Source organism: Balaenoptera ricei, chromosome 4, assembly GCF_028023285.1.
Source record: "Balaenoptera ricei isolate mBalRic1 chromosome 4, mBalRic1.hap2, whole genome shotgun sequence".
Classification (NCBI taxonomy): domain Eukaryota; kingdom Metazoa; phylum Chordata; class Mammalia; order Artiodactyla; family Balaenopteridae; genus Balaenoptera; species Balaenoptera ricei.
The window spans coordinates 11,543,278-11,615,366 of NC_082642.1; the positions used below are offsets into that span (position 1 = coordinate 11,543,278).

At 36.5% G+C, this 72,089-nt stretch overlaps 1 protein-coding gene across 1 annotated transcript; it reads left to right on the top strand.

Annotated features, from left to right (window-relative positions):
• The first annotated feature begins 19,049 nt into the window (after positions 1-19,049).
• On the top strand, positions 19,050-60,350 carry LOC132365115 (phospholipid scramblase 2-like). The gene is made up of 7 exons (XM_059921812.1): positions 19,050-19,092; positions 20,844-21,109; positions 22,012-22,054; positions 50,667-50,887; positions 53,612-53,773; positions 57,677-57,838; positions 60,291-60,350. The coding sequence occupies exons 1-7, from the start codon at positions 19,050-19,052 to the stop codon at positions 60,348-60,350; spliced, it is 957 nt and encodes a 318-aa protein (XP_059777795.1).
• The last annotated feature ends 11,739 nt before the right edge of the window (positions 60,351-72,089 follow it).

A 72,089-nucleotide genomic window follows, 5' to 3' on the forward strand; every position in this document is an offset into this window, starting at 1 on the left:
ATACAAAGTACACCGCAATAGCACCAAAAAAAAAAAAAAAGAATGTGCAAATGAACTGAATAGACACCTTTCTAAAAAAGACATACAAATGGCCAAAAGACACATGAAAAGATGCTCAACATCACTATTATCAGGGAGATGCAAGTCAAAACCGCAATGAGCTATCATCTCACACAAGTTAGGATGGTTATAATCAAAAAAAGCAAAAGATAACAAGTGTTGGTAAGGATGTGGAGAAAAGGGAACATCTGTACACTGTTCATGGAATGTAAGCTGGTGCAGCCACTATAAACAACAGTATGGAGGTTCCTCAAAATACTAAAAATAGAACTACCATATGATCCAGCAATTCCACTCCTGGCTGTATATCCACAGAAAACAAAATCAGAATCTTGAAAAGTATATGCACTCACATGTTTACTGTAACACTATTCACAATAGTCAAGACATGTAAGCACCTAAATGTCCATCAATTGACATATTGATAAAGAAAAACTTACTGAATTGTTACTTTTAAGTGGTATAAGTTGGAATATGAGTAGTCAGATGACAGACTATGTTCATTTAAACTACAGATATATAGATATTAATTATAATAAGTGAGATAACACGAGGAATCCAAATGTAAAATCAAACTCACACAAACAAGAGATTTTATCCAGTATCAAGCTTTACTAGAATTTTTCAAGATATAAATAGTCTATCTGCCACACAGAGGTGAAACTTCAGGAGGAGGCCCAGGAACACTGACAGAACTCCTTGGGTCCTATCTTTCCATTTCAGGACACACTCTGGCCAAAATTAATGTAACAGATTGCTAAATAATTTATGCACCTACATTACTTAACAGAAGGGAGTTATTTTGGTCTGAAACATTTCCATTTTATACCCAGACGGTTAAACAGCTCATTTGACATTTTCCAGGGAGAAGTCCTCCCTAAATCCACAGTCTCTAGGATTGCTCACAGTATAAATCCTAGACAAGACAGCTCCATCCTATTGTAAGCATAAACGGATAAAATCTTTCCTGCTAGCAAATACTTTTAGTTCCTTAGCCAGGAGATCGGTCATTAGTATTTTTACATGAAGATTTGACCAGGTCACATTTTTTCTTGAGGGCCAAGATGGTAAAGTGAAAGACTAAATCACAGAATTGCTACTTACATTTTTCCATCCCAGACTTATTATGAAGGAGTCAAAGATATTAGCACCTTTGATCTTGCTGAATTATAAAAAACTTTTAGACATACTCCCAAAATAGTGGTTTGGGGATTTTTTAAATTATTGACTTTTATTAAAACATTTTATTTTTTATTACTTTGTCATTAAGTTTATAAAGAACAAAGAGTGATCTATATTTTAATCAAACAATCCTCAAATAATTATTCAAGCACCCCAGCATTTATTTTGTAGAGACTGAAAAAGCTTTTTATATGTTGGAGACCAATTGAAGAGGCTTTGCTCTTACTCACTGAAGTCTGATCTAACTAGTACGTGAACCAAAGCACCTCACAAATTATCCATTTTTCAGTTTCTAATTTTTCAAAAAGGTTCATTTTAATTTCATTAGAGTTCTTCTCTAGATTAAGAATCCAAAATTTTTTTGTCACAATACTGTGAGAAAAATGGTAACATTTCTAATTTCATTGTATACAGTTAAGATAGGCCCTCTGAACTTCTACCGAACTGAGTTGTTAGTAGGAGAAGTAGTCATAATAATAATAGTAGTCAAAAGGACACATATACCCCAATGTTCACTGCAGCACTATCTACAATAGCCAGGACATGGAAACAACCTAAATGTCTAATGACAGATGAATGGATAAAGAAGATGTGGTACATACATACAATGGAATATTACTCAGCCATAAAAAGGAACGAAACTGGGATATTTGTAGAGATGTGGATGGACTCAGAGTCTGTCATACGGAGTGAAGTAAGCCAGAAGGAGAAAAACAAATATCGTGTATTAACGCATATATGTGGAATCTAGAAAAATGGTACAGGCAAACCTACACCTACAGAAATAGAGACATAGACGTAGAGAACAGACATGTGGACACAGTGGGGGAATGGGAGTGTGGAACGAATTGGGAGATTAGGATTAACATATATACACTACCATGAGTAAAATAGCTAGCTAGTGGGAACATGCTATAAAACACAGGAAGTTCAGCTCGGTGCCTAGATGAGTGGGATGGCCAGTGGGGTGGAAGGGAGGTCCAAGAGGGAGGGGATATAGGTATATATATGGCTGATTCACTTCATTGCACAGCAGAAACTAATACAACATTGTAAAACAATTACACTCCAATAAAAAAAATAATAGTAGTCATGGAAACTGTAGCCATAACAGAAGAAGTAACTTAATTGTTGCCATTTCCAAATCTACAAATGTGGATTGTTATCTCTCTTACTCTCCAGTTAGCTGTGTCAAACATTGGGGTCTGAGGTGAGCCTTTGAAAGTGGGTGAGAAGGAATAACTGAAGCATGTCTCCTAAAGCTGTGTGTTCTGTGTTTCAGTTCATGAGAACACTTTTTTAAATGAAATGGTCCATCTCTTCTGTGAAGACTTGTAGACAATTTGTGAGAAAGCACTCAAAATATTGTTTTGCAAAGAATGGATCAATTCATTATTATATTAGGACACAATGCTCTTATTTTGAGAGATTGCTCCATATCCCAATTCACTAAGCCAAATTCTACGGTTATCCAAGTTCTCAATTCTTCTCCAAAGAATGGATTCTAAATTTTCACAAACTCTAATTCAAAATAGGACTATCCATAACACACCACACAGAGAACTTCTGGTATCATTTGGAGTTACAGCAGATTTGTATCTATTTATTATCTATGATGCCAAAGTTAAGCCCTGAAAAAAGCAGCAGCACTTTTTCAAATCTGAAAGCTTAAAGTAAATATTTCTTATAGGCACAACAAATGGTAAAGTTTAACTTGAATGACCCTGAGAGGCTGGCCTCCCAGACAGGGAGTGAGCCTTGCAGAACTTCCAGTAGAGGACTGAGAGAGAATCAGGACTGGCCCACATGATAAAACAGGTGTAAATGCAAGGATGTACCCCACCCAGTCATGCCAGGGGAATAACTGGTGCTACCTCAACCAGGAGTAGTGAATAGAGAATCAAGGATATGACACATTTTACTGCTTACCAGCATCAGATTACATTCAAGAATGACAATCAAAAGCACAACTGGTATGTCATGGGGCCAAAGTGATCAGAATAAATGCTGAGGTAGTTAGAATTCTAAAGAGTGAAATCCTACTTTCTTCACACTGATACCATCTCCCTGCCATGCTTCAGATTGTAGATAAGACTGTAAGATAATGTCTTCTGACTGGTGATCTCCCTTCCCTTCTGGAACTGGGGAAGAGAAGGGCACAATGAATTAGACATTGTTTTTAACCAGAAGGTATGTGTGAGCACTGTTTCCTTGTCATTAGGTACAAACAAAAGGACATGACCCCGTGACCTGAGTAGCAGGACTAGGCCACCACAGCCACAACTTCTTTTACTTCCTGTATCTTGTGCCTCGCTTGATCACCTCTCATTCAAAGTCTCTCCCACCTGAGTTTCAGAACCATCACACTTCTGTTTTACAAATTTCTTCTTGCCCTCCCTTTCAATCTTCTTTAGGCAATAGATGAAGAACCAGTGCTCTTTACCTACCAGTTGTCTCTACTTTGATGACCCATAGGCATCTTAAATTCATTAATTTAACTGGACTTCACCCCAAATCTCATCCTGTGATCCCTCTCTATATGTGTGCACTGCCACCCATTCAACTGCTCAGCTGGAAATCTTCTTAAAATAATCGTCTTCCCTTCCCCTCTCCCAAATCTGTTTACTCACCAAACACCATGTTTCTTCTACTCCAATTTCTTTCCCTCCTCCTCCTCCTCCTTCATCTCTGAACGCCCCCCCCCCCCTTCTAATTTTACTAAACAATACCTATCTTTTTAGGATTACATTATTTTGTGTCTGGAATTGTCACTAAATGATTTCCCAGCTGCTATTTTACAAATCATCCTGCACCCTGTCACTAATTTAGCTTTTCTAAAGCAAGAGTCTAATAGTGTCTTTCTCACACCAGAAAGAATATCATTCTTCAATCCATCCTCCAAAATAAAATTCAATCTCTCCAGCGTAGTGTATGGCCTTTTATAAATGTTGCCTGTCCAACTTTTCCAAGAGTGATTACTTCGGATAGTGGTAGCTACGATTAGAAAATTTCAATGGTTTCTCCCAGTAGCATTTTATTTCTCAACTAAAAACTATCAAAGTGGGTTTCTGATCTGTAGGCAGCTTTTATTCGCATGGTTTCAGGACCACAATAACCTTCTGTTTTGTAGTTCTTTGTTTCTTCACATCTCATCTGCATCAAGCCAACTGCAGCTGGGGGGTGGGGGGAACAGCATGATGAAGGCTCATCTACTTCTAAGAACCTTGGCCTGGAGGTAACATACTTGATTCATCTCATGTCTGTTGCCAGAAATTCAGTCACATGGTCTCATCTAGATGCAAGGAATTGCAGTTCTAAGCTAGACATCCAATTCTCAACAACAATTCTATACCACGGAAGAAGGAACACAGCTGATGTTAGTTACCATACAATTTAGATTTGACCAACAGAATATGAAAAGCAGTGATGTGTGTGTTAATTCCAGGCCGGGCCCATAAAAACCTTCCATACGCAACTCTCTTCTCCCTTCTCCTTTCTGCAGACTCAAAGTCCAGAAAACTTTGGAAATCACATATTAAAGAAGCCAGTGCTTCCACTAACCTGGGTCCTGGAATAATTCTGGAAAGCAGAGCCCCAGTGCACCAAAGGGTAACATTTCCATTTGGCTGTTATGTCATGAAAGAACAACAACACTAAAAAGCCTATGCTATGCTATAGAAGCTTTATGTTTGCTTATGCTACCAGTAATACCCCTAGAATTACAGCCCAACCTTGATGATTAAAGAATTAGTGTTAGTGACCTAATTGAAAGTTAAAATGCCCTACTAAGTCAATTTTATCAAAATAGAAAACTTTGCCCTACATCAGGTGAACCTGAGACACCCAGATGTCAGGACCTACCTTCTCCTGCTGATTCCCATGAAACCCTATTATGCCAGTTCCACCTTGGGGTTAAGGGACTCTTGGGGCTACTGACTACAGCAGTTGGCCAAGACCAAAAAAAAAAAAAAAAGACGTAAGAGCAATAAAGAGAATTTTAGAAGGAATATATTTAAGATCCTCAGTGATACAATGCTTTTGACTAAAAATAACCTAAATCACAAAGAGCCAAAATCAGGAGAGCTACAACCATAGTACAAAAGTAAAAAGACTTAAACCCTACCATTCAGACAGGAGAACAAAGAAATCTGCTTTGAGTATGAAATCACGTGAAGAACAAAAATAAATATCCCCTGAGTGTTCATAACCATAAGCCAGCCTTCACTTAACGAGTCATGGGGAACCGTATGTCAGGGTTAGTGCTGCAGCTCATCTGTGTCATCAAGTTCTTGGGCTCTTTCCACAATTCAATCCTACAATCCTCAAGACTTTTCATAATGTCTCAAGATGCTGTCACAACTCTACATATCACTGCATATACAAAGGAGGAGACATATACAAGCATCTATGTGTGCGTGTGTGTGTGTGCGCGCGCATACATACACACATATACGTATGTAAAAGTAGGCAGGAAATGCTTTCCTAAAAGTCCTCAAGAAGATTTTTCCTTAGCCAAATCCGGATAATATGCCCACATGTACACCAATTCCAGGAAAAGGAGGCCGTTGTCACTATGGTTGTCTACTAATGAAAATTCATTCTTAGCATTAGGGCCCTCCTTCCATGAACACATTGCTCCCCAATACCTGACCAAAACAAGATTCCTTTACCAAGTGGTTCTCAAAGTGAGGTCCATAGTACACCCTCTTGACATATTTCCGGATAAGGGAATATTTCTATATCTATATCTATATGTGTGTGTATATATATGTAAATATATATATGAATATATTTATGAATTAATTAAACATTAATTTCACACAAAATATGTATAAAGGAAAAGCATATTAAACAGAAAGAGAACCACTACATAATGATAAATGTTCAGCTCCTCAGGAATATACAACTTTCAGTTTTTTCCTAATCATATAACCTCAAAATGAATGAAAAAAAATCAAAGCAAGAAGAAACAAATAAATCCATAATTATAGTTGAGATTTTAAAAATCCCTCTGAATAAATGACAGAACAAGCAAACAAAATAAACTGATCATACAATTAACAAATTGAGTCAATTTAAAATCTGGAACACTGTACCCACAATTGAAGACCACCACTATTTTTCAAGTAATTATAAAATAAGTACAAAACTTGGCTGTGTACCAAAGGACCATAATGCAAGTCTCAAAACATTTCAAATGACTGAAACCATTCATAGCATGTTCTTGGACTACAATTACAAATAATAAAAAATAAAACTAGAAATTTCCACCCCTTGGAAATTAGGAAATAAACAGGTGTCAAGGAGAAAGCCATAATAAATAGCCTAGGGCACAACAGGCTTTTTAAAATCAGGCACAGAAGTCAAAATAAAAAAATTAGCAATTATTAAAAACAAAAACTTATGAATCATGAAAGCAAGTTTAAATAAGTTAAAAACCAGAGATCCACTGAGCAAAAGAACTGTATCTTATTTAACAGATGAGGGATTCAACTTCACAATATAAAAAAAGAGCACCAATAAATCAGCAAGGGGAAAAAATGCTAATTCCGCAGAAAAATGGATATTAATATCAGATATATCAGATAATAAAATGGTAAATGACCAGTAATCATATTCAAAAGTACTCAGCCCTATTACCAATTAGATATTACAAACAAAAGCAAGAAAAAGATAAAAACTGCCAGTCAGAGAAGCAAACATAATTGAAATTACAGCACTGGAGTAATGTGAAAAAACTAGCATTCTCAGACTGGATTGGCAGAATAGAATATTTTTCTGTAGTTTGTATAGAAAGATATGTACAAAGATGATGATGACAAGAAAATTTCTAATTGTGAAAAACTGAAAATAAAGTACACATACATTATTAGATCAATGATGCAGTTCTGTATTAAAGACCTGGAGATTTTCAAGATGCATTTCCAAGATGCATCAGGGAACAATTTGTATAAAAATAATTCTATTTATGTAAAAAAATTAATAAAAAGCACTGTGTAGATGCGTATACATATGTATACATATATTTGTATGTGTAGCATGTACTGAGTGCATACTCTGTGGCAGGCACCATTCTAAACCCTTTACATATTTATCTTCCTTAATCTTCATAAAAACCCTATGGATAGATAGTATTACTACCTTCATTTTACACATTAAAAATGAGGCACAGAGATGGTCAGGTAACTTTCACAACGTCACAGAGACAGAAAGTGAATGAGAAGGGATTCAAACTAAAGTGCCTTGCTCTCCTCCCTTCTCTTCCCATCTTATTTTGTCAATTTCTCTCTCTCTATTCCCCTCCCTTCCAATCCCCTTCTCTCCTCCCACCTGCTGCTCTTAATTAAATCTTCAAATGTCTGCTAACCATGGTTAACAGTGGAATAGGAAGAAAAACAGGGAGTGGAGAGGGTAAGGTTTCACTTTTTTCTCCATATTCAGCCTTACTGTTTAGAAGATCATATATTACTTTGGTAAATAAAAATTGTTAAAGGAAAAAAAAAATCAATGAACACATTTCAGTCCAGTTTAACCAGTATGTATTTATGCATGGTTGTGTGCCAATATAGGGCCAGAAAATTAAACATTCTATATACCTGGTTGCTTTGATTCTTCAACTATTTTAAAACCTCATCTGGTAGACAGAAAGAGGCAGAGAGCATGAGCTAGAGAGAAAAGAGACCGTAAAGAAAATGAGCTTGGCCCGTCCTCATTTTTACCCTTTACCACCCCCCCGCTTCCTGGCTGAAAAGCAACAGGAACCTAAGAGATGGAGGTCAAGGCCAGAATCAAGGAAGTTCCCTTGAGCCAGCGCTGAGAGCCCACCCCAGAGGCGGTTACTCCCCTTTAACTACTTCCAAGTTCCAACTGGTGGCCACGTCCTAGTTCCTCGCGACCTGATCCTCAGAACCAACGTTTTTGGAGTCTCTCCAGGGGCAAGAAAGGGAGCGGGCGGCCTCTTCGCTCCTTGAGCCTCACCCAGGTGATGGTCTCACCTCCAAGTCTCAGGCCCTCCAGTAGCGACACGGGGCCGCAGGGGAGAACCACAGCAAGCGCCCAGGACCCCTGACCTCAGTTCGCTGTATCCCGACTGCCCAGAACCAACGCAGAAGCAAGGCGCACGCGCAGGACTGGGGGGGCTGGGAGGAAGGGCGGGGAGGGCAGGGGGCAGAGCGTAGTGTTGGCTTCACAGAGTGGGGGCTGGCATCCCAGCAGCCCTGGGAATCGACCCCAGAAGCACGGCGGGGGACTTATAGAGCCGTGCAGCTGGCCCAGTCCTATCCCGGCCAGCCTCAGACCTTTCCAATGCCAAGTGGGTTCCTGCCTGAAGCCGCCTGGTAGGCTGGGCTTAGCTTAGTCCATCTCTTCACAGCGCGGAGCAGCGCTGGATCATGGCCAGAACCTGGGCTCAGGGGTATCTGACAGCATTTGGGAGTCTTAGAAGGGACGATTAATAGAGCCTGCTCGCTGTTGTTGAACAGTAAGTATTAATGAGGATTGTGGCTGCAGCCAAAACTATGCTAGACACACTGAACACCAGAAGAATTGGGAAGACAGGTGGTTTTATCACATAGAGGCTAAAGCCATTAGCTCAGGAGTCCACCTGCCCGACTTGAACCTGCCTCTACTACTTAATATCTGTGGATTCCGAGCCGCTTTCTTCCTACATGTTCCTTCCTTAAGCATCTCTGAAGTTGGGTAATGATCAAAAGTTAACAAGAGTTAGAGTATGACATGTATTAGTGTAACTCTGTTCAACAGTGTCTGGCACTGCAGAATGTACTCAGTAAATGTTAGATTTATTATTTTTAATATTTGACCAAGTCCCTGCTCCTCCAAGCTCACTGTCTGGTTCCCATGTGGTGATGCAAGTCCTGGCATGGCCACCTCCCAGCTCCAGGAACAGGCAGTCAATGTTTCTCTTAGTTTAGCAATTTGAGATACATGGTTAGTCCACGTGTGATTTGCTTACTGTCAAGTGTCAGGCAATTCAGGGTCCCCTTGTTCTTCCTGGAACTTTCTTAACAACCGAACTTTCTCTTAATACCACCCGGGCAAGTATGACAATTGTAGGCCCTTGAACACTGAACAAATACAAGGAAATAAAAAGGGAAATGAGTGGGTTTCTGCAGTTAGATAGAAGTGGCACAAAAAACGTCTGAGTCACAGATTAGCCAGCCTTCACATCTATAAGGGAGCTGCTTTTTCTGACTGAAGAGAGTGAAATAATACTGTACACACTACTGAATCAACAAGCACCAATTAAGTGTCTTGTCTTGGACAAGACAGACATGCTCTGGCCTTTGAGAGCTTGGGGAGCAGGTAGAGAGACAGTAAGCCTGTAAGAACTTTCCCTTTCCACCTCTCCATTTTGCTCTGTAACCCACAGATCTTTATTCCCTTGAATGAGCCAAGCTCCCTCCCTGCTCAGCCTGAGGACTGCTACCTATACAGTTTCCCCTGCCTCTAATGCCTCACCCCGTCCCACCCCATTCCCCCCACCCCCGGAACACCTCCATGGCCTGGTTGATTTTAGACTTCCTTTGGCTCTCAGATCTGACTTTCTTGACAACCCTAGCCACCATCTAAAATGGTGCCTCCATCTCTCTTTCTTATAGGACCATCATTTTTAATTACAGCATTTAAAGTACTTATAATATGGTACTTAATTTCATTTAATTACCCATTTCTCCATTTTTGTTCTACTGCCTAGTATATGGCATTGCATGCTTATGATTTTTAAGTGAAGAGGAGGGTCTTCTTGGGAACCCTTAAATTTTAGTTAAGGGTATTAGGGATTCGCTGACATTTTTTAATTGAAATATACTTGACAAGTAATATTATGTTACTTTCTAGTGTACAGCATAGTGATTTGACAGTCAAAAACATTACAAAATGGTCACCATAATAAGTCTAGTAACCAATATAACCATACAAAATTATTACAGTGTTATTGACTAAATTCCTTATGCTGTATATTTCATCCACTTCCTTATGTCTGGAAGTTTATACTTCTTAATCCCCTTCACCCATTTTGCTGAACCCCATATTCCTGTCCCCTCTGGCAACCAGCAGTTTGTTCTCTGTATAAGTCTTTTTCTATTTTGTTTTATTTGTTCATTTGTTTTTTAAAGATTCCACATATAAGTTAGATGACAGGGTATTTGTCTTTTTCTGACTTGTTTCACTTAGCATAAAAACCTTTAGGTCCATCCATGTTTTCTTGTCACAAATGGCAAGATTTCATTCTTTTTATGGCCAAGTAATATTCCTGTGTGTGTGTGGGGGGGGGTGTATAAGTGTGTAAATACATCTTCTTTATCCATTCATCTATTGATGAACATTTAGGTTGCTTCCATATCTTGGTTATTGTAAATAATGCTGCAGTGAACATAGTAGTGCATATATCTTTTTGAATTAGTGTTTTTGTTAACTTTAGGTAAGTATGCTGAAGTAGAATTGCTGGATCCTATGGTAGTTCAATTTTTTAATTTTTTGAGGAACCTCCATACTGTTTTCCATAGTGACTGCACTAATTTATATTCCCACCAACAGGGTATAAGGGTTCCCTTTTCTTCACGTCCTCACTACCACTTGTTATCTCTTGTCTTCTTGATAACAGCCATTCTAACAAAGGTGAGGAGATATTGTGTGGGTTTGATTTGTATTTCCTTGATGAATAATGATATTGAGCACCTTTTCATGTGTGTACTGGCCATTTGTATGTCTTCTTTGGAGAAATGTTTTCCAGGTCCTCTGCTCATTATTTAATCAGATTTGTTTTTCTTTGATATTGAGTTGTATGATTTCTTTATATAATTTGGATATCAGACACTTACTGGAGGAATTATTTGTTTTTTATTTACCATTTACGATGACACAGTAGGAAGCTCTAGTAAAGGGTAGGAAAGACTGGAGAGAGTGTGGGAAGGGAGGACTGATTCACATTCATGTATAGTTCAAGATAAACCAATCAGATAACAGAGTTTTTGTCACATATGTTAATTGTAATTAACAAGCATATAGGGAGTTGGGATTTAAAGTGGAGAGATAGCAAAAATAGTGACTGAATAGTAATGGAGAAAACTAGAATGGGATCAAGGCACTAGAAAAGGGAGGTTCTGAGTACAAAGGGTTTGTTTGTTTTCTGTAGAAATGACCAACACAAAGTTTCAGTTGGATTATCATGGTGTTACAGTTCCTATAAGCCTTGGGCGTACATTTTTGGTAAAAGCATATATTGATATATAAAATGGGGTCAAGGTCTTCTCAAATTTGCTGTTGAAGCTGGGCAGAACATGTCTTCAGGACCTGGAATTTCCAAAGATATTTGCAATAGTGTGACCTGACAGTTAACCTTTCTCCTTCTCATGCCTGGAGCCCAGCCCTGAGGCTGGATGCTGGATTGCATGCTCCCCACAGGCTGTGTACATTGTGAAGGCTCTGATTTTTAACTTGGTTACTATGTGGGGTCTTAGGCTCACAGCTTTTCTTCATGGCTTTCTGCCTCATTGGATCTTCAGGGTTTTAGAAATTGTCCACCATCCTGGGCTGACCAACCATTTCTAAAGTCCTACTCAAAAACATAGCAGTGGGGAAGGGGTCAAGCCCAAAGGGTTTAAATGGCCAGATATGGCTAGACTTGATGAATAAAGAGGAATATTCCATGAGTATGACTATATAGCTTCAGAGTGTCTTGCTTCAGCAGTCATATTTGACTTATAAATTTGTAGACAATGTATTAATATGAGGTCTTTTTCAGAACTCTTTAAATCATGGACAACCAAAGTAAGTAATTTGTTTTGTTTACTTTCCACCCTATAATGTTAATTCTGTTGTTAACAGGTTATTTGTCATAATGTTTTATTCAGTTTCAGAAAGGACACATTTGTTTTGTGTTATTTATGTTTCAGAATTCAGTGTGTAGTTCAGTATTTGTACTACAGAGAAGATGTAGACAGATATCCAATACTGCCTGTTTTCCCCTTAAAAAATAAAAAGATATTTTAGAGAAACCTAAGAAATTCTAGGCTTATTGAGAAATATATAATTTATACTATATTCCATCCAGATCAGTTTGCCCTTTTCTGTGTATGTTATATATATATGTGTTATTCAAATCATACTAATTAATAAATAATAAATTTAATATGTCAGTTCATAGTGTAAAATCCTCAGCTATATACCTTGACATATATATTTCATAACATACACAAGCCCATAGGTTTAAATAAATACCAATATTATGTTTGGGCTCTTTTTCTCTCAAGAAAAATCTAAAAAAGATGGATATTTATCAAGCATGTAATAAAAGACCTTCTCTTTTTAAAATTTTAAGGTTCTAAAGAGAAAAACAATATATATTAGGGGAAAATATCAAGAACAAAATCCTGAGAAGAACAGAGTTAGAGGACTGATGCTACCCAAAACCGAAATGACTTACTACAGCTACAGTATCAAGACAGTGTGGCAGCTGCAAAAGAATAGACGAATATAGGTCACCGGAACAGGACAGAGAACCCATAGTTAGATACCCATAAATATAATCAACTGATCTTTGACAAAGGAACAAGGCGATACAATGGAACAAAGGTAGTCTCTTCAACAGATGAATTATAATGCTATATTTAAAGAGGCATTAGTGTGAGGTTTAGTCTTCTAAGTCTTACTTTTGTTTTAATTGAAGTATTGTTGACTTACAATATTATATTAGTTTCAGATGTACAGCATAGTGATTCAGTATTTTTGCAGATTATACTCCATTATAGGAGTATAATTCCTTGTGCTATACAGTATATCCTTTAGCTATGTTATATATGGTAGTTTATATTTGTTAATCCCATGACCCTAATTTGTCCCTTCCCCCTTCCCTCTCCCCTTTGTTAACCACAAGTTTGTTTTCTGTATCTGTGAGTTTATGTTTTGCATATACATTAATTTGTATTATTTTTTAGATTCCACATATGAATGATATCATAGAGTATTTGTCTTTCTCTCTCTGACTTATTTCACTAAGCATAATATTCTCTAGGTCCATCCACATTGCTGCAATTGGCATTATTTCATTCTTTTGTATGGCTGAAATATTCGATATTCAACTGCATATATATCATATACATATATGTATATATATATATATATATGCACACACCTACCAATTCTCTTAAACCATTTATCTGTTGATAGGCACTTGGGTTGCTTCCATGTCTTGGCTGTTGTAAACAGTGCAGATGTGAACATTGGGATGTATGTACCTTTTTGAATTCGTTTTCCTTTTTTTCCAGATATATACCTGGGAGTGGAATTGCTGGATCATATGGTAGTTCTATTTTTAGTATTTTGAGAACCTTCATACTGTTTTCCATAGTGGATGCCTGAATTTACATTCCCATCAACACTGTACAAGGGTTCCCTTCTCTCCACATCCTCTCCAACATTTGCTTTCTGTAGACTTTTTGATGATAGCCATTCTGACAGGTGTGAGGTGATATCTCAGTTTTCTTTTGATTTACACTTTTCTAATAATTAGCAACGTTGAGCACTTTTTCACGGGCCTACTAGCCATCTGTATGTCTTCTTTAGAAAAACAGCAATTCAGATCTTCTGACCACTTTTTGATTGAGTTTTTGATATTCAGTTGTATGAGCTATTTGATATTTTGCATATTAACCCCTTGTCAATCACATGATTTGCAAATATTTTCACCCTTTCTGTAGGCTGTCTTTTCACTTCCTTGATGGTTTCCTTTGCTGTGCAAAAGCATTTAAGTTTAATTAGGTCCCATTTGTTTATTTTTGCTTTTATTTCTTTTGTCTTAGGAGACTGATCCAAAAAATGTATTTTTACAGTTTATTTCAAAGAGTGTTCTGCCAATGTTCTCTTCTAAGAGTTTTATGGATTCCATTCTTACATTTAGGTCTTTAAGCCATTTTGAATTTATTGTCATATTTTGTGTGAGGGAATGTTCTAATCTCATGTTTTTACATGTAGCTGTCTAGTTTTCCCAGGACCTCTTATTGAAGACACTGTCTTTTCTCCATTGTATATTCTTGACTCCTTTGTTGTAGATTGACCATAGATATGTGGGTATATTTTGGGCTCTCAATTCTGTTCCATCAATCTATGTGACTGTTTTTATGCTATACCATGCTGTTTTGATGACTCTAGCTTTGTAGTACAGTATGAAGTCTGAAATGGTTATATCACAAGCTTTGTTCTTCTTTCTCAAGATTGCCTTGGGAATTTAGGGTCTTTTGTGATTCTATATAAATTTTATAATTATTTGTTCTACTGTGAAAAATGTCATGAGTATTTTGATAGGGATTGCATTAAATCTGTTGATTGCCTTGGGTAGTATGGCCTCTTTAACAATATTAATTCTTCAATCCAAGAGCACAGGATAGCTTTCCATTTCTTTGTGTCATCTTCAGTTTCTATCATCAGCATTTTATAGTTTTCAGAGTATAGGTCTTTTAGCCCCCTTAAGTTTGTTCCTAGGTATTTTATTCTTTTTGATGTGATTTTAAACAGGATTTTTTTAACTTTCTCTTTCTAAAATTTCATTATTAGTGTGTAGAAATGCAACAGATTTGTATATATGAATCCTGTATCCTGCAACCTTGCTGAATTTATTTATTAGTTTCAACAGTTTTTAGGTGAAGATGTCAGAATTTTCTATATAAAGTACTGCATCATCTGCAAATAGTGACAGTTTTACCTCTTCCCTTCCAATTTGGATACATTTTATTTCTTTTTCTTGTTTGATTGCTATGGCTAGGACTTCCAATACTATGTTAAATAGAAGCAGGGAGTGTGCACAACCTTGTCTTGTTCATGAACTTAGAAAGAAGGCTTTCAGCTTTTCACCCTTTTGTATAATGTTGTCTGTAGTTTTGTTATAAATGGCTGTTATTATACTGAGATATGTTCCTGCTATACCCACTTTGATGAGAGTTTTTATCATGAATGGATGTTGAATTTTCTCAAATGCCTTTTCTGTGTCCATTGAGATGATCATGTGATTTTTATTCTTCCTTTTTGTTCATGTGGTATATCACATTGATTGATTTGCAAATGTTGAACTATCCTTGTGACCCTGGAATAAATCCAACTTGATCATGGGGTATGATCCTTTTCATATATTGTTGGGTTTGGTTTGCTAATATTTTGTTGAGGATTTTTGCATCTGTATTCATAAAAGATATTGGCCTGTAATTTTCTTTTTTTATAGTGTCTCTAGTGTCTTTCATATCAGGGTAATGGTGGACTCACAGAATGAATTAGGGAGTGTTCCCTCCTCTTCAACTTTTTGGAATAGTTTGAGAAGGACAGGTATTAGTTCTTTATATGTTTGGTAGAATTCCCTCCATGAAGCTGTCCAGTCCTGGACATTCATTTGCTGGGAGTTTTTTTTTAACTACAAATTCAATGTAGTAGTTTTTGTAGTTTATTTTTTTTTTTTAACTACAAATTCAATGACTTCTTGTCATTGGGCTGTTCAAATTGTCTTTTTATTCTTTATTTAGTGTTGGAAGGCTGTATGTTTCAAGAAAGTTGTCAATTTTTTCTAGGTTCCAATCTGTTGTTCATAGTACTCTCTTTTGATTTTTTGTTTCTATGTGGTATTGGTTGTTATTTCTCCTCTTGCATTTCTTAATTAGTTATTTGGGTCCTCTTTTCTTCTTGGTGAGCCTGGGTAAAGGTTTATCAATTTTATTTACCTTTTCAAAAAAACAGCTCTTGGTGTCATTGATCTTTTCTATTTTTTAATCTCTATTTTATTTATTTCCTCTCTGGTCTTTCTTACTTCCTTCCTTCTGCTGACTTTGAGCTTTGTCTGTTATTCTTTTTCTAATTCTTTTAAGTGGTGGGTTAGGTTGTTTATTTGAGATTTTGTTTGTTTCTTGAGGAAGGCTTGTATCGCTATAAACTTCACTCTTAACCACTTTTGCTGCATCTCAGAGATTTTGTAAAGTTGTGTTTTCATTTTCATTTGTCTCAAAGTATTTTCTGATTTCCTCTTTCATTTCATCATTGATCCATTGTCTTTTTAGTAGCATGTTGTTTAGTCTCCATGTGTTTGTTCTTTTCATGTTTTTCCTTCTGTAGTTGATTTAAGGTATCATACTGTTCTGGTCAGAAAAAATGCTTGATATAATTTCTATCCTCTTAAATTTGTTGAGGCATGTCTTGTGGCCTACTATGTGATCTATATTGGAGAACATTCCATGTGCACTTGAAAAGAATGTGTTTTCTGCTGCTTTTAATGCAATGTCCTGTAGATATCTATTAAATCCAACTGGCTGTTTTGTCATTTAAGACCCCTGTTGCCTTATTGATTTTCTGTCTGGATGATCTGTCCACTGATGTCAGTGGGGTGTTAAACTCCCCTACTGTTGTTGTATTATTGTCCATTTCTCTCTTTATGTCTGTTAGTATTTGCTTTATATATTTAGGTGTTCCTGTACTGGATATGTATGTGTTAACGAGTGTAATATCCTCTTTTTGTATTGACCCCTTTATCATTATATAATGCCCTTCTTTGCCTTTTGTTATAGGCTTTGTTTTAAAGTCTATTTTATCTGATATGAGTATTGCTACCCCCACTTTCTTATCATTTCTGATGGCAAGAAATAACTTTTTCCATCCCCTTACTTTCAGTCTCTGTGTGTATTTAACCCTAAAGTGAGTCTCTTGTAGGCAGCATATTGAAGGGTCTTGTTTTTAATCCAATCAGACACCCTGTGTCTTTTGATAGGAGTATTTAGTCCACTGACATTTAAAGTAATTATTGATAGGCATGTACTTATTGTCATTTTATCACTTGTTTTCCAATTGTTTTTGTAGTTCTCTGTCCATTTCTTCTTTTTCTTCTGTTTCTCAAGCTGTGGTTTGATGATTTTCTTCAGTAGTATGCTTGGGCTACTTTCGTTTTGGTTTTTGCAAATCTATAGCTGGTTTTTGATTTCTGGTTACCATTGGGTTCATATATATTGACATATGATTATATCTACTTGATTTAAACTGGTAGTCATTATAATTCAAACACATTTTAAAAAATCTAAATTTTTTTACTCCCCTCCATCACATTTTGTGTTTTTGATGTCATATTTTACATTTTCAAGCATATCCCTTAACTGTTTATTGTAGTTCTAGTTTCTTTTACAATGTTTTGTCTTTTAAATCTACCTACTGGCTTATTTGAGTTATCCTCAATCCTTACTGTAACACTGCTTTTCTTAGTGGAATTTACCCTTTTCTATAGATTCCTACTTATTTTCCATTCAGAGTAGACCCTTTGAAATTTCTTTTAGGGTAGATTTATTATTGCTGAATTCTTCCAGTTTTTGCTTGTCTGAGAAGTTATCTCTTTCTCTATTCTAAATGATAATCTTGCTGGGTAGAGTATCCCAGGTTGCAGCATTTTCCCTTTCAGCACTCTGAATATCATGCCACTCTCTTCTGGCCTGCAAAGTTTCTGCAGAGAAATCAGCTGATAGACTTATGGGCATTTCCTTGTATATGACTCTTTTGTTTTTTTCTTGCTGCCTTTAGAATTCCCTCCTTATATTTAACTTTTGACATTTTAATTTGATATGTCTTTGTGTGTGGGTCATCTTGTTGGGGACCCTCTTTGCTTCCTATACCTGGATACCTGTTTCCTTCTTTAGGTTTGGGAAGTTTCAGCTATAAATTCTTCATATACATTTGTGATACCCTTCTTTCTCTCTTCTCCTTCTGCAACCCCTATAATGCAAATGTTGGTGCATTTAATGTTATCCCAGACATCTTATATGTTGCTTTCATTTTTTTTCATTCCTCTTTCTGTCTGTTGTGCTGACTGATTTCCATTATTCTATCTTCCAGATCACTTATGCATTCTTCGGTTTCATTTAGTTTGCTACTCATTGCTTCTAGAGGGTTTTTTTCATTTCATATATTGTATTATTTAGTTTTGATTGGGGCTTTTTACATTTTCTAATTCATAGTTAAGATGATCTGTGTTTAGATCAATTATCTCCCCTAAATCAGTTAGCATATTTGTTACCAATGTTCTGAATTTTTATTTGGTAAATTATTTATTTCTGTTTTATTATTTATTTTTCAGGTGTTTCTCTTGCTCTTTCAATTGACAGTAGTTCCTCTTCCTTTTCATTTTTCTTAACTTTCTCTGCCTCTATTAATTTAGGTGAAACAGTTACCTATTGTGGTCTTAAAGGGGTGTTCTTGTATGAGAGCGTCCCTCTGCAGGTGGGAGGGCTGGATATGATGGACACCAGTCACATGTTTCCTCAGTGTGTGCTGGCAGCTATCACCTTGGTAGGAGGTGTGGTTGTTGATGGAGGAGTTAGAGCCTGAGCAAGCTATGAGAAAGAACTTCCTCTATGCTCAGTGGCCATCATCACCCTGTCAATGGTGGGGTCTGCTCCCACTTGCTGGAGCAATAGCCCTGAAGGTCAGGCTCAAGCTGGCTCTGTTCTCTTTAGGTGTGTGTTTTTCCTTCTCCTCACACCAGGTTCTTTGCTCCAAAGGTGGGGACTGGTGAAGCAAGTGGGACTCATGTGCTTACCAAGGTCCAATGATCTGCCTGTTTAGGCACCTGTGGCTCTGCTCAGATACAGCCCATAGTGGCTTTTTCCCTGGTTGTGCCCACCCCCACCACAACCTAGAGCTGCACTGTTGCATAGAGTGGGCTGGGCTGCAGTGTTTGCTCAGCTGAGGCTGAGGCACACAACATGAAGGTCACAGGAATTGCAGCTGCTGTCAGAAGTCTGGGCTGCTTCTGGGGTGCCACTTGAGTAAACACAATGGCTGCCACCATCCCACCTGAGCTATCCTCTGGGCACCCAGGTAGTCTCTGTTCCTAGGTCAAGTATTTTCCCTGGTCCTGGCCACCCTAGATCTAGTTCCAAGCTGTGGTGTGGAGTGAGTGGGGCTGGGGTATTCACTTGCCTCAGACTGGAGAGTGTGGTGAGGTGGCGGCCACTAGTGCAGACCACTGTTCACCCTTCCTGGGGGCAAGCCAGCACTACACACTCCTCTTGAGTGGAATCTAAGCTTCTCCACCCTTTCTATCTGCCCCAGCATTTCTCCAAGTAGCCAAGGAGGCTTGCCTCACGTACATAAGACCCTCAGAACTAAGACACCCAGTCTATGGCTCAACCTGCTCACTCCCCAGGGCAAGTGTCCACCCATGTGATCTCCCTACCCTCCCAGGGGCACAGGTCCTGACCCAATCACTCTTCTTCACATTCTACCCGATTACACGTGTATCTTTGTTACAGCCTTGGTTGTACAGGGGTCTTTCTGCCAGTTTCCAGTTAGTTTTCCATGAGAATTGTTCCACATGTAGATGTATTTTTGATGTGTTTGTGGTGGGAGGTGAGCTCCATGTCCTCTTACTCCACCATTGATCTCCCTTCTGAAAAAGTCTTTTAAGTCTTACTCTTTAAAGAGGTATGTGTTTTGTCATCTGTGTTCCATTTAAATGTGTTTATAAATGGCCTATTCTTAGTATTAAATTTTGCATAGCCTTTGCAGTTAAAATATTTTGGGACACAGTCCTTTCAAATTATATTACATTTTTATGGAATTGCTATTCTGTGTACTGTACATATAAGCTTATGAAGCTTCACTGTTTACAAATTTTCATGGAACACAGAATATACACTTACTAAATTTTTCTCATACTATGCTTAATACTTAAGACAATTTTGCCTCTTATACTTTTTACCTTCTTTTGTTCTCAAATTGTATTTTCCAGAGAGCTGAGGGTACAAAATTGTGAAATTTAATTTGTAACTTAAGTATCATAGTCAACTTTTTTTCTGATGACAGGGTCTTAGGAAAGGGATAAACCATGGATTAAAACCCCAGGCAAACTGTTAACTCAGAGGAGTGTCTGGACAGTACTAGATGGAATGACAAGCCTTTACCTCTATACCAGGGTTCTCAATAGCAACACTATAATATTTGGGAATGGATAATTCTTTATTTCAGGGTGCTGTTCTGAGCACTTTAGGATATTTAACAGCATTCCTGGCCTCTATCAACTATATGCCAGTATCACTCTCATCTGCAGTAGGAACAACAAAAATATCTCTAGACCTTCACAAATATTCCTTAAGCGGGCAAAACCACTGCCAATTCTATACATACAGGAAGTTCCATTTGTCAGATTTCCATAATTATCATTTTTTTGCAGGGTGATTTGAATCTGGAAATGCTGGCTTAACACCTCTATTGTGGGTCCTCTACCCAATGCCATATCTCATTTCCATGAAGGCATTCCAGAATATGTATGTGAGGCTGTTAATTTTTTTTTCACTTTCTTAGGTTTCAAGCATATTTTCATCTCAATTTTGAAGAGCAAGTGTAAGGATGTGAACCAACTCTATATACAGCCCAAAACCCTCAAAATAGAAGTGGATATGAAACAACAGATATTTGATTGAAAAATTGTTAAATGGTAAAAACACAAACCTTAAGCTTCACAGGATCAGGATTTCTGAGCAGAAATTTTTAGTTTGTAGATAACTAAAAGAACTGATATTTTCACTTTTCTGTGCAGTTACAAATAATTTCACTTGTTCATATTTTAGCATCTCCAGGACATACTGGCTGTCCTGTCCCCCAGGCTAGCAATCCTAAAATCCAGGCTGAATATCCTGGTCCCCAGCCTGGCTACACTGGAACCCAGACTGACTATCTAGTCCTACCAGTTGGTGATATAGGGGCTGGCCTAGTTGGCATTCCTATCCAATACCAGCCAGTGTCTCTTCAGACAAGTGTGCTTGCAAGGCTACTATGGATTCCAGAGCTAACACCTTCATCAGACAGTCCACCAGGGATGGAATATTTAAATCAGGTAATTTCAAATACATAAAAGACTCAAGTAAAAACGTGCTTCCAGTTTACTTAATGACATTAACAAATGACTAATTCACAAAAGTCTGAAATGGTAAAACAACACTTTTTGCTAACAAATTACTCTAATTCTTCTAGGCAAGGTTTACTAGTAAAGCAAAATATAAATGTCTTAGGAAATTGTGTGTTCTATGATCTTGAATATAATCTGCAATAATAATTAATAGGAAACCTTTACTAAGCACTATTTTCCAGGCTTTGTTCCTAAGTATAATACATGTATTAACGGAGTTAATCCTTTAGAAACTCTATGATATATACATGCTATACTTATCACCATTTTATCAAAAAGGAAACTGAGGCCTATAGAAAGTTACATAATTTGCTCAGCATCAAAATGCACAGGAAGTTAGGAATGGTTTTTTACTTCTGGAACCTTGGTTCTGGATCCTGTGCCCTTTAATCCCAAGACTGAATAATTTCCTAGGAGTTAGAAACAAACATCAAATAAAACTTAGTGTTCAGTTTCAACAAGTGGTACCAAAATGGAATAATGTTTTGTGTATAATATTATGCAAATTTTTATCATAATTAATAAAATTACATTTCATGGTGCTTTTATTCCTTTGAAGACCCAATTTTATAAATGCAACTGTAAAGGGAAAAAAAGTCCTACATTTTAATGTACTACATGATAGCTTATCTCAGCAACATGAAGTTTTACATTTGTTTGATGTTAGAAATCTCATAGGTAAAGTAGAATAGGAAGTTCTATGTGTCCAAACTATACAAAAATAAATATTCCTGTGACATCACAACCATTTTTCAAAAAATTAGTTGTGTCTCTTGCACTGTCTACACTGATATATGCTTACAGCTTAATTTTTTTGTTTACTATAATAGCTAGATCAAATCCAGATTCATCAGCAAGTTGAACTTACGGAAGGTATGTATTCATTGTATTGATTACATTTCTTTTAGAAAGAGGGTACGTTTATGCAGATAGAGGCATGTCACCAACCACAAATATAACACTTTCAGTGATGTTGGACAATTAAGCCTGGTTATTTACAAATGTCTCTCTTTGTAATGAATTGATGAGGATTATCAGCAGCTCATTTCTTGAAATTAGGCGTCAAGTGGTAAAATACTATTCCTCTGGGTATCTGTCCTCATGATAAGGACTCTAACTTAGAAGGAAAACAATCAAAATTTACTTTTGTTCCCTCTTCTCTCTAGACATCTCTTCAGGGAATCTGTCTCTTTACCTGACTTCTATGACTTCAGCTGTTTTCTACCCAGTTTCTGACAACCTTGACATTGGCACAGAGCCACCGGCAATGGTTCATGTTAACTTATTACCATGTACTAACAGTTACCTTAATACATTTCCTTTGTATTGACTTTGGATGGGGGTGTTTTGGAAAATCATATTCCTGCTCACAGTTTCTCTTGGGAGCTCAGGTGAACCCTATAAAACCTGTGTTCCACGGGCTCTGTTCCACAGACTGTGAATTACCAGCTCAGATGAAGGGACACTGCAATGTTGGAGAGTGCTGACCAGCAATCCCAGTAGCCTGGCTTCCTAGAAGAGCAACTCCACTTGTGCTAAATGACTCCTTTGACTCTACCAGATGTTTTCAGTGCTCTCCATGTGCAAGAATAAACTTAGGAAGCCAATAGATCCGGACTGCTGCCAGGGAAAGAGAACCTGGGTAGATTCATGAACCAGAGTGTCTTCCTTCCAGATATAAGGAGTTTAGTGAAAACTGCTAGTTGTAGAATGTATCCGTAAATCCACCTTTATATCTCTGGACAGTTCCTTTCCAGTAGTAGATTTAGAACCTGAATTGTACTAGCAGAGTAATGGATTTGGTTAAAATATACAATTATCACCTATTACATTTAAATTACTTATAGTGGACCAGTTAAAGATAGTGTCAGAGCAGACTCCTGAACTCACCTCCTCCCATGAATGCAATGAATCTACAGCTACACACAGAACAATTCCCTCTGAAAGAAATCCAGAAACTAGCTGAATGACTCTACATATTGAACAAATGGAAAAAAAGTAAACTAAAACACTGAAATGGGTAGGAGACACTATGACACAGTCTTGCCATAAACCCCACTCCTGGCATAGGAACACAGACCAGGAGGGAACTCACATCTCCCAGCTTCTCCCTGAGGAATGGAGGGTTTGACCTCACACCTGGTGCTCCAACTTTTAAGATTTCTACCAGAGAGATAGGGCCACCAAAACCTCTAACTTTGAAAACCAATGGGACCTACATCCATGAGACCCACAAGGCTACAGAGAGCTCAGAGACAGTTTTTAGGGGCTCACTTGACTCACTATAGCTAATCCCTCTAGGCCCAATAGACAGGCAACAGACTGAAACAAGCCCCATCTTTCTGTGAAAGTACCCTATTTCCTTAAATTAAAAAAAACACCTTTTAAGAATTTTATTTTTGGGTGCAGGTTAAAATTTAACACACATGTAGGGACCTACTACAATACTCTCCAGAGACCATGGAGGCCAGTGGAAACCTACTTACCTACTTTACACTCTGAGGTCACTGATGTCGTCAAAACGGAGCTTATACACATGTGTGGCATCCCCAGCTTTTGTGGCTGCCATCCACAGGACAAATCCCTTGATAGATTGGCCTTGGGGGGCCTGCAGGGCTTGTGTCCATAGGTTCAGCAGGTTGGTAACAAACAAAGAAACAGTCTTAACTGGCTACCTACCCCCCATCCCATGGCTCAGTGCATAGGAAAAGAGAGAAATATCCATCTCCCAGTCTTCTCCTGAAGGAAATATATTTATATACTTTACAAAAGCTATAGCCTGAAAGTCCAGCTTCCAATCAGCCTTCATCTAGGTGTTGACTGAAATCATCTTCTTTAGGACACTGACAGATCTTAGCACACCCTCAACCACTGTTAACCACTAAGAATAAAGAAATCACAAAAGTCTGAGAGACAACCAAGAGTAGGGCAGCGTTGAATGAGAAGTTTCACCTCCTACAAAAGGCCACTCAAGACTGAAAGAGGTGAGTGTTTTATCTAATGCACAGAAACCAACACAGGGAGTCAAGAAAATAAAGAAAAAGAGGAATATATTAAAAACAAAAGAACAAGATAAAAATTCAGAAAATACATTAACTAAATGAAGGTAAGTGATTTACCTGATAATGAATTCAATATAATGGTTATAAAGATGCTCACCATGGTTAGGAGAAGAATGCTTAAACAAAGTGAGAATTTCAACAAGGGAGATAAATATACGAAAGTACCAAACATAGATAAAGAATAAAGGAAATGAAGCGGAAATTTCAAAAGGGGTTCAACAGCAGAATAGATGAAGCAGGAAAGTGGATCAGCAAATCTGAAGACAGGCAGTGGTATTCATTCAAATAGAGGATCAAAAAAGAAGAATGAAGAAGACTGAAGATAGCTTAAGGCATTTAAGGGATAACATCGAGTGGACTAATATTCACATTATAGGGATCCAAGAAAGAGGAAAGAAAGCGAAAAGATGTAAATTGTGGTATCAGATATATAAAACATGGTCAACAGGGAGAGTAAAAACGTGGATCTCTAGAATATGTTTAAACTCAAGTTCTTTTCAACTCAGGTGAACTGCTGTAAGGTGTTTTATGTAAGCCTAATGGTGACCACAAAACAAACACATATAATAGATGCACAAAAGATAAAGAGAAAGGAATATAAGAATATTCCTACAAAAATTATAAAAGCATAAATGAAGATTAAAAATAGAAGAGAGGAACAATGAAATTGTTCAATGAAAACAGCCAGAAAACAATTAACAAAATGACAATATTAAATCCATAACTATCAGTAATTAAGTGTAAATGATCTAAATTCTCCAAAAAAAAAAAAGAGTGGCTGAATGGATTTAAAAAACAAAAAACATGATCCAACTATATGTTGGCACAAGAAACTCACTTCAGCTTTAAGAACACACACAAGTGAAAGTCAAGGGATGGAGAAAATATTCCAAGAAAATTTTAACCAAAGAAAGTTGGAATAGCTATACTCATTTAAGACAAAATAGACTTTAAGACAAGGACTGTAATAAGAGGCAAAAAAAGATTATTAAATAGTGACAATCCACCAAGAGGATATAAAATTGTAAATATTTGTGCACCCAACATTGGAGGACCTGTATATATAAAGCAAATATTAACAGAACTAAAGAGAGAAATAGACAACAATAAAATAATAGTAGGGGACTTCAATACCTCACTTTCATCAACAGATAGATCATCCAGACAGAAAATCAATAAGGAAACAGTGGACTTATACAACACCTTAGACCAGGTGGACTTAAAAGACATTTATAGAACATTCCATCCAAAAGAAGCAATATACACATTTTTCTTAAGTGCAAAAGGAGTATTTTCAGGATACATCATATATTATGTCACAAAACAAGCCTTAATAAATCTAAGAAAATTGAAATCACATGAAGCATTTTTTTCAAACATAATAGTCTGAAACTAGAAATCAAGTACAAGAAGAAAACTAGAAACTTCACAAACTTGTGGAAAACTGAACAACCAAAGGGTAAAAGAAGAAATCAGAAGAGAACTCAGAAAATATCTTGAGACAAATGAAAATGGAAATACAACATACCAAAATTATGGGATGCAGGAAAAGCAGTTATAAGAGGGCAGTTCATAGCAATAAATGCAACACTAAAAGATAAGATCTCAAATAAACAACCTGACTTTACATATCAAAGAATTAGAAAATGAACAAACTAAGACAAAAACTAGTAGAAGGAAAAAAATAAGAAACCTTAGGGCAAAAATAAATGAAATAGAGACTAAAAAGGCAATAGAAAATATCAATAGAACTAAGAGCTGGTTTTTGAAAACATAAACAAAATAGGCAAATATTTAGCTACACTTACAAAAACAAAGGTGACTCAAACAAATAAAAACTGAAAGAAAATATGTTACAGCTGACACCACAGAAATACAAAGGATCATAAAAGACAACTATGAACAATTACATGCCAACAAATTGGACTATCTAAATAGATAAATTCCTAGAAACATCCAACAAACCAAGAATAAATCATGAAGAAGTAGCAAATTTGAGCAGACCAGTTATTAGTAAGGATATTGAATCTGTAATTGAAAACCTCTCGACAAACAAAAGCCAGGACCACATGGTGATTATATACCAGATGGTATAGTGATTAATACCAAACATTTAAAGATGAATTAACATTCATCCTTCTCAGAAAGACATCATCAACCAGCTTGTGGGTTTAAGGTGTGGGCTTGGTCCCCCACATGACAGTGTTTGTACTTATTTTCTCTGTAGCAGTTTAGTTTATCAAGAGAATGAGCCTCTAATATGCTGCCTGGGAATGATAAGCTTGGCTGTTGGCACTGTAGCACAGAGTGAGGGAGCCACTCAGCCCAAGGACCAACCAGCCCCAGCTCCCTCTCTCAGGAGAGGCTCTGCAGGCTGGCATTCAGGTCCACAAGCTCACCCACACATCTCAGCCCATACCGTGGACCTCGGGCTTGCTAAGATGTCAGCCAAGCCCGCTTTCGGCTTCATGAACAAGCCTTCTCGGCAGATCCTGGCTGGTGGTTCTGTTGGTAATTAAAATATGGTCCTATCTCTCAGAAGTTCACAGACTATGCTGGCAGGGAGGAAGCAAACTTATATTACCACTCTAATACAATGTGATAACATTAGATTTCAGCATGTTTGGGCATAGTCAAAGGTTGTTACCTGCCACCACAGAACTAAGTAAAGGGCAAATTACTCTGCTCCTGTTCTTACAAACTAGCTACATTGACTGAGTTTTATCCAGCACAGTGTTGGCACTAGTTACTTTAGAAAATTAGCTGACACTCCCAAAAACACATTATTTTTTTAAAAGTTAACTTTTTAAAACATATTTGAGTTTATACCAAAAATTTATATGTATTTTTTTCTTACATATTCAGTGTTAATTAAAAACTATACTTATTTCGTTTCTCATTTTTAGACTTGTCTTACATATCTTAATTTTGTCTATTGAGAAGAGTTGGGGCTACAGATTTGTTTTTTAGAAGACAGTCTCTAGGAGAAGACAAGATGGCAGAGTAGGAGGATCTCCTTTCATGAGTACACCAATCACAACAAACAGCCGAAAAACCATTGATAAAAAATACTGGAATCTGGGGAGTCGAGATCAAGATGGTGGAGGAGTAGGAAGCAGACTTCACCTCTCTCCACAGAAACATTGAAAATACATCTACAAGTGGAGCAATTCACACAGGACAGCTACTGAGTGCCAAAGGAAGACCTCAAATGCCCGAAAAGACAAGAGAAACCTCCAAGTAACCCAGTACGACAAAAAGAAAAAGAAAAAGAAGGAATGAGGACAGGGCCTGCACCCCAGGGAGGGAGTTGTGAAGGAGGAAAGGTTCCCGCACCTTGGGAGGGCTTCTCACCAGCAGAGAAATTAGACTGGATGGAGGGGGAGATTCAGAGCCTAAGAGGGGAGAGCAGCAACCAATCTGTGCAAGGCAAAATGGAGAGGAACTTGCACAGAGGGTTGGCACTGCCACCCTGCACTCCCCAACCTGAGATACTCCTTTGTTGGTGGTGGGGCGGGGGGAGGGGTCAGTCACTCAGACTCCAAAGCTCAGTCCCAGGGAGAGGACCAGGGTTAGGTGCAGAAACACCCTGAAGAGGTCGGGCCGTGGCAACTGAGGGTGTACTAGGAAGAAGCCTGGGCCTGCCAGAGAGGCAAGGCACCATTATTGGGTGCATGAGGACAGGGGAGGACCACCATAAGAACTTCTGTCCCTGTGAATGCTCCCAGGCAACAGGAAACTGCCTACAGGAACTCAGGGGGTGGGCACAAGTCACTGCCACCATCTTGGGCTTCAGAGGCCGGCACTGGCTGCCTCTTCCAGACCCACAGGTAGACGCCAGACCCCACCCCTGCTGACCCAGAAGGGTGCGGACAGCTCCAGCCACTAACAATTCTGCCAGCCTGCCTCAGGACATGCCCCCACTGACTCAGAAGGGCACAGACAGCTTCCTCCACTAGAAAATCCACCAGCGGGCCACATGACCCACCCCTGCTGACCCAGAAGGGCACGGACAGCTCCATCCACTAGGAATCATGGCAGCAGGCCCCAGAACCCACCCCTGCTGACCTGGAAGGGTGTGGATAGATCCATCCACTAGGAATTCCACCAGTGGGCCCCAGGACCTGCCCACGCTGTCCCAGGAGGGCACAGATAGCTCTCACTACTAGGAAATCCATCAGTGGGTCCTGGGACCTGACTCAATGTCCCAGGAGGGTGCAGATAACTCCTACCACTAGGAAATATGCCCAGAGAAGTGGCTGAAACCCCAGCTGAGACCCAGGGGCTGTGTGACTAAGGAAGAAGAGCTGAAATCTCTCCTCACAGCTGCACCAACTAAGGAGTTACAGCTCTGTTGACGGCCTCCTAAATTCTGTGCCTGCGAAACATCTGAAAGTACAACAAGTGTTCTTGCAGCTGAAATGGCAGCTGAGACGGGTCTGGCTTTAGCAGCTGTGGGCTCTGTGGGCACATACATGCAGGGGTTGGGCCAGACCAGAGTTTGAGCTGCCTCCTTAGCTCCCACAGGACCACAACTACTGCAGTCCTGGGACCTGACCTCAGTGGACCTGCACCAGTAGCTGCATGAAAACATTGCATGAGAGTCACCAGGGCCAACTGCAGGCATACACACAGTTAAGGTTAGACCGAGAGCAGTGCCAACAACAGTATACTTTGTGAGCCCGCACGATGGGCGAAAGGGGACGCAACAGAGCATAGTTAAAGATGAACACCTCCGGAAAAGGAATACTCAGTGGATTCTCTCCCAGTGGGAATGCTCCAAACCCACCTACCTCACACCACAGATCAGAATCACAGCTAAGAAACAGATCTGGGGGCCTCTACTCCAACAAGTAGGGAGCAGACCCCACCCCTGACAGAGCAGTGAAAACCACAGAGCAAAGGGGAGGCCCCACTCAATATCTAGGGCAGGCTCTGATCACCACAACACCAATCAAACCCACTAGCAAGAGGATAATGGCACAAGCCTTTGGACCAACCTCACCCACTGGGGGACAGACACCAGAAGCAAGAGGAACTACGATCCTGCAGCCTGTGGAAAAGAGACCACAAACACAGTAAGTTAGACAAAACGAGACAACAAAGAAATATGTTGCAGATGAAGGAGCAAGATAAAAACCTACAAGAACTAAATGAGGAGGAGATAAGCAATCTATCTGAAAAAGAATTCAGAGTAATGATAGTAAAGATGATCCATGATCTCGGAAAAAGAATAAAGGCACAGATCGAGAAGATACAAGAAAAGTTTAACAGAGACTTAGAAGAACTAAAGAACAAAGAAATAGAGATGAATAAAATGATAACTGAAATGAAAAATACACTAGAAGGAAACAACAGCAGAATAACTGAGGCAGAAGAATGGATAAGTGACCTGGAGGACAGAATGGTGGAAATCTGTGCTGTGGAATAAAATAAAGAAAAAAGAATGAAAAGAAATGAGGAGAGTCTCAGAGAGCTCTGGGACAACATTAAACACAACAACATTAGAATTATAAGGGTCCCAGAAGAAGAAGAAAAAGAGAAAGGGCCTGAGAAAACATCTGAAGAGATTAGAGTAGAAAACTTCCCTAACATGGGAAAGGAAATAGTCACCCAGGTCTAGGAAGTGGCAGGAGTCCCATACAGGATAAACCCAAGGAGGAACAGGCCGAGACAAATATTAATCAAACTAACAAAAATTAAATACAAAGAAAAAATATTAAAAGCAACAAGGGAAAAGCAACTAATAACATATAAGGGAATCCTCATAAGGTTATCAGCAGATTTTTCACCAGAAACTCTGCAGGCCAGAAGAGGGTGGCAGGATATATTTAAAGTGATGAAAGGGGAAAACCTACAACCAAGAATATTCTACCCAGCAAGGCTCTCATTCAGATTTGATGGAGAAAGCAAAAGCTTTACAGACAAGCAAAAGCTAAGAGAATTCAGCATGACCAAATCAGTTTTACAAAAAATGCTAAAGGAATTTCTCTAGGCAGAAACACAAGAGAAGAGAACAAAAGATAAAAGGAAGAAAAAAACACCTACAAAAACAAATCCAAAACAATTAACAAAATGGCAAAAAGAATATCCATATTTATACTTACCTTAAATGTAAACGGATTAAATGCTCCAACCAAAAGACATACATTGGTTGAATGGATACAAAAACAAGACCCATATATCTGCTGCCTACAAGAAACCCACTTCAGATCTAGAGAGACGTACAAACTGAAAGTGAGGGGATAGAAAAAGATATTCCATGCAAATGTAAATCAAAAGAAAGTCAGGTAGCAAAGCTCATATCTGACAAAATAGACTTTGAAATAAAGATTGTTACAAGACACAAAGAAAGACACTACATAATGATCAAGGGATCAACCCAAGAAGAAGATATAACAATTGTAAATATAGATTCACCCAACACAGGAGCACCACAATATATAAGGCAAGTGCTAACAGCCATAAAAGGACAAACTGACAATAACACGATAATGGGGGGGACTTTAACATCCCACTTACATCAATGGACAGATCATCCAGACAGAAAAGCAATAAGGAAACACAGGCCTTAAATGACACACTAGACCAGATGGACTTATTTGAAATTTATAGAACACTCCACGTGAAAGCAACAGAATACACATTCTTTTCAACTGCACATGGAAAATGCTCCAGGATAGATTACATGCTGGTCCACAATGCAAGCCTTGGTAAATTTAATAAAATTGAAATCATAACAAGTATCTTTTCCGACCACAATGCTATGAGATTAGAAATCAATTACAGGAAAAAACTGAAAAACAAACAAACACGTGGAGGCTAAACAAAATGTTACTAAATAACAAATGGATCACTGAAGAAATCAAAGAGGAAATCAAAAAATACCTAGAGACAAATGAAAACAAAAACGTGATGACTCAAAACCTATGGGATGCAACAAAAGCAGTTCTAAGAGCAAAGTTTATACGGATACAACCTTGCCTCAGGAAACATGAATAATCTCAAAAAAACAACCTATCCTTACACCTAAAGCAACTAGAGAAAGAAGAACAAACAAAACCAAAAATTAGTAGAAGGAAAGAAATCATAAAGATCAGAGGAGAAATAAGTGAAATAGAAATGCAAAAAACAATAGCAAAGATCAATAAAACTAAAACTGGTTCTTTGAGAAGATAAACAAAATTGATAAACCTTTAGCCAGACTCATCAAGAAAAAAAGGGAGAAGACTCAAATCAATAAAATTATAAATGAAAAAGGAGAAGTTACAACAGACAACACAGAAATACAAAGAATCATGAGACTACCAGCAACTATATGCCAATAAAATGGACAACCTAGAAGAAATGGACAAATTCATAGAAAGGTAAAACCTTCCAAGTCTGAACAAGGAAGAAATAGAAAATATGAACAGACCAATCATGAGTAATAAAATTGAAACTGTGATTAAAAATCTTCCAACAGACAGAAGTCCAGGACCATATGGCTTCACAGGCGAATTCTATCAAACATTTACAGAAGAGCTAACACCTATCCTTCTCAAACTCCTCCAGAAAATTGCAGATGAAGGAATACTCCAAAGCTCACTCAACAAGGCCAACATCACCCTGATACCAAAACCAGAAAAAGATACCACAAAAAAAGAAAATTACAGGACAGTATCACTGATGAATATAAATGCAAAAATCCTCAACAAATTACTAGCAAACAGAATCCAACAACACATTAAAAGGATCATACACCATGATCAAGTAGGATTTATCCCAGGGATGAAAGGATACTTCAATATACACAAATCAATCAATGTTATACACCATATTAACAAACTGAAAAATAAAAACCACACGATCATCTCAACAGATGTAGAAAAAGCTTTTGACAAAATTCAACACTCATTTATGATAAAAAAAACTCTCCAGAAAGTGGGCACAGAAGGAACCTAGCTCAACATAATAAAGGCAATAAACGACAAACCCACAGCAAACATCATTCTCAATGGTGAAAAAATGAAAGCATTTCCTCTAAGATCAGGAACAAGACAAGGATGTCCACTCTCTCAACTTTTATTCAACACAGTTTTGGAAGTCCTAGCCACAGCAATCAGAGGAATAAAAGGAATCCAAATTGGAAAAGAAGAACTAAAACTGTCACTGATTGCAAATGACATGATACTATACATAGAAAATCCTAAAGATTCTACCAGAAAACTACTAGAGCTCATCAATGAATCTGGTCAAGTTGCAGGGTACAAAATTAATACACAAAAGTCTGTTGCATTCCTATATGGTAACAATGAAAGATCAGAAAGAGAAATTAAGAAGCAATCCCATTTACCATCACATCACAAAGAATAAAATACCTGGGAATAAACCTACCTAAGGAAGCAAAAGACCTGTACTCAGAAAACTATAAGATACTGATGAAAGATATCAAGGATGAAACAAACAGATGGAGAGATATACCATATTCTTAGATTAGAAGACTCAATATTGTGAAGATGACTATACTACACAAAGCAATCTACAGATTCAATGCAATCCCTGTGAAATTACCAATGGCATTTTTCACAGAATTAGAATGAAAAATATTACAATTTGTGTGGAAACACAGAAACCTGGAATAGCCAAAGCAATCTTGAGAAAGAAAAACGGAATTGGAGGAATCAGGCTCCCTGACTTCAGACTATACTACAAAGCTACAGTAATCAAACAGTGTGGTACTGGCACAAAAACAGAAATATACATCAATGGAACAGGATAGAAGGCCCAGAGGTAAACCCACACACCTATGGTCACCTAATCTATGACAAAGGAGGCAAGAATATACAATGGAGAAAAGACAGTCTCTTCAATAAGTGGTGCTGGAGAAACTGCACAGCTACATGTAAAAGAATGAAATTAGAACACTCCCTAACACCATACACAAAAATAAACTCAAAATGGATTAAGTACCTAAATGTAAAGCCAGACACTATAAAACTCTCAGAGAAAAACATAGGCAGATCATTCTTTGACATAAATCACAGCAAGATCTTGTTTGATCCACCTCCTAGAGTAATAAAAATAAAAAAAAAATAAACAAATGGGACCAAATTAAACTCAAAAGCTTTTGCATAGCAAAGGAAATCATAAAAAAAACCCAAAAAGACAACACTCAGGATGGGAGAAAATATTTGCAAATGAAGCAACCAACAAGGGATTATTCTCCAAAATATATAAACAGCTCCTGAAGCTCAATATCAAAAAGCAAATAACCCAATTAAAAAATGGGCAGATCTAAATAGACATTTCTCCAAAGAAGACATACAGATGGCCAAAAAGCACAGGAAAACATGCTCAACATCACTAATTATTAGAGAAATGCAAATCAGAACTACAGTGAGGTATCATCTCACACCAGTCAGAATGGCCATCATCAAAACTTCTACAAACAGTAAATGGTGGAGAGGGTGTGGAGAAAAGAGAACCCTCCTACACTGTTGGTGGGAATGTAAATTAGCACAGCCACTATGGGGAACCGTATGAAGTTCCTTAAAAACTAAAAATGGAGCTACCACATGACCCAGCAATCCCACTCCTGGGCATATACCCAGAGAAAACCATAATTCAAAAAGATACATGCACTCCAATGTTCAATGTAGCACTATTTACACTAGGCGGGACATGGAAGCAACCTACATGTCCATCAACAGAGAAATGGATAAAGAAGATGTGGTATGTATATACAATGGAATATTACTCAGCCATAAATAGAACAAAATAATGCCATTTATAGCAACATGGATGACCCTAGAGATTGTCATATTGAGTGAAGTAAGTCAGAGAAAGAGAAATAGCATATGATATCACTTATATGTGGAATCTGAAAAGATGGTACAAATGAATTTATTTACAAAACAGAAATAGAATCCCAGATGTAGAAAACAAACTTATGGTTACCAACAGGGAAGGGGGGGAGGGATAAATTGTGAGATTGGGATTGACAAGTATACACTACTGTATATAAAATAGATAACTAATAAGAACCTACTGTATAGCACAGCAAACTCTACTCAATACTCTCTAATGACCTCTATAGGAAAAGAACCTAAAAAAAGAGTGGATATATGTATATGTGTAACTGATTCACTTTGCTGTACAGCAGAAACTAACACAACACTGTAAATCAATTATACTCCAATAAAAATTAATTTAAAAATAGTCATCCTTCTCAAACTCTTCCAAACAACAGAAGAGGAGATAACACTTCCAATCTCTTTTTACAAAGACAGCATTACCATAATACCAAAACCAGATAAGGACAGTACAAGAAGAGAAAATTATGGTCCAATATCCCTGAAAAACATCGATGCAAAAATTCTCAACATAAGCAAATGGAATTCAACAATACATTCAAAGAATCATACACATGGTCTAGTAGGATTTATTCCAATGAGGCAAGGATGTTCAGCATCTGCAAATCAAGCCATGTGATACAACACTTAATAAAATGAGGGATTAAAATCATATGATCTTCTGAATAGGTGCCAAAAAAGAAGCATTTGACAAAATTTAACATACATTTATGATAAAAAAACTCTCAAAAGACTGGCTATAGAAGGAATATACCTCAACATAGTAAAGACCACATATAACAAGCCCAGAGTTAACATCATATTCAACACTGAAAATTTGAAAGGTTTTCATCTAAGATCAAGAAGAATAAAAGAATGCCCACTCTATCCACTTTTATTCAGTTGAAGTCCATGAGAGAGCAATTAGACAATAAAAGGAAATAAAAGGCATCCAAATCATGAAGAAGTAAAACTCTATTTGCAGGTGACATGATATTACATGGAAAACCTTAAAGACTGCTCCAATAACTGTTAGAACTAATAAACAAATTCAGTATAGTTGCAGGATACATAATCAATATACAAAATCAGTTGCATTTCTATACACTAACAATGAAGTATCTTAAAAAATAAATTAAGTAAACAATTCCATTTACAATTGCATCAAAAAGAATCAAATATCTAGGAATAAATTTAACCAAGGAGGTGAAAGATCTGTACAATGAAAACTGAAAGATATTGGTGAAAGAAACTGAAGAAGACACAAATAAATGGAAAGATATTCTCATGGATTGGAAGAAATTAATATTGTTCAAAGGTCCTTACTAACCAAAACAATCTACAGATTCAATGAAAACCCTATCAAAATTCCAATGGCAATTTTCACCAAAAGTGAAAAAACAAGCCTAGAATTTGTACAAAACCACAAAAGACATGAATAACCAAAGCAATGTCAAGAAAGAAAAACAAGCTGGAGGCATTATATCATATGTAATATGGTTTCTGATTTCAAACCATATTACAAAGCTATAATAATCAACACAGTGTGGTATTGGCATAAAAGCAGACACACAGATCAAGGGAACAGAATAGAGAGCCCAGAAATAAACCTGCACACACGTGGTTATTTAATTTATGATAAAGGAACAGCAATATACAACGGGAAACAACAGTCTCTTCAATACAGGGTGTTGGGAAAACGGGATTGCCGCATGCAAAAGAATGAAACTGGACTACTATCTTATACCATACACAAAAATCAACTCAAAATAAATGAAAGTCTTGCAAGTAAGACATAAAACTCCTAGAAGAAAACATAGGAAATAAGCTCCTTGACATTTGTCTAGGCAATGTTTTCTTGGATAAATTACAAAAGCACATAACAAAAACTAAGATAAACAAGAAGGACTACATTAAAGAGATTATTTACAGCACAGGAAACCATGAATAAAATGAAAAGGCAACACATGGAATGGGAAAAAATATTGCAAATCATCTCTGATAAGGGACTAATAACTGAAATATATAAAGATCTCATACAACTTAGTAGAAAGGAAAATTGATTAAAAATGACTTAAAAATGAGGATCTGATAAGATATCTTCCAAAGAAGACATACAAATGGCCAATAATTACATGAAAAAGCACTCAACAGCACTAATCATCTGGGAAATGCAAATCAAAACTTCAGTGAGATATCACCTCACACCTGTTAGAATGATTATTATCAAAAAGAGAGGAGACAACAAGTGTTCATGAGGATGTGGAGAAAAGGGAACCCTTGCATACTGTTGTGATGGGAATGTAAAGTGGAGGGGCTGCTGTGGGGAACAGTACGGAGATTTCTCAAAAAATTAAACAGAGCTACTATATGATCAGTTCCCTTTTTTCCATTCTTGGTATTTAACCAAAGGAAACAAAATCACTATCTCCAAGAGATAACTGCACCCCCATGTTCACTGCAGCATATTTACAATAGCCAAGACTTGGTAACAACCTATGTTTCCATTGACAGATAGATGGATAAGGAAAATATGATATAGTTATACACACACATACACACACACAATGGAATGTTATTCAGTCAGAAAAATAAGGAAATTCTACCATTTGCAACAACATGATGGACCTTCAGGGCATTATGCTAAATGACATAAGTTAGAAAAAGAAGGCAAATAATGTCTTATCTCAATATATGTGGAATTAAAAAAAAAAACTGAACTCATAGATACAGAATGGATCACTGAAGAAATCAAAGAGGAAATCAAAAAATACCTAGAGACAAATGAAAACAAAAACGTGATGACTCAAAACCTATGGGATGCAACAAAAGCAGTTCTAAGAGCAAAGTTTATACGGATACAACCTTGCCTCAGGAAACATGAATAATCTCAAAAAAACAACCTATCCTTACACCTAAAGCAACTAGAGAAAGAAGAACAAACAAAACCAAAAATTAGTAGAAGGAAAGAAATCATAAAGATCAGAGGAGAAATAAGTGAAATAGAAATGCAAAAAACAATAGCAAAGATCAATAAAACTAAAACTGGTTCTTTGAGAAGATAAACAAAATTGATAAACCTTTAGCCAGACTCATCAAGAAAAAAAGGGAGAAGACTCAAATCAATAAAATTATAAATGAAAAAGGAGAAGTTACAACAGACAACACAGAAATACAAAGAATCATGAGACTACCAGCAACTATATGCCAATAAAATGGACAACCTAGAAGAAATGGACAAATTCATAGAAAGGTAAAACCTTCCAAGTCTGAACAAGGAAGAAATAGAAAATATGAACAGACCAATCATGAGTAATAAAATTGAAACTGTGATTAAAAATCTTCCAACAGACAGAAGTCCAGGACCATATGGCTTCACAGGCGAATTCTATCAAACATTTACAGAAGAGCTAACACCTATCCTTCTCAAACTCCTCCAGAAAATTGCAGATGAAGGAATACTCCAAAGCTCACTCAACAAGGCCAACATCACCCTGATACCAAAACCAGAAAAAGATACCACAAAAAAAGAAAATTACAGGACAGTATCACTGATGAATATAAATGCAAAAATCCTCAACAAATTACTAGCAAACAGAATCCAACAACACATTAAAAGGATCATACACCATGATCAAGTAGGATTTATCCCAGGGATGAAAGGATACTTCAATATACACAAATCAATCAATGTTATACACCATATTAACAAACTGAAAAATAAAAACCACACGATCATCTCAACAGATGTAGAAAAAGCTTTTGACAAAATTCAACACTCATTTATGATAAAAAAAACTCTCCAGAAAGTGGGCACAGAAGGAACCTAGCTCAACATAATAAAGGCAATACACGACAAACCCACAGCAAACATCATTCTCAATGGTGAAAAAATGAAAGCATTTCCTCTAAGATCAGGAACAAGACAAGGATGTCCACTCTCTCAACTTTTATTCAACACAGTTTTGGAAGTCCTAGCCACAGCAATCAGAGGAATAAAAGGAATCCAAATTGGAAAAGAAGAACTAAAACTGTCACTGATTGCAAATGACATGATACTATACATAGAAAATCCTAAAGATTCTACCAGAAAACTACTAGAGCTCATCAATGAATCTGGTCAAGTTGCAGGGTACAAAATTAATACACAAAAGTCTGTTGCATTCCTATATGGTAACAATGAAAGATCAGAAAGAGAAATTAAGAAGCAATCCCATTTACCATCACATCACAAAGAATAAAATACCTGGGAATAAACCTACCTAAGGAAGCAAAAGACCTGTACTCAGAAAACTATAAGATACTGATGAAAGATATCAAGGATGAAACAAACAGATGGAGAGATATACCATATTCTTAGATTAGAAGACTCAATATTGTGAAGATGACTATACTACACAAAGCAATCTACAGATTCAATGCAATCCCTGTGAAATTACCAATGGCATTTTTCACAGAATTAGAATGAAAAATATTACAATTTGTGTGGAAACACAGAAACCTGGAATAGCCAAAGCAATCTTGAGAAAGAAAAACGGAATTGGAGGAATCAGGCTCCCTGACTTCAGACTATACTACAAAGCTACAGTAATCAAACAGTGTGGTACTGGCACAAAAACAGAAATATACATCAATGGAACAGGATAGAAGGCCCAGAGGTAAACCCACACACCTATGGTCACCTAATCTATGACAAAGGAGGCAAGAATATACAATGGAGAAAAGACAGTCTCTTCAATAAGTGGTGCTGGAGAAACTGCACAGCTACATGTAAAAGAATGAAATTAGAACACTCCCTAACACCATACACAAAAATAAACTCAAAATGGATTAAGTACCTAAATGTAAAGCCAGACACTATAAAACTCTCAGAGAAAAACATAGGCAGATCATTCTTTGACATAAATCACAGCAAGATCTTGTTTGATCCACCTCCTAGAGTAATAAAAATAAAAAAAAAATAAACAAATGGGACCAAATTAAACTCAAAAGCTTTTGCATAGCAAAGGAAATCATAAAAAAAACCCAAAAAGACAACACTCAGGATGGGAGAAAATATTTGCAAATGAAGCAACCAACAAGGGATTATTCTCCAAAATATATAAACAGCTCCTGAAGCTCAATATCAAAAAGCAAATAACCCAATTAAAAAATGGGCAGATCTAAATAGACATTTCTCCAAAGAAGACATACAGATGGCCAAAAAGCACAGGAAAACATGCTCAACATCACTAATTATTAGAGAAATGCAAATCAGAACTACAGTGAGGTATCATCTCACACCAGTCAGAATGGCCATCATCAAAACTTCTACAAACAGTAAATGGTGGAGAGGGTGTGGAGAAAAGAGAACCCTCCTACACTGTTGGTGGGAATGTAAATTAGCACAGCCACTATGGGGAACCGTATGAAGTTCCTTAAAAACTAAAAATGGAGCTACCACATGACCCAGCAATCCCACTCCTGGGCATATACCCAGAGAAAACCATAATTCAAAAAGATACATGCACTCCAATGTTCAATGTAGCACTATTTACACTAGGCGGGACATGGAAGCAACCTACATGTCCATCAACAGAGAAATGGATAAAGAAGATGTGGTATGTATATACAATGGAATATTACTCAGCCATAAATAGAACAAAATAATGCCATTTATAGCAACATGGATGACCCTAGAGATTGTCATATTGAGTGAAGTAAGTCAGAGAAAGAGAAATAGCATATGATATCACTTATATGTGGAATCTGAAAAGATGGTACAAATGAATTTATTTACAAAACAGAAATAGAATCCCAGATGTAGAAAACAAACTTATGGTTACCAACAGGGAAGGGGGGGAGGGATAAATTGTGAGATTGGGATTGACAAGTATACACTACTGTATATAAAATAGATAACTAATAAGAACCTACTGTATAGCACAGCAAACTCTACTCAATACTCTCTAATGACCTCTATAGGAAAAGAACCTAAAAAAAGAGTGGATATATGTATATGTGTAACTGATTCACTTTGCTGTACAGCAGAAACTAACACAACACTGTAAATCAATTATACTCCAATAAAAATTAATTTAAAAATAGTCATCCTTCTCAAACTCTTCCAAACAACAGAAGAGGAGATAACACTTCCAATCTCTTTTTACAAAGACAGCATTACCATAATACCAAAACCAGATAAGGACAGTACAAGAAGAGAAAATTATGGTCCAATATCCCTGAAAAACATCGATGCAAAAATTCTCAACATAAGCAAATGGAATTCAACAATACATTCAAAGAATCATACACATGGTCTAGTAGGATTTATTCCAATGAGGCAAGGATGTTCAGCATCTGCAAATCAAGCCATGTGATACAACACTTAATAAAATGAGGGATTAAAATCATATGATCTTCTGAATAGGTGCCAAAAAAGAAGCATTTGACAAAATTTAACATACATTTATGATAAAAAAACTCTCAAAAGACTGGCTATAGAAGGAATATACCTCAACATAGTAAAGACCACATATAACAAGCCCAGAGTTAACATCATATTCAACACTGAAAATTTGAAAGGTTTTCATCTAAGATCAAGAAGAATAAAAGAATGCCCACTCTATCCACTTTTATTCAGTTGAAGTCCATGAGAGAGCAATTAGACAATAAAAGGAAATAAAAGGCATCCAAATCATGAAGAAGTAAAACTCTATTTGCAGGTGACATGATATTACATGGAAAACCTTAAAGACTGCTCCAATAACTGTTAGAACTAATAAACAAATTCAGTATAGTTGCAGGATACATAATCAATATACAAAATCAGTTGCATTTCTATACACTAACAATGAAGTATCTTAAAAAATAAATTAAGTAAACAATTCCATTTACAATTGCATCAAAAAGAATCAAATATCTAGGAATAAATTTAACCAAGGAGGTGAAAGATCTGTACAATGAAAACTGAAAGATATTGGTGAAAGAAACTGAAGAAGACACAAATAAATGGAAAGATATTCTCATGGATTGGAAGAAATTAATATTGTTCAAAGGTCCTTACTAACCAAAACAATCTACAGATTCAATGAAAACCCTATCAAAATTCCAATGGCAATTTTCACCAAAAGTGAAAAAACAAGCCTAGAATTTGTACAAAACCACAAAAGACATGAATAACCAAAGCAATGTCAAGAAAGAAAAACAAGCTGGAGGCATTATATCATATGTAATATGGTTTCTGATTTCAAACCATATTACAAAGCTATAATAATCAACACAGTGTGGTATTGGCATAAAAGCAGACACACAGATCAAGGGAACAGAATAGAGAGCCCAGAAATAAACCTGCACACACGTGGTTATTTAATTTATGATAAAGGAACAGCAATATACAACGGGAAACAACAGTCTCTTCAATACAGGGTGTTGGGAAAACGGGATTGCCGCATGCAAAAGAATGAAACTGGACTACTATCTTATACCATACACAAAAATCAACTCAAAATAAATGAAAGTCTTGCAAGTAAGACATAAAACTCCTAGAAGAAAACATAGGAAATAAGCTCCTTGACATTTGTCTAGGCAATGTTTTCTTGGATAAATTACAAAAGCACATAACAAAAACTAAGATAAACAAGAAGGACTACATTAAAGAGATTATTTACAGCACAGGAAACCATGAATAAAATGAAAAGGCAACACATGGAATGGGAAAAAATATTGCAAATCATCTCTGATAAGGGACTAATAACTGAAATATATAAAGATCTCATACAACTTAGTAGAAAGGAAAATTGATTAAAAATGACTTAAAAATGAGGATCTGATAAGATATCTTCCAAAGAAGACATACAAATGGCCAATAATTACATGAAAAAGCACTCAACAGCACTAATCATCTGGGAAATGCAAATCAAAACTTCAGTGAGATATCACCTCACACCTGTTAGAATGATTATTATCAAAAAGAGAGGAGACAACAAGTGTTCATGAGGATGTGGAGAAAAGGGAACCCTTGCATACTGTTGTGATGGGAATGTAAAGTGGAGGGGCTGCTGTGGGGAACAGTACGGAGATTTCTCAAAAAATTAAACAGAGCTACTATATGATCAGTTCCCTTTTTTCCATTCTTGGTATTTAACCAAAGGAAACAAAATCACTATCTCCAAGAGATAACTGCACCCCCATGTTCACTGCAGCATATTTACAATAGCCAAGACTTGGTAACAACCTATGTTTCCATTGACAGATAGATGGATAAGGAAAATATGATATAGTTATACACACACATACACACACACAATGGAATGTTATTCAGTCAGAAAAATAAGGAAATTCTACCATTTGCAACAACATGATGGACCTTCAGGGCATTATGCTAAATGACATAAGTTAGAAAAAGAAGGCAAATAATGTCTTATCTCAATATATGTGGAATTAAAAAAAAAAACTGAACTCATAGATACAGAATGGATCACTGAAGAAATCAAAGAGGAAATCAAAAAATACCTAGAGACAAATGAAAACAAAAACGTGATGACTCAAAACCTATGGGATGCAACAAAAGCAGTTCTAAGAGCAAAGTTTATACGGATACAACCTTGCCTCAGGAAACATGAATAATCTCAAAAAAACAACCTATCCTTACACCTAAAGCAACTAGAGAAAGAAGAACAAACAAAACCAAAAATTAGTAGAAGGAAAGAAATCATAAAGATCAGAGGAGAAATAAGTGAAATAGAAATGCAAAAAACAATAGCAAAGATCAATAAAACTAAAACTGGTTCTTTGAGAAGATAAACAAAATTGATAAACCTTTAGCCAGACTCATCAAGAAAAAAAGGGAGAAGACTCAAATCAATAAAATTATAAATGAAAAAGGAGAAGTTACAACAGACAACACAGAAATACAAAGAATCATGAGACTACCAGCAACTATATGCCAATAAAATGGACAACCTAGAAGAAATGGACAAATTCATAGAAAGGTAAAACCTTCCAAGTCTGAACAAGGAAGAAATAGAAAATATGAACAGACCAATCATGAGTAATAAAATTGAAACTGTGATTAAAAATCTTCCAACAGACAGAAGTCCAGGACCATATGGCTTCACAGGCGAATTCTATCAAACATTTACAGAAGAGCTAACACCTATCCTTCTCAAACTCCTCCAGAAAATTGCAGATGAAGGAATACTCCAAAGCTCACTCAACAAGGCCAACATCACCCTGATACCAAAACCAGAAAAAGATACCACAAAAAAAGAAAATTACAGGACAGTATCACTGATGAATATAAATGCAAAAATCCTCAACAAATTACTAGCAAACAGAATCCAACAACACATTAAAAGGATCATACACCATGATCAAGTAGGATTTATCCCAGGGATGAAAGGATACTTCAATATACACAAATCAATCAATGTTATACACCATATTAACAAACTGAAAAATAAAAACCACACGATCATCTCAACAGATGTAGAAAAAGCTTTTGACAAAATTCAACACTCATTTATGATAAAAAAAACTCTCCAGAAAGTGGGCACAGAAGGAACCTAGCTCAACATAATAAAGGCAATACACGACAAACCCACAGCAAACATCATTCTCAATGGTGAAAAAATGAAAGCATTTCCTCTAAGATCAGGAACAAGACAAGGATGTCCACTCTCTCAACTTTTATTCAACACAGTTTTGGAAGTCCTAGCCACAGCAATCAGAGGAATAAAAGGAATCCAAATTGGAAAAGAAGAACTAAAACTGTCACTGATTGCAAATGACATGATACTATACATAGAAAATCCTAAAGATTCTACCAGAAAACTACTAGAGCTCATCAATGAATCTGGTCAAGTTGCAGGGTACAAAATTAATACACAAAAGTCTGTTGCATTCCTATATGGTAACAATGAAAGATCAGAAAGAGAAATTAAGAAGCAATCCCATTTACCATCACATCACAAAGAATAAAATACCTGGGAATAAACCTACCTAAGGAAGCAAAAGACCTGTACTCAGAAAACTATAAGATACTGATGAAAGATATCAAGGATGAAACAAACAGATGGAGAGATATACCATATTCTTAGATTAGAAGACTCAATATTGTGAAGATGACTATACTACACAAAGCAATCTACAGATTCAATGCAATCCCTGTGAAATTACCAATGGCATTTTTCACAGAATTAGAATGAAAAATATTACAATTTGTGTGGAAACACAGAAACCTGGAATAGCCAAAGCAATCTTGAGAAAGAAAAACGGAATTGGAGGAATCAGGCTCCCTGACTTCAGACTATACTACAAAGCTACAGTAATCAAACAGTGTGGTACTGGCACAAAAACAGAAATATACATCAATGGAACAGGATAGAAGGCCCAGAGGTAAACCCACACACCTATGGTCACCTAATCTATGACAAAGGAGGCAAGAATATACAATGGAGAAAAGACAGTCTCTTCAATAAGTGGTGCTGGAGAAACTGCACAGCTACATGTAAAAGAATGAAATTAGAACACTCCCTAACACCATACACAAAAATAAACTCAAAATGGATTAAGTACCTAAATGTAAAGCCAGACACTATAAAACTCTCAGAGAAAAACATAGGCAGATCATTCTTTGACATAAATCACAGCAAGATCTTGTTTGATCCACCTCCTAGAGTAATAAAAATAAAAAAAAAATAAACAAATGGGACCAAATTAAACTCAAAAGCTTTTGCATAGCAAAGGAAATCATAAAAAAAACCCAAAAAGACAACACTCAGGATGGGAGAAAATATTTGCAAATGAAGCAACCAACAAGGGATTATTCTCCAAAATATATAAACAGCTCCTGAAGCTCAATATCAAAAAGCAAATAACCCAATTAAAAAATGGGCAGATCTAAATAGACATTTCTCCAAAGAAGACATACAGATGGCCAAAAAGCACAGGAAAACATGCTCAACATCACTAATTATTAGAGAAATGCAAATCAGAACTACAGTGAGGTATCATCTCACACCAGTCAGAATGGCCATCATCAAAACTTCTACAAACAGTAAATGGTGGAGAGGGTGTGGAGAAAAGAGAACCCTCCTACACTGTTGGTGGGAATGTAAATTAGCACAGCCACTATGGGGAACCGTATGAAGTTCCTTAAAAACTAAAAATGGAGCTACCACATGACCCAGCAATCCCACTCCTGGGCATATACCCAGAGAAAACCATAATTCAAAAAGATACATGCACTCCAATGTTCAATGTAGCACTATTTACACTAGGCGGGACATGGAAGCAACCTACATGTCCATCAACAGAGAAATGGATAAAGAAGATGTGGTATGTATATACAATGGAATATTACTCAGCCATAAATAGAACAAAATAATGCCATTTATAGCAACATGGATGACCCTAGAGATTGTCATATTGAGTGAAGTAAGTCAGAGAAAGAGAAATAGCATATGATATCACTTATATGTGGAATCTGAAAAGATGGTACAAATGAATTTATTTACAAAACAGAAATAGAATCCCAGATGTAGAAAACAAACTTATGGTTACCAACAGGGAAGGGGGGGAGGGATAAATTGTGAGATTGGGATTGACAAGTATACACTACTGTATATAAAATAGATAACTAATAAGAACCTACTGTATAGCACAGCAAACTCTACTCAATACTCTCTAATGACCTCTATAGGAAAAGAACCTAAAAAAAGAGTGGATATATGTATATGTGTAACTGATTCACTTTGCTGTACAGCAGAAACTAACACAACACTGTAAATCAATTATACTCCAATAAAAATTAATTTAAAAATAGTCATCCTTCTCAAACTCTTCCAAACAACAGAAGAGGAGATAACACTTCCAATCTCTTTTTACAAAGACAGCATTACCATAATACCAAAACCAGATAAGGACAGTACAAGAAGAGAAAATTATGGTCCAATATCCCTGAAAAACATCGATGCAAAAATTCTCAACATAAGCAAATGGAATTCAACAATACATTCAAAGAATCATACACATGGTCTAGTAGGATTTATTCCAATGAGGCAAGGATGTTCAGCATCTGCAAATCAAGCCATGTGATACAACACTTAATAAAATGAGGGATTAAAATCATATGATCTTCTGAATAGGTGCCAAAAAAGAAGCATTTGACAAAATTTAACATACATTTATGATAAAAAAACTCTCAAAAGACTGGCTATAGAAGGAATATACCTCAACATAGTAAAGACCACATATAACAAGCCCAGAGTTAACATCATATTCAACACTGAAAATTTGAAAGGTTTTCATCTAAGATCAAGAAGAATAAAAGAATGCCCACTCTATCCACTTTTATTCAGTTGAAGTCCATGAGAGAGCAATTAGACAATAAAAGGAAATAAAAGGCATCCAAATCATGAAGAAGTAAAACTCTATTTGCAGGTGACATGATATTACATGGAAAACCTTAAAGACTGCTCCAATAACTGTTAGAACTAATAAACAAATTCAGTATAGTTGCAGGATACATAATCAATATACAAAATCAGTTGCATTTCTATACACTAACAATGAAGTATCTTAAAAAATAAATTAAGTAAACAATTCCATTTACAATTGCATCAAAAAGAATCAAATATCTAGGAATAAATTTAACCAAGGAGGTGAAAGATCTGTACAATGAAAACTGAAAGATATTGGTGAAAGAAACTGAAGAAGACACAAATAAATGGAAAGATATTCTCATGGATTGGAAGAAATTAATATTGTTCAAAGGTCCTTACTAACCAAAACAATCTACAGATTCAATGAAAACCCTATCAAAATTCCAATGGCAATTTTCACCAAAAGTGAAAAAACAAGCCTAGAATTTGTACAAAACCACAAAAGACATGAATAACCAAAGCAATGTCAAGAAAGAAAAACAAGCTGGAGGCATTATATCATATGTAATATGGTTTCTGATTTCAAACCATATTACAAAGCTATAATAATCAACACAGTGTGGTATTGGCATAAAAGCAGACACACAGATCAAGGGAACAGAATAGAGAGCCCAGAAATAAACCTGCACACACGTGGTTATTTAATTTATGATAAAGGAACAGCAATATACAACGGGAAACAACAGTCTCTTCAATACAGGGTGTTGGGAAAACGGGATTGCCGCATGCAAAAGAATGAAACTGGACTACTATCTTATACCATACACAAAAATCAACTCAAAATAAATGAAAGTCTTGCAAGTAAGACATAAAACTCCTAGAAGAAAACATAGGAAATAAGCTCCTTGACATTTGTCTAGGCAATGTTTTCTTGGATAAATTACAAAAGCACATAACAAAAACTAAGATAAACAAGAAGGACTACATTAAAGAGATTATTTACAGCACAGGAAACCATGAATAAAATGAAAAGGCAACACATGGAATGGGAAAAAATATTGCAAATCATCTCTGATAAGGGACTAATAACTGAAATATATAAAGATCTCATACAACTTAGTAGAAAGGAAAATTGATTAAAAATGACTTAAAAATGAGGATCTGATAAGATATCTTCCAAAGAAGACATACAAATGGCCAATAATTACATGAAAAAGCACTCAACAGCACTAATCATCTGGGAAATGCAAATCAAAACTTCAGTGAGATATCACCTCACACCTGTTAGAATGATTATTATCAAAAAGAGAGGAGACAACAAGTGTTCATGAGGATGTGGAGAAAAGGGAACCCTTGCATACTGTTGTGATGGGAATGTAAAGTGGAGGGGCTGCTGTGGGGAACAGTACGGAGATTTCTCAAAAAATTAAACAGAGCTACTATATGATCAGTTCCCTTTTTTCCATTCTTGGTATTTAACCAAAGGAAACAAAATCACTATCTCCAAGAGATAACTGCACCCCCATGTTCACTGCAGCATATTTACAATAGCCAAGACTTGGTAACAACCTATGTTTCCATTGACAGATAGATGGATAAGGAAAATATGATATAGTTATACACACACATACACACACACAATGGAATGTTATTCAGTCAGAAAAATAAGGAAATTCTACCATTTGCAACAACATGATGGACCTTCAGGGCATTATGCTAAATGACATAAGTTAGAAAAAGAAGGCAAATAATGTCTTATCTCAATATATGTGGAATTAAAAAAAAAAACTGAACTCATAGATACAGAAAACAGATTGGTGGTTGCCAGAGGTTTGGGTGTAGTGGGTTGGTGAAATGAGGGAAGGGGGTGAACAGGTACAAATTCCAGTTTTAAGTAAACTAAGTCCTGGGGATGTGATTTACACTATGGTGAATATAATTAACAACAATGTATTATATATTTGAAAGTTGCTAATCTTAAATAATCAGTTCACAAGGAAAAGACATTTTTATCTAGGTGTGGTGATGGATGTTAACTTATTGTGCTAATCATTACACTCTAAGTAGATATATCAATCATTATGAGGTACACCAAAAACTAATAAATACAATGTTATATGTCAATAGCATCTCAACAAAAAATTAAAAGTATCATTTTCAATAAACATTATTTATAATGCATAGTATTAGATATTTATAATGTTCTTGGTTTTGTTTAGTTTCTTGAAACAAAGTTTTCTCTCAAAAGGAGCTGTTTGATAATTTGTATTCTGATTTTTTTTTAAATGTATTATTCTAAAGCACACATTATTGAGATTATAAAACCCCAAAATACAGATACTTACATCATACAGCACTCCATTTATAGTTTAGGTTTTAAAACTTTATATGTATTTGTGAAATATACATATGTCTTTGTCATTAAATATAAATTAACAAATTTACTTCTTGATAACTTCAGTTTTTTAAAAGGAATGTCTTTAATTTTCTTCTTTTCTTTTTGTTTCTAAATGGAAGTCTACATTATAACCTTAAAAGTAGTATAAAGTGATGATGATTACTCAGTTTATTTTTAGCATCTGAGGCTATGACCAGCAATTATTCCTTTCCCAAGTTAAAAATTTAATACATCATAAAGACATAACCATAGATTCTTCGTTTTCTTTTCATTTTTTAAGTAACTAGAAGGAAACTTAGAGATTATGTAAGCCCATTGATCTCATTTTACAAAAAAACTGAAGATTTTTGAGATTAAGCTACTTAATGAAACACTTTGGTAATAGATCCCATCTCATGAATCAGTTTAATTTTTTTCTCATTAGACTTTGACTGGGAGATGGCAATGTCAAGAATGGTTCTTTTAAAGGCAGAGTCAAGCCCTGTCTAAATCAGAGTAAAGACACTTAAAGAGAGGTCATTGTGATAAAATTCGTGAACATCTCCATCTGACTAAAAGTCTATCCACACCGATATTAGAGAGTGGTTTTCGTCTCCATACATATCTTTTAATCACTTTTAGCCACTTTTGGTGGCTTCTGACATCCTATGACCCATGTTAATGAGGGCTGTGGACAAGTGGGACCATGAATTGCTCCCTCCTGGCTTTAAGCAAGGAGGGGTTTCCAAAGTGTGGTTCAATGTGGGAAGCCCTTTGGTAAGATACCACGTGGGTGTCAGATGTCAGCACATCTCTGTTTCCGCTGTGAAGAGATTAGCCCCTGCTAAGGTACAGAGTTCACTTAGGATGCCAGTGGTCTAGATATCCTCCTACTTACAGCCTTGGTTGCCAAGCGCCTTTCCCCTTGTCTAATACCCATTTCCCACTTCTGAACAACCACTGCTGAGCTAAACAAGGGTGCCCTGGGCCCAGGGTGACATCCTACCTCACCTTCCATTTTCAGTCTCTCCCTCTTCACATGTGTGCATTGAGAGAAAGCCCTCTCACACCTTCCTCAAACAGTGCAGAAAGAGAAGCCATGACTGTGGTTTATAAAACTGTATCTCAAGCCAATTTACTTAATATAATACTATATGGTGCATAAACATAGCAATCATCCTATATTCCCCTCCATAGCTGAATACATGACAAGTAGACATTTTCTGCATTCACCTAGCACGACTGTGACCATCGACAGCACGGCACCATCCCTCACAGCAAAGTCTCCCTTTCTGACATGGGTCCATGGAATTAGGAAGATACGAGTTGTTTTCTCTTCCATATCTTGCATAGATGCTCTTAATTTCTCAGTACCTTAATACCATTTCCTCCTTTTTTTCTTTGCCTTTTTTTCTCTGTCTAGATCATCTTTAAACACCTTTCCTTTTCTACCTATTCGATAAATATAATCTAAAGTAATGTCTAAAAATATGTCTAAATATTTAGATTCTAGATAGTTTTAATATACTGGTGATTATGGTTTCCTCTTCTATGTTTTTAGCCATAGTAAGTTATGAAACCAGTAACAAATATGAAATTAAGAACAGCCTTGGACAGAGGATATACTTTGCAGCAGAGGATACTGTTTTCTCTTCCATGTCTCACTTAGATCTTCTTAATTTCTCAGTACCTTAATACCCTCTCCTCCTTCTCTCTCTTTCCCTTTTTTCTAACTCTAGTTCATCTCTGAACATCTTGCCCAATGTAATATGAAGTATCTAAAAATATTTCAATCTAATCTACGTTTTTAACATATGATGATTATGATTTTATCTTCTATGTTTTCAGTCATAATACACATTGAAACAAATAACAAATATGAAATTAAGAACAGACTTGGACAGAAGATTTACTTTGCAGCAGAGGATACTGACTGCTGTACCCGACATTGCTTTGGGGGTTTTAGGCCTTTTACCGTGAGGATTCTTGATCTTATAGGCCGAGAAGTCATAACCCTGGAGAGACCACTAAGGTTTATCTGGTGTTGTATCCCCTGCTGCCTTCAGGAGGTCAGTAAGCAATTACCTGGGTACTTTGTGAAGTAGTTCAGCAAGAATTTTCACCCTTTCAGTGAACCTATAGAATCAAATGAGATTTAAAGGAAAAGTGGTCCGCCAGCTATTGGTTTATGCTTGAGGGTAAATTGTAGGAAGGAAGGCAGGTGGAAAAGAGTGAGCAGTTAGCCCCACGTCCCTGAACAGTGTGCCCCCCGGGGGTGAGATCAGAGATCTCAGAGACCAGACTTCTTGATCTTCAGGGAGAGCTGAGAATGTAGGTCACCTCGGTCAAGTCCCTCACCTGAAATGACCACGAGGGCCCCATAGAGAATCTCCTCGAATGCCACCCCAGAGGCAAGTGGACAGAAGAGTGAGGAAAGAACACATATGTTCATCTCATTATTTTAGCCAACCTACAAGGAGCAAACCTAGGAGAGGCCCCCTCTGAGAAATCTCAACTCCTGTGTTTTCAGTTCTCCATTTGAAAAAAAAAAGTTAATACATTTGAGTCCCTGTAATAGGGGTATGCAAATTGTGAGCACCGTCAGCTCCATAAAGACCAGGTGTCTCTTTCATAGTACTTGACAGCCCTCTGATAGCGAACATGGATCTCAGGGGAGACGCCAGGGCACAGAGTGTTTATAGGAAGTCGGCCTTTGCCTATATCTCCATTGGCCTGAGACCAGCACTGCCTGGGTCACTCAGTCATCCATATGGGTAGCTGTGAGAGCAGGGCACACAGAGATACAAGCACATAGAGATTTGATGTCTAATGCTGCACTTATTTTGAAAGGATAACTGAAGTTGTTCATACCGAGTTATTTTGTTTTCCATGTATATCTATCATAAGAGTATCTGAGGAAAACCAGAATTTGATGGTATATGCTCTACAATTTACAGAGCACATTAACATATGTTGTATTATTGATCTTAAACAGCCCTAGGAAATCCTCAGTTATGATGAGCATACTGGGATGCTCTCAAAGTCGCCCAACTGTATAGCAGAACGAAGCTTCTAGGCCCCATTTTCTTTCTATCCTAGCACTATTGCCACTCATATCTGAAAATTGCCCCAGTGATCAGGGCTCTGTCCATACATCTAAACAACTGAGTTTTAAGGAGTTTAAGTAAAGAGCTCTTAATAATTTAGACATTTTTCTTAAGTATGGAAATTTTAAAATATACGAGACCAGTAGAGCAGTGTTTCAGAGTGGAGACTGTGCATGCAGCCTCCCCATGTTTGTGTCTCATCTCTTCCACTTTGCAGCTGGGGAATCTGATACAAGTTAATTAACCTCTCTGTTCCTTAGTTACTTCCTCTATAAATTGGAATAGAACCAACCTTCTAAGAATGTAGTGTGAATTAAGTGGTGCATAAAACAATATCTTGCCCTTACAAAGTGAGCAAAGGACCTGAATAGATGTCTTCCCACAGAATACATACAGATGGCCAACACATATATGAAAAGGTGCTCAATATCACTAATCATCAGAAATGCAAACCAAAACCACAATGACACATCACATCACACCTGTTAGAATGGCTCTTTTTAAAAGACAAGAAATATATGTTGGCAAGGATGTGAAGAAAAGGGAACCTTTGTACACTCTTGTTAGGAATGTAAATTGGTACAGCCATTATAGAAAACAGTATGGAGTTTCCTCAGATAATTGAAAAGAGGACAACTATATGATCTAGTAATACTACTTTTGTGTATATATCCAACAGATATCAAATCAGGCTTTCAAAGATATTTACATTTCATGTTAATTACAGCATTATTCACAAAAGTCAAGATATGGAGACAACCTAAGTGTGTGTTGACAGATGAATGGATAAAGAATATATTTATAAGATTGATCTAGACAGACAGCATTTATATACATATCTAAAAATACACACACAATCGAATATTATTCAGCCAAAAAAAGGGGAAAAAATCCTGCCATTGTGATAATATGCATGTACCTAGAGGGTGTTTGGCTATGTGAAATAGGTCAGGCAGAGAAATACAAATACAGTATGGTATCATTTAAATGTGAAAATTTTAAAAAAAATCTAACTCCTAGAAACAGAGATTAGAATGGTGGTTGCAAGAGACTAGGGGTGGGGGAAATGGGGAGATTCTGGTCATCAGTACAAATTTTCAGTTATAAAATAAGTTCTAGGGATCTGATGTATATCATGATGACTGTAGTTAATAATATTACAGTTGACCCTTGAACAACATGGGTTTGAACTTCACAGGTCCACTTACACATGGATCTCTTTCAATAAATACATGCTACAGTACTACAGTACTACCTAATCTGTGGTTGGTTGAATCCGCAGATGTAGAACTTTGGATATGGAGGGCCAGCTGTAAAGGCAGATTTTTGACTGTGCTGGGGGAGGGTGGGGGAGGGTCAGGGGAGTCAGTGCCCCTAACCCCTGCATTGTTCAAGGGTCACTGTGTACTGTATACTTGAAATTTGCTAAGAGTAGACTCCAATTATTCACACCGGAAAAAAGTGACTATATGAGGTGATGGATGTGTTAACTTGATTGTGGTAATCATTTCACAATGTACATGTACATCAAATCATCACATGGTACACCTTAAATATATTACAATTTATTTGTTAATTATACCTCAGTAGGCTTGGTAAAAAATAATATACTGATGAGAGCTCTTATTAGATACATGGTGACAATGATGATGATGATATATTATATTTATTATTTTGCTTTTTTAGATAGAAATCCATGCTCCTCCTGGAATACCAATAGGTTACGTTACTCAGATCAGGCACCCATTTCTGCCAAAGTTTAGAATTCAAAATGAGAATAGAAAGGATATACTAAGAATTATTGGTCCATGTTGTATGTGCAGCTATTGTGGAGATGTTGATTTTGAGGTAAGAGGTGTGATAATTTTTATAAGATTGGCTCTTCTAATATAAGGATATTATAATGTTGTAAGATGTTACAAATATATTAATAAATATATGTATACTGGTCTCAAGAGGAAGGTAATGTGCTTATATATTTAACTTGGGTTAGAGAGGCGGTTTTTGCTCTTATTAAACATCAGTGTTGGGGCTTCCCTGGTGGCGCAGTGGTTGAGAATCTGCCTGCCAATGCAGGGGACACGGGTTCGAGCCCTGGTCTGGGAAGATCCCACATGCCGCGGAGCAACTAGGCCCGTGAGCCACAATTACTGAGCCTGCGCGTCTGGAGCCTGTGCTCCGCAACAAGAGAGGCCGCGATAGTGAGAGGCCCGTGCACCGCGATGAAGAGTGGCCCCCGCTTGCCGCAACTGGAGAAAGCCCTCGCACAGAAACGAAGACCCAACACAGCCATAAATAAATAAATAAATAAATTTAAAATAAATGTGATTTGAATAAAATATAAAATCTGGTTTAAAAAAAAAATCAGTGTTAATTATTCTAAATGTGAAAAAAGAGAAAAAACATAGTCAAATAAATATAAGCAAAACATCTAACATTTAAACATGGTGTTTTCTGTATGGAGGTACTGTGTGTTATCCATTGAAATTAGAATGCTAACATTGTCATCAAAGTGCTACTGCCAAAGCATATGTTCCTTCCTTAGTCTGAAACACAGGCTGCCAATGCTCTAAGCCCTCTTCAGAAGCTCTGACATCTTTGGGTTCCTATAAAAAGCCCGATTATGCAAAGAGAATTTTAAGAAAGATAATGTAAGATGTACTACCCAATTATGCTTCTTTATAGTCTCTCCTTTGTCCTTGTATTAACTTGATCTCTATAAACCATAATATATCAGTGTATTTACTACACAGAAGAATTTCATCACAGCAATTTTCCAAACAGATGAGGCCTAGCCCCACAGTCCAAACTATTTAGTTGCAAATGTTTACAGGTTGAGACATTTTACAACTTATCTTGATATCATGATTCTCTTGGAAACTCATAAAATCTGCTAAACTGGACCCCCTCATTTCCATAAAAGGGGCAAAATTCTCCTAACACTGAGCAGGGTTGCCCCCTTATGATAAGATGTGGGAACTCTGCCACTGTCCCCTGACTTCCTAAGGTTTCCCACTATCCAGCATCTTTCTTTTACATTATCTGCCTGGCTTCCCTAATCATATAGTTTTTAATTCCTCTCTTAGACTCTGGTTATATGACGATGAATCACTCCCCTCATAGACTTCAGAGTCTAATAAAAGAGATGAGTAATTCTAAGAAAACACAGGTAAAGAGATTTTATAAAGCTCTTTTATAGGGATATATATATAAAATATGTGTGTGTAATATGTATGTATAATAAATTTATATAAAGGTATATAAATAATAATACTTCTCCATGTAGAGGACGGCATATCAAAGATTCAGAGGAATGGAAAGACAATTATTCATTTATGGAATAATATTAACAAAAGTTTAGGCAGCATATATTCTGTTTGGGGGAAGCCAGTTAAAACACTTTAAAGCATCCATTATATGTAATGAGTAAACTTCTCTCCTGTACTTCTGGAATGACGCTAACTAGGTACCATCTTTCAGAGAATGAGAAATACTCACTTGGATCAATTTCAGATGGAGAGTTTGACACCTTAAAGCAGGATTGAACAGTATGAGGGACCACTATGGAACATGGACTCCATCACGGTTTCAATGGTCATGGGAACTTGGAGTAGAAAAGAAATACACCCTGAACCTGAAGGGGCAGATGTCATTCTAAAGGAGAAAATAATTCAGATTTGTTATAAGTGCACTGAGTGGAACTGATTCATGGATTTGATTTGTGTTGAAGACGAAAGAAAATTTGGAGATGATTCTGATGTCTGATGTTTGAGAAGCCTGGGACAAAGACCACATATTATGACAAAAGACTCTCCTATAATCCCTATCAATCAGAAAGTTACAAGAGTTTTAGAGCTCTATGTCAGGAATGAGGGATAAAAAAACTAAATCTGTATTTCTTCTTGTGTCACAAATACTAATTAATTATTTCAGGGTTGAAATAACTTTATTATAAAAATTTTCTCCTTTTAAAAATTTACCTAGAATTTAGCTAAAAATTACCTGGTCCTAATAACTTTTCAGTTGGAAGTCATTATTCCTATTTCTGATGCTTTTCATTAAAAAATATTATAATTTTTATTTCTTACATGAATTTTGGTACAGTTTAAAATTTCCTGCTATAGGAATCAAGAAGGGGAAATGTTAATATCTAAGAGTAAGATTATGGTGGCAGGTAAGTTATCTACTGTATTTTTTAAGTTTTTAAATATCTCAAAAATTAAAAATAAATTTAAAAAAAGATTTCTTTACTAGCTACATAAGCTTAAATGACAGCTATTAGCAGATAAAAAATGAAGGTGTGCAAGAGATTTGTATTAATCTGTTTTGCCACAATGGTGTTACGTAACATGTAACCCCTAAAGCTCAGTGGCTTAAAAAAATAGGCATTTATTCTCATGCTTATGGATCTGCAGGTCAGCAGCATCTGGGGGATATACCTAGGCTCAGCCACATGGCTCTGATTTAGGCTGCCAGTTGGTCTCAGGTCTGCTCCAGGTATGTTCATCCTGGAGCTGTAGCAACAGCAGCTGCCCAGATCATGCTTTCTAGTGGCTGATCACTGGAGAGCAAGACCAAGGCAAAACCACTCGGCCATGTTTAAGGTCTCTGCTGGTGTCACATCCACTAACACTCCATTGGCAAACAAGGAACATGGCCAAGCCTAATTTCAATGTACAAGGAAGTATACTAGGCGTACAGAGGGAGGGGATTGAAATGACTATTTGATGAACAGTAATCCATGATATCACAGTGTTCACATTAGAAGTTTATTTCAGGTTTTTAAAGACCTTAACCACCCAAATCCAAATAAAATGAGTCAACTGTTTCTAGTTTGCCCACATTTATGTAGCTAGTCCCAACCTGAGCCAGGGCTCCAAAGGTTGTTGCCAGCATGTGTGGTACCTTGCGCACATCTGAAAAGGACACTTCTCTTCCTGGTTTGACATAACTCTGCCTGTACATACCCTGGCAAGTGTGGACTACGTTCAGCCTCCACATGCCCACTTGGTGAGGAGCGTTTCTCTGGCTTTAAGCTGTTCATCTCTTTATCATGGCCCTTGGCCTTCCTCAGGCAGAACTGTAAAACTAGAAAAATTTTATTGGAGCTTTTTTGTTTCATATACTTCCTCTTTTGCTGTCCCCCATCCCCTCCTGTTGTCAAGTCTTACCCCAAGCTTTAACCTGCAGCATCCCATCAAGTTATTTATTGGTTACTTTACTTCACTCAAAACTGCCAGTCCTCTCTTCCAGGCTCTTGGCATTTCACATTTTCCTACTGACAGTGGGTGATAATGGGGTTTCCATCACCTTTAAACACTCAGCCTATGCCAACTCTTTGTGCTGGTATTAAAGCACAATTCAGATGGGAGTTTAAACTACCTTCCTGATGGCTTCTAGAAATTTCATCAAAGAAACATTTCATTCATTTCATGGTTGTATCTTTTCCTGATTAACTTTTATTTGGGATCAATTCAACTCATTTATTATTGTCTGTCTTAAAGTAAAATAAAAAATATTAAATATTTTACCAAAGCTACTTTCTTATAAGTTCTCTATAGCAAAGAAACAGTTTTTTCACATATCTATAAACACATATGGGACTCTATATGCATCTAATGAGTGATATAATTTTCAAAGTTCGTTATGGCACATAATTTAATAGAGTGTTCATTTTATTCCAATTTTGGAGGTAGTTTTATTATTGGTTTTCTAGAATTCTTTAAGATTGCCTCCTTTTTTTCAATTTAGATTAAATCTCTTGATGGAAAATATGTGGTTGGCAAGATTTCCAAGCAGTTTACTGGAATTGTGAGAGAGATATGTACAAATTACAGTAACTTTCGCATCCAGTTCCCTGCAGATGTTGATGTGAAAATGAAAGCTGTGATGCTTGGCGCATGTTTCCTCATTGTAAGTTTCTTCTTGCTAATCTTGGGCATAGATGGTTTTTCTGGTATCATTCTGAAATGATTTATTAAATTTCACATTTTAAAAGTGACCTTCTTAAATTCATAGGTTTTATTCAAAGGCATGCCATTTAATCCTTGCTCTGAAATTCCATTTTCGCCTGATACTGTGAATTTTCTCCTGATACTGTGGAGAAAATTCCATTTTCTCCTGATACTGTGACTAGTTTTTTTCTGGAAAGTCAACTCAATTTCACACGTCAGTATAAGGACCTTATGTGTTAAGGAGAGGCCCTGGTCTTTGGGGCTTGTATTAAAAAAATCAAAATTGGCGCTTTGGGGAATACTTTAACTATGGGCTTAACATGTCATAAAACTCAGTGAAACATGGAAATTTCCTCTTGATTCACTATTAAATTAAATCATCTAATACAAGAGTGTATTAGTGATTAATTACAAGAGTAATCTGCAAGAAGAGTATATAGCCAATCAAGCCATTAGATGAACTGCCAATTTAGAGGAAATACATGGGATAGAGCAATGATCCTAAACCTGCCTTCACATTAAATCACCTAGGGAGATTTCAAAAACCCCAAGTGCCAAATCATACTCCAGTTCAATTAAGTCAGAAGCTCAGCATCAGAGCTTTGTAAAACTCCCCAGATGATTCCATATGCAGCCAAAGTCAAAGACATCTGGGACAGAGCAATGATTTTCAACCCAACCTGCACAGTAGAAACACCTGGGTAGCTTTCACACTCCCTATGTCAAGACTGCACCCAGATCTAGTAAACTAAAATCTCTGGAAGTGGGACCAAGTCTTTAAGCTGATTAGGGCTCCCAGGTGATTCCAATTTGCAAACAAGATTTGGAATCATTAGATAACTACCTTAAACATTCACCTGGGGATGCAATCAGAAAAAACTAAAAGGTGAGAGGATATATAGCAAAGAGGACCTAGTTCCTTCAACAAATAAATGTCAAGGAAGATAAAAAGATAAAAAATAATATGAAAAAAGGAGAGACACATCAACCTTACCCAGTTTGTAGACCATGTTTGGATATCGATTTGAACAAATCAATGTAAAAACACATTTACAAGGCATTCAGGGAAATGATGATATTAATGAATTATTAAGGCTTTTTAAAATCTCTGATGATGATATAGTGGTTATATCAAAGAAAACACCATCCATATCTTTTAAAGGCAAATCCTGAAGTACTTCAGTATAAAATGGTATTATATCAGGGTTTGCTTAGAAACAATAAAGGTGAGGGTAGGGAGATCTAAGAGATGGAATAATTGCTGAACCAAGATTGGTCACGTTAATAATTACTGAAGCTGGGTGAGGGGTCTTTAGGACTTTGTTATGCAATTTTGTCTAATTTGGGATATGCTTATTTTATTTTCTAGAATAACTTTTAATATAACCAGAGTAGTTCTATGTAAAAATTGTGTTTTCAATAAGTGTTCATTTTACATGGAAAGCAAAATCTAACCTTCACCTTGAGGGAATAGTTCAACCAAAGGCAGGATAATTGAAAGATACTGTGTGTTTAGGGAAGAGAGGCAATCTGCAGTGTTTGGCTAGATAGTTAATGGGACTGAGGGTGGTGATGGGATTATTATGAAATGATTTTAGCCTTCCTCTAAAGGACTAAGCAACATTTTGTAGAGATTGGCAATTCATTGAAAATTGTTTTGTTAATTGGTTGGTTTTAAACTAGGTATAAATAAAATAGTTATAAATCCAAATTTTAGAAAGATAAATCCTGGTGTCTATGTGAAAAATGAATTTGAGAGGTAAAATTGCAATAGTGTAATTACAAGTGACTTGCAATAAGGATTAAATTATTTCTATTGAAGGGATAAAGGAAAATATATAGACGTGAGAGAAGTAAATTCCATAGGACTTGGCTAAGGTCATAGGGGAGGGGGTCTGAATAGACATTGATGGACTGGAATAAACTGGAAAACACAGTAAGCAAATTTGGAAGACAAATCATGAAACTGACACAAACATTGCTAAGGTGCATTCTGACTCTTGAGATGTCTGTCATTCTTAGGGGAAAAAAAGTCTAAAAATTGTACATGCAATTCTAGTCACAAGCTGTATTGCTAGAGAAGGACCACAAAAAGTTGAGGAAGAAAAACTCAAAGAAGATTCCAAGGGAGACTAGAAAAAGTGAAATATAGAGAAATTACCAAAGAGTAATTAAATTCATGCAGGTATCAACAAATGAATGAGTAATAGGATTTAACTGCTATTAAAATGAAAAGCTGAAGGTAGAACTTATGTAGCTATAGACTTGACCCAGATTTATTTTTTACAGTTAATCTTTCTGGTTTAACAGATCTATTACTATGTTTTATCAGATCCCTTAGCATTTCTGCATCAGAGAATTATATCTGTTTTGCTGCTGAAAATTCATATCTGTATTTTTTTTAAATTTAGGATTTCATGTTTTATGAAAACACTGGATGCACTAAGTTTCTGACAGTAGGATTGTGGTAACAATCTCCTAAAAGTCTCAGAAAATTTGGTGTCTATATTGATTGGGACTATAAAAAGGAAACCTCAGTGTGTTTTCCTTGAAAGTCATTATACCCTATGTGAAATACTCTGTGATGCCTGTAGTGCAGGTATGTGATTTCCCTTCAAAACTATACAGTTTGTTTTCTGTTCACTGGCTTATAAATGTTTTTACGCATTTTCTTTGAATGTTCATTGTGTATTTGAAAGAAATTTTTTGGACTTTTTAACTTTAGACATGAATCTTCTTATGAAAAACTGCTTTGAATTATAGTCTGTTTTTTTCCATTTTATAGCAAAAATTAATTAAAGACTATTAAAGAAATTAAAATATACTTAATTAAATCTAGTTTTTTCATTTGTAACAACTAATGTTATTCTGCAAATACTGTATATTCAAAAGTTAACACTAATATATATTAAATTTCTTTTATAATTATGTTTAAATAATACTTAATATGCGTATTATTGAGGAAAAGTAATATCTGTATTTGTTTTATATGCAGGAATTCACTCTATATAAACTTCACCTATAATCTAACCTGCTACTATAAATAAAACTTATTAACAGGAATATAAATTACCAATATCTGATGCTCTTCAGTAAACAAAGAGAGATATGACTCTATCGCAAAAGAAGGATACATTTTAAAGTCTCACTCACTCTAAAACTAGGGTATTGTTACAATTTTTGTAGTAATTTTTAATATGGAATTATTACCTCATATAGTCTATCATTCATAGAACATAGTAGTTATGAGATCACTCTAGGTGTTCACAGACAGACATATTCCTTCACAGAGCATAAACTTCAATAATGGTCTATTATCATTTATATTAATACCAATAATCAAATAACTGATAAAAAATTCTTGATATAGTTCTTTGCATATTTGATATTTTTAAACAAACTATGAATAATTAATTCAGGTGGTACTCTGAACCCTGTACATTTACCTCTCATTCCCTTTTAAATCACCTTTAAAAGGAGCAAAAGCATATGATACCATTAGTAAAACTGATACCAGTACTACAAACTAGGATTTCTATCTGTCGGCAAGTTAGAGGAATTTTTATACTCTGTTTCGTACAGAAAATTGAATCGAGTGAGAGGAGATGTCCAACCCACAGTTTACCTCATGGAAAGGAAAAGTGTGCTTAGGAAATAAGAACTTAGGGGAGAGACTTTTCATCCTCAGCAGAACTCCAACACCACTAGTTGAGAACACTGGGAGGGCAGTGGAGCTTCAGGAAAAGCAATGTCTAGACAACCTTTAATTAGCCTAAGTAATTCACCAGATGCCAGACTACAATGATAAGATGTAACAGAGGTATTCACGTTCAGTTTAGAGTTGGTACAGACTGCATGCCAGGTAAACTGAGGTACTTGCACAGCTGGATCCTAGTGGCATTAGTTATGCCAGTTAGAGAAGGGGAGGGCTTTCTAAGCCAGCTGTCAAGTACAACAACCAACCCAAAATGAGGCTAAAAGACTGACATTACCTCTGTGACAGCTACATCTTGCTTTCATTTTCCTCCTCAGCTTCCCTGACTCCATTCTCTCACTTATTTGCATAAGACTCAGGATCTCTGGTTAAGCAAAGTAAAACAGCAACCGATCTGAACAGTTCCTTCCTTCTTCAACTGTACAGGGAAGATATGAGCAGAAACCCACGCACTATCTGCAGAACTCATTTAAGTTCAAATATTAGACAAATAACTTCTCTTTAAGTATTTACAAAGAGAAAAATGATCAAACATAAAAAATTAGAAATTTAAATAAGAAAAATACCAGGAATTGCAACAAATGTCTTAATTTGTAATCTCAGTGAGATTCGAGGGAATGTTGCATATTCATTTCTGGACAGGCAGGAATATTCTGATGCAGCAAAATTTTACTAAAGTTGTAAACTATGCTGACTACATTTTAAAGTATGACGGAGACAGTGGAACAGTAGACTGCATAACATAGAAAGATGACACAATAAGGTAAAAGATTTTTACAGGGCTTCCCTGGTGGCGCAGCGGTTGAGAGTCTGCCTGCCAGTGCGGGGGACACGGGTTCGAGCCCTGGTCTGGGAGGATCCCACGTGCTGCGGAGTGACTGGGCCCGTGAGCCACAATTGCTGAGCCTGCGCGTCTGGAGCCTGTGCTCTGCAACAAGAGAGGCCGCGATAGTGAGAGGCCCGCGCACCGCGATGAAGAGTGGCCCCCGCTCGCCGCAACTAGAGAAAGCCCTCGCACTGAAACGAAGACCCAACACAGCCATAAGATAAAAAATAATAATAATAATAATAATTAAAAAGATGGAAAGCTGTCTTTAAAAAAATATATATATATTTTTTTACAAATTCTTCTGGAAGTCAGATAAACACATAGTATAGAGAGAAAAGGTGATTCCTGAGGAACAGATATATCAACTTACATTTGTGCACAACAGAAAATCCAAAGGGAAAATTCAGATGGAGCCATGAGAATAATAAAAAAAGTAAGAAAACTTATTTGCAATCAGGACAGACTGCATTCTTTCAGATGAATGAATTTACCATGTAACAGAAAAATTCATGAAAATACCTATTTATGTTGTTAAATAATACCTAATATGATTATTTATTAACAAAACAATATTACAGACATTGTTAGGTTTTAGTAAAATGATTTCTGTGGCATAGATTCTATGATATTTCCACAGTCCAGTTCATTTTATTTTTATCAAAAAGGTTCAATCAATTCAGCACCATTTAATCACAGACATTTAAAGGATCAAAGTATGTGGGACAAAAAGAAATCCTATAAAGGTATTGTGGTCTTATTCCCTATTTCCTATGCCTGCCTTTGTGTAGAGACCTTACCCCTTCAGAGCTTCTGTCCCTCAGGATGATGTGACTTAGAGAGATGTCGGATCATGGACTCATTCAGAACAGGGGCTCCCTTTGCCTGTCTTTTTCACCCTGAAAAGAACAAAGGAAAAGCATCACATTTCGGGTCATTATTCTGCCCACCAATCTCTAGCTCTTGGCTTCTAAATACCATTCCCTACCTGAACTGGGATCCTTGAGAAATGGTTGCTCCCAGCGTTAAAGCCAGGAAATGTATAAGATAAGCCTTGAACAACTTACGGAAAGGCAAGGAGGTGCTCAAGGAATGATGGTGGCGTGTCAAAAGGATAAAACTGAAAGGGCTCCAACCAGCAAAATTAAGGACAATTTGAGCATCAACATATTTTATAAGAGACTATTACCATTAAATAAAATAGAACACTATGCATCCCTACAGATATAATAAAAATGAAAATTAAGTTTTATGAAGAAAAAGATATATATACTTTCAATATACTTTCACATGAAATCCTTTTACTTTAGAGGCAGGAAGAGTAACTTTCCAAGCAGAGCCTAGCAGCTACCACCATAATCAAGTGATCGAAGTGATCATCCTCAGTAACTGAATAAAGTGCAATTGAGTATTGCCTGATAGAGTGCAGTAAGACGCAGCATCACAGGGATCCTGAAAATGTTGTCTAGACCAGCACATAGTGAAGTAATAATTTTCCAGGTTTTATTGAGATACAATTGACACATAACATTGTGTTAGCTTTAGGTGTACAATATAATGATTTGAAATATGTATATATTGCAAAATGACTACCATAATAATTTAGTCAATATCCTTTACCTCACATAATTAGAATTTTCACTTGTGATGAGAACTTTTAAGATGTACTCTTATGAACTTTCAAATACACAATACAGTATTGTTAACTATACTCTCCATGCTACACATTACATCCCAGAACTCATTTGTCTTATAACTAGAAGTTTGTACCTTTTCACCACCTTCACCCATTTTGACAAACCTCTAACCACTGCCTCTGGTAATCACCAATCTGTTCTCTTATCAATGAATTTTTTTTTTTAGATTCCACATATAAGAGAGATCATATGATATTTTTCTTTCTCTGTCTGACTTCTTTCACTTAGCACAATAATCTTGCCACAAATGGCAAGATTTCATTCTTTTTTCATTGCTGGGTAATATTCCATTGTATATATGCATACGCGTGCACGCGCGCGCACACACACACACACAAACACACATGTATCTTCTTTGTCCGTTTATCTATTGATGGGCACTTAGAATGCTTCCATTTCTTGACTATTGTAAATAATGATGCAATGAACATAGGGGTTCATTTTCGGGTTAGTGCTTTATTTTCAAAGCAATGTTTTCATTTTCTTTGGATAAATACCCAGGAGTGGAATTGCTGGATCATATGGTAGCTCTATTTTTAATTTTTTGAGGAATCTCCATACTGTTTTTCATAATAACCGCACCAATTTACATTCCCATCAGCAGTGCACGAAGGTTTCCTTTTCTCCACATACTCACCAACACCTATTTATTGTCTTTTTTGATAACAGACGTTCTGACAGGTGTGAGGAGATAGCTCATTGTGGTTTTGACTTGCATTTCCTTGATGTTAGTAATGCTGAGCATCATTTCATGCGCCTGTTGGACATCTGTATGTCTTCTTTGGAAAAATGTCTACATTTTTTTCAATAGACTGACTTTTTAAAACAAGTGTCTCAAATGTTTCTTCCAGTTCAAAACATAGTTCTCCTATCTGCTAAGTCTATAATAAAATCATAGTAAGTGAAGATATTGATGAATAAATCAGAACCAGCAAAGGCAGTCCAAAACACACATGAACAGTCTAAAATGGAGAAAAGCCTTTATCCCTTGGTGGTAACTGGCTCAAAGATAGCAATGTCATGCAAAGTGGGAGTAGGAGGAATGTTTAAAGACAGAGTTAATTGAAAATCTGTCTGTTGAAATATTGTGCCAGTCAGATTGCCCCACACTCAGCCCACTTCTAATCCCTTCCTTTTCCCCATGCACATTAGGCATAAACAGCCCAGCACTAGCTCTAGGCACCCAAAAATAGCACTCCTAAATAATTTTAATTAACTGCATGTGCATAATTAAGATTTCTAAAGTTGCTGGAATGGCTTTCAGTGAAACAGAGTAAAGGTCTCCCCATTTTAGCATCCAAGGAGTGGTTTCCCCTCTACATACCCTAAAGGAGGTAAGCATTCTTCATACATGAACTCCCAGGCCTACTCTGGTAGGAGGAGAGATAACAGAAAAACAGGTATACAAAAAGCAAACAAAATGACAGATTATGTGTATGTGGGTCTATTTCTGGGCTCTCTATCCTGTTTTATCCATCTATCTGTCTACTCTTTCACCAATATTATACTGTCTTGATTACTGTACCTTTACAGTAAGTCTTGATGTCGAGTACTGCCAGTATTTCAACTTTGTTCTTCTCTGCCAATACTGTGTCATCTATTCTGGGTCTTTGTCTCCCCATATAAACGTTAAAATCAGTTTGTCAGTATCTATAAAATACCTTCCTGGGATTTTAATTGGGATTGAGTTGAATCTATAGATCAAGTTTGGAAGAACTGGCATCATGACAATAATGACTATTCCTGTCCATGAACATGTATTATCCATCCATTTATTTAGTTCTTTGATTTCATTCATCAGAGTTTTGTTGTACTTTTACTGATAATAGACTTAGACCTTATACATACTTTGTTAGATTTATATCGCAATACTTCATTTTGAGGGGTGCCAGTATAAATGGTACTATGCTTTTCATTTCAAATTCCACTTGTTCATTGCTGGTATAAGAAAATGACTGACTTTTGTATATTAATCTTATGTCCTACAACATTAATACTTGCTTATTAGTTCCAGTATGTTTTTGTTGTGATTCTTTCTCATTTTTTGTAGATTTTTTTTTATCAATTTGAGGAACTTCCCCTCTACTCCTAGTTTACTAAGAGTTTTTTTCCCCTAATCATAAATGGATGGTGGATTTTGTCATATGCTCTTTCTACACGTATTTATATGATCATGTGAGTTTTCTTTTTTAACCCGCTGATGTGCTGAATTATGTTAATTGATTTCAAATGTTGAACCAGATTTGCATACCTGGGATAAATCCCACTTGGGCATGGTGTGTAATTCTTTTCATATGTTGTTAGATTCATTTTATTAATATTTTGTTGAGGATTTCTCATATATATTCGTAAGTGATATTGATCTGTAGTTTTCTCTTCTTCTAATGTCTTCACCTGGTTTTGGTGTTAGGGTAATACTGGCCTAATAGAATGAGTTAGGAAATATTTTCCCTGCTTTTATCCTCTGCAAGAGGTTGTAGAGAATTGGTATAATTTCTTCCTTAAATATTTGATAGAAATCACTAGTGAACCCATCTGGGTCTGGTGCTTCCTGTTTTGGAAGCTTATTAATTTATGGTTCAATTTCTTTAATTGATATAGTTCTATTTAGATTGGCTATTTCTTCTTGTGTGAATTTTGGTAGACTGTGTCTTTCAAATGATTGGTCCATTTCATCTATGTTATCAAATGTATGGGCATAGAATAGTTCAGAATGTTCTTTATAATGCATTTAATGTCCATGGGATCTGTGTTCCCTCTTTCATTTCTAATATTAGTCATTTATGTCCTCTCTTCTTTCTTTCCTTAGTTAGCCATCTACAGGCATATTGATTTTATTGATGTATCCAAAGAACCAGCTTTTGGTTTCACTGATTTTTCTCTATTGATTTTCTGCTTTCAATTTCATTGATTTCTGCTCTAATTCCTATTATTTCTCTTCTTCTGGTTACTTTAATCTGCTCTTCCTTTTTAATTTCCCAAGGTGGAAGCTTAGATGAGGTTTTGCTAAAACATGTAAAAGAAAACAACTTCTTTTATAAATTGTGCTTGAAATAATAAATATACATTTATAATTTCAAAGCTCTAAAGATGTAGCTAATTTAGAAGGCTACATTTCTCATACTGAAAAACAAACAAAACAAAAATACTAACTTACACACATTTTTAAAAGTTAGTAAGACTTTAAAATAATAATATACATTTCATAGCCATTACAGACATACAACTTGGGTGACTAGACTGTACTACTTTCAGAAAAACAGTCTTAGGACTCCCCTGGTGGTCCAGTGGTTGAGATTTTGCCTTCCAACACAGGGGGTGTGGGTTCGATCACTGGTCAGGGAGCTAAGATCCCACATGCCTCGAGGCCAAAAAACCAAAACATAAAACAGAAGCAATATTGTAACAAATTCTATAGACTTTTAAAAATGGTCCACATCAAAAAAAAAAAAATCTTTAAAAAGAAAAACACAGTCTGTTCAATTTACCTTCCCTAGTGCAAAGCACAGTACTTGATATCATAGAAGCCTGATAAATATTTACTGAATGAAAGTCAATCTTAACCTCCAACTCAGAACATATGTGCCAAATTTCTCATTATATTGTATTTACCCACTGTGAATACAGATGGAATAAATCCCACAGATATATTTATCTGGATTATATAATAGTGGATATATATATATTTGGTAATCCTCATCTAACTCTGAATACCTATGAATAAATTTTGCTGTTATGATTTAACAGAGCTGTACCTATAAGAGTTACGTATATATTATCTCAAGTTAATTCTTCAAGACTTATATAGAGGCAATTTAGAAAATTTCTAGCCTGTTAGCCTTGCTTGATTAAAGTTAATTTCTTAGCAACTAAATTCAAAGAAACAGTAACAGCAAAATATAAATAAATAAATAGCATTCATGTTTGTCTTTACAGTGGCCAGTTTTAATGAAATCAATAAATAAATTAAGATATCCCAGAGGGTACAGGCAGTAAATAAACAGAAATAGATTAACATCAAAGAGCAACCTGACTTCACATATAAACTTCCCAAATCTTTCAGATTTTTAACTGGTGGAAATGAAAAGCACCTTCCAATTGTAAATATGATATTTTCAGCCATAAATAAAGATTGCAGGTAGTATAATTTAAATTCTATGTAAGAAATGTAGCTAGTTAGTGCATAGTGTTCATCTTCCCAAGGTGATAAATTAATCTTCTAGTTTGTCTGGTTAACTATAATTCCTCCCACTGATATAAACTTCTCATTAATCTGCCAAATCTTATGCTAAGTTATAGCTTAATAAAAATATTTAAAAGGGTGAGAAAAAAAGAATACATTAGCAATAAATCAAAGCATATTATCTACACCTTGTAGGTAATAACGATTACAATACCTAACATATGTTGAGCATTTAGTACATATTAGACATGTACTAAGACTATATATTAACTTATTTGACTCTAATATTTGTATATTATCTCCACTTTAGAGATGAGAGAGCAGATGAGGAAAGTGTGCAGAGTGGTGGAGCTAGCACACAGCATCTTTGTGGAGTTTACAATTGGGTCAGCACTGAGTCAGTCATGCCCACGCCTTATACTAGTTGTACGTGAACAACCAGTGAATGTTAAGAAGTTTAAAATGTTGTCATGGCCCACTGACCAATTAGTTCAGTGAATGTAGCTGTAAATATACATACATCAAAACATATATGTGCATGAGTGTGTACTCATGTATGTATGGGGTTTTCAACTTAGAAAGTTTTTGTTTGTTTTGTTTTGTTTTCAAGAATGAGGGTGGAGAAGCACTGATGATGCCATCTCGTTCCTGGTGGCATTATAGAGATTAAGGCATCCACTGACTGCTCTGCCCTCAGCCTTTCCTTTCCTTTTCTCCCTGACATGCCCCCATGTGGCTAAGGAAAAGGCAAAGCAGCTGTGCCAAGAGGGTGGACTACATGTATCTCATACAGAAATTTATCTCTCATAGTGTGGTATCATAAAGAAGAGTTCTAATATTTTGTTGGAGAATGAGCCTTTCAAGTGAACACATACAAAACCCCAATTAAATCAAGAATTTCATGTGTTGGAATCATAGCTACTTTCCTTAGTAAAACAAGGGGAAAGTTGAGCTGCTAAATCTCTAAATGGATAAATTTGATATCATCCAAGCTAAGAAGCAAAATATCATAATGCCTAAGAATACTAACCCTGGGGACTTCCCTGGTGGTCCAGTGGTAAAGAATCCACCTTACAATGAAGGGGACGCCAGTTCAATCCCTGGTCAGGGAACTAAGATCCCACATGCCATGGGGCAACTAAGCCCGTGCGCCACAACTACTGAGCTCACATGCCTCAACTAGAGAGCCTGCGTGCCTCAAACTACAGAGCCCATGCATTCTGGAACCCGCGTGCCACAGCTACAGAGCCCACGTGCCCTGGATCCAGCACGCCACAACTAGAGAAGAGAAAACCCGCACGCCACAACTAGAGAGAAGCCCGCGCACCACAACAAAGAGCCCGCACACCGCAACGAAAGATCCCACATGTCTCAACGAAGATCCTCCACGCCACAACTAAGACCCGATGCAGCCAAAAATAAATTAAATAAATAAATAATAAATAAATCTTTAAAAAAAAAAAGATAAAAGAATACTAACCCTGTTGGTATACTGCCTGGCTTCAATTCTATCAGCTGTGGTCACATTCCCTAACTCTGTGAAAACATTCATCACAGAGTTGGGATAAATTTTAACCTAAAGCACAGAGAATTAAATGAGTATTTTTATATTCAATACAGGAAGCACTCAAGGCCTGGCATACAAGAAGTGTTCAACTGCTGTTTTATCTATAAAAATATGCAGACTTGTTTCTTAATGGCATGTCTAATCTCTTAACCTTTGTAAAGATTCTGTCTGTTCACTCAGCTAGATCCAAGAACTTGCTGTCTAGAGACTTATAAAAGTATGACATTAGAATAAAAATATAGTGTCCTATTATTTCTGTTTGTGTCTGTTATTAGCTTTCAAGTTAGTCCTTACATAAAGTTTAAACCCTGAAACAGAATCTGTGGAATCCTTTTAAACTGGAAGAGAAGGATGTGTTTTCCTTATACTCAGAGGAGAGTATTTGTAGGAGTATGCAATACAAATTGAGACTGTTTGTGGAGTGACAGCTCTCTAAAAATCCTGTTATGCTAGCCAGATGTTGGAGAGAGATTCTATGGCTGTCTTCATTTTAAATAACCCTGGACCTAGTAAATGTCTGACAAAAGCTTGTATTGGAGATACCTATCCTAGGAAAGGAGAGGATTTCAATCAGTAGTGCCAACACAGGACAAAGCACTGTGTGACTGAGGGTGTGTTTCTGGGCAGCTCTATTGGCTGTGATTTCAATGATTAGACACTGCATGGAAGTTAGTTATTAGCCACTTTTAACTGCTTCCTGAAGAAAGAGGTTAGTAACCTGAGATGCATAATTCCATTCCCTCTGGACTAGACAGACCAGTGTGTCCATGAGTCTAACATTGGTTGCAATGGTTACCTCCTTTTTTAATGAACAAGGTAAACCTGTGTACCTCTCCTAATAGGTTGTTCAAGTTCACTTTTCTTTTTCATTCTCATTCTTTCTTCACTCTCTCAGCCTCTCTCTCTCCCTTCCTCTCTCTGTCTCACATGATAAATACATTGAGCTTTCTAATTACTTTCTCTTATCCGAGATGCACAAAGTGACAATACTTTCACAACGACTTCCATACAGGTGGTCGGAAAATTGTTCCATGGAGAAACTGGATAGTCAAATTTTTTAAAAAACCTCCAGATTTTGGGGTACCTGGAGGAAAAAAAATGCAGCTTTCTACCCATTAACCATACAGTGAGGCAAACCAATCAACAAGGCCTGCTGCTGAAATCTGCTATTCTACTGCCTCTGGCATATATACAAATAGACTATCTAGGAATCACCAGACACTTAAGCAAGGTCTCAGGCAAAGAGACAATAATCAACAAAAGAAAAGCTAAACATGTGAAAAACAGAGAAATTACTGGTAGCAGAGAAAACTGAAGAGCCGCCCCACCCCATAAAATACTTCAGACTAAAAACACAATCTACAGAACAACAATAGGAAAGTATGTATAAGAAAGGACATCTGGGGAGGACAGGAGCTAAAAATAGGATAGTAAAATTTTAAACTAAGATATGAAATATCAAATGAGATATTCTCTCAGAATTTTAAACAAAAAATTCAGAGGCAGAAACTAGAGAAGAAAGAGAATGAGAGGGGGAAGGGTGCATGGAGAGAATGGGAATAAAAGAGAAATGTGAATCTGAACACCCTCTTAGGAGAGGAACTCAGGTTTACCTTGGGCATGCAAAAGAGAAGGAACGTTTGCTACCAGCATTTGACTCACTGCAACACCAGGGTGCTCTGGTCCAGAGGAAACTAACTTGGATGGGGTATGTGTGTGTGTTTTCCAAGGAGCAAGGGAGGGTGGAGGGAAGGGAATAACTGAAGCATGTCTCCTGAATCTATGCTGTCTGTGTCACAGCTCATGAATACTCTTTTTAAAATAAAATGGTCCATCTCTTCTTTGAAGACTTGTAGACAATTTGTGGGAGAGGCCTCAAAATATCATTTTGCAAAGAATGGCTCAACTCATCATATTAGGAGACAGTGCTCTTATTTTGAGAGATCGCTCCATATCCCAATTCACTGAGCCAAATATCAGTACTATGGTTATTCAAGGCCTCAGTTCTTCTCCAAAGGATGGATTCTAAATTTTCATGAACTCTAATTCAAAATAGGACTCTCCACAACACACCATACTGAGAGCTTTTGGTGTCACTTGGAGTTACCGCAGATTTGTATCTATGTATTATCTATGATGCCAAAGTTAAGCACTGAAAAAAGCAGCAGCATTTTTCCAAATCTCAAAACTTACAGCAAACATTTTTTATAGGCACAACAAAT

Coding starts and splice junctions, on each gene's coding strand:
- LOC132365115 (XM_059921812.1), top strand. CDS start 19,050: ATGGCTGCCACCATCCCACCTGAGCTATCCTCTGGGCACCCAG. Junction 50,888..53,611: donor TCCCCTGCTGCCTTCAGGAG/GTCAGTAAGCAA, acceptor TTGCTTTTTTAG/ATAGAAATCCATGCTCCTCC. Junction 57,839..60,290: donor TTGGCGCATGTTTCCTCATT/GTAAGTTTCTTC, acceptor TTTTAAATTTAG/GATTTCATGTTTTATGAAAA.